Source organism: Lathyrus oleraceus, chromosome 3, assembly GCF_024323335.1.
Source record: "Lathyrus oleraceus cultivar Zhongwan6 chromosome 3, CAAS_Psat_ZW6_1.0, whole genome shotgun sequence".
NCBI lineage: Eukaryota > Viridiplantae > Streptophyta > Magnoliopsida > Fabales > Fabaceae > Lathyrus > Lathyrus oleraceus.
Window position 1 is genome coordinate 196661125 of NC_066581.1, and position 72089 is coordinate 196733213.

At 35.0% G+C, this 72089-nt stretch overlaps 4 protein-coding genes across 5 annotated transcripts; 1 reads left to right on the top strand and 3 right to left on the bottom strand.

The window, feature by feature from the left end:
* The first annotated feature begins 14337 nt into the window (after positions 1–14337).
* Positions 14338–14917, top strand: LOC127126237 (18 kDa seed maturation protein). Its single transcript, XM_051055123.1, has one exon. The coding sequence runs from the start codon at positions 14425–14427 to the stop codon at positions 14728–14730; it is 306 nt and encodes a 101-aa protein (XP_050911080.1). The 5' UTR covers positions 14338–14424; the 3' UTR covers positions 14731–14917.
* Positions 14918–21656: 6739 nt separating this feature from the next.
* Positions 21657–25081, bottom strand: LOC127126238 (zinc finger CCCH domain-containing protein 14). The gene is made up of 4 exons (XM_051055124.1): positions 24950–25081; positions 24760–24842; positions 24251–24311; positions 21657–22623 (listed from the first exon to the last, which is right to left on the bottom strand). The coding sequence occupies exons 2-4, from the start codon at positions 24830–24832 to the stop codon at positions 21858–21860; spliced, it is 900 nt and encodes a 299-aa protein (XP_050911081.1). The 5' UTR covers positions 24833–24842; positions 24950–25081; the 3' UTR covers positions 21657–21857.
* A 12227-nt stretch (positions 25082–37308) lies between these two features.
* Positions 37309–40925, bottom strand: LOC127129065 (non-structural maintenance of chromosomes element 4 homolog A). Of its 2 annotated transcripts, none has more exons than XM_051058383.1 (7): positions 40610–40925; positions 40292–40372; positions 38899–39148; positions 38706–38793; positions 38165–38381; positions 37969–38060; positions 37309–37616 (listed from the first exon to the last, which is right to left on the bottom strand). In XM_051058383.1, exons 1-7 carry the CDS (start codon positions 40788–40790, stop codon positions 37551–37553), a joined length of 975 nt encoding a protein of 324 aa, XP_050914340.1. In that variant the 5' UTR covers positions 40791–40925; the 3' UTR covers positions 37309–37550. The 2 variants fall into 2 exon arrangements, with proteins under 2 accessions (XP_050914340.1, XP_050914339.1); XM_051058382.1 differs by having other exon boundaries at positions 40607–40925.
* A 6714-nt stretch (positions 40926–47639) lies between these two features.
* On the bottom strand, positions 47640–50003 carry LOC127129066 (protein EMSY-LIKE 3). Its single transcript, XM_051058384.1, has 9 exons — positions 49841–50003; positions 49537–49670; positions 49344–49453; positions 49165–49243; positions 48675–48845; positions 48475–48543; positions 48139–48226; positions 47935–48051; positions 47640–47783 (listed from the first exon to the last, which is right to left on the bottom strand). Exons 1-9 carry the CDS (start codon positions 49890–49892, stop codon positions 47776–47778), a joined length of 828 nt encoding a protein of 275 aa, XP_050914341.1. The 5' UTR covers positions 49893–50003; the 3' UTR covers positions 47640–47775.
* Between the last annotated feature and the right edge of the window lie 22086 nt (positions 50004–72089).

Here is a 72089-nt window from a genome sequence, read left to right on the forward strand (position 1 = left end):
AACAGAATTAGAAACGCGTTTTAAAGATGCGAACGAGTTTAAGAGTTACATAAGCTAAACCATATATTGTGCAACACAATAAAACATGAGCAAGATGAAATGAAATGCAGTGAGATGTAAAGATGGTGGGTTAATTTGGATTGTTGCCACCACAGGACTCCTCATCATGTCTGTCAGGATCTCGGTAGCTTGGCGGAGGCGGAGAAGGAGGCATTGTGTCTGGATTTTGGCCCATGAAGGAGTATTGCCGAAATCGGTTCTGAACTTCAATGCTTCTAAAGATGTCCATAATCCCAGGATTTTCACGGCAGTCATCCATAAAGCCGGACATTTCGTTGTAGAAAACCTGATGCCATTTAACCAAGTCTTGGTGCCAAGCGTGTTGATTGTGATACATCCGTGTATGCTCATCATGCCAGTCCCGATGCTCGTTGTGCCATTCAGATTGTTGAACATGCCAGTATCGTGCTTCTTCATGGCGTTCTTTGTTGACAATTTCCATCTGTTGAAGCATATGAGTGATGTCCGCATTTGGTGTTGGGGCTGAAGTACCACCGGAGAATGGAGGTGCTGTAGGTTCAGGGACGTAGTTGGTAGGAGACCACCTTCGTGGCACCCACTCATCCCAACCAGCATTGGCTTCAGCTTGTGGTGCATCTGTTTCAGCCGCATCCTGCATCTCTTCATCAGGCTGATCTTCAGCAAGATGGATGCGTTCCGAAGGCACGTCAAAATTGTAAATTCTGGTTTTGGATTTTCTTTCGAAGAAATAGAAGCATTTGCGGTCCTTGTCCCACCGATATCCCATATGCGATAGAGTGGCAGAGTCAAACTCTTGAGCTGCAGATGGTGATAGGAGAGGCACAATAGGTATTGCGAGTTTCCAATACTTAAGAATTTTCATTATCTGAGAGGCATAACCTAAAGCTACATTCTTGGAGCTGTCTCGCACAAAGAATAGACGTTTTACAAAGTAGTTCGCCCAATTTAGGAGAACCTTATTTTGCAGAATGTAGAGAAGATGTATGCTAGGCCTATCCAACCGAGAGTGTCCGCTGTTTGTTGGACGCAGAATATGTGTGATAATCCAGTGAAGAATACGCGGAGTTTGCTTGATCATACCTGACGTGACGTGTTCATCCTCACTCAACGGTCTATCAATCTTTAGGATAGAGGTTATAAAGTCCTGTATGTCAAATTCAGGATCAAAATGCAGGTCATGCCAGCACTTGAAAACCATCGACGGAGACGGCATTTGAAATACCGTTTCCCAATCAGAGGCTTCAAAGGTATATGTTCTGACTCCGATAGAACACCGGAACATATAGCCTCTACCAGTTTGTAAACCAGCATAAAAGGCCCGGATGAAATCCTCATGATAGTCATCTTTTGTAGATAGAAAGGACCCAAGTCTTTGTGCATGTAAGAGTTCAACTACTTCATTTAGGTGCAGATGAACAGCATCTGTTTTATCAAAGATATGAGGTTTCATTACCAACCTGGCCTTGAAGGATTCCTCAAATTCAGCAGCAATGGCAGGATGAAGTATGTCTAAGGCATTTGAAGGAACATCTGGTGGTTGCTGAGAAGTACCGGCTGCTTCCTTTCCCTTTCCTTTTCCTTTTGCTCTGGCTGGAATAGTGCGTGGAGGCATGGTGATGTGAGATTTAGGGTTTTACCAAGTTTGTGAGAGAGAGTGAAGATGAGGAGGATTAGGGTTAGCCACTGGTTTTGGGGTTTTTGAGGGCAGATGAGATGAAGTAATGAGATAGGAAGTGATATGATTGGCTGATGTGTCGATGCATGAGAGAGAAAGAAATGCATTTAATTCAGATAGCATCAGTATGTATCGATGCAGATAGTCATGCGTCGATGCCAAGTATTCAAAATTGTCATGTGTATCGATACATGCGATGGATGCGTCGATGCCAAGTGTTTACAATTGCCCTGTGTATCGATACATGCGATGGATGCATCGATACATCCTGAAGCAGTTTTTGAAAAAATTGCATTTTAGAATATATGAATCGATGCAGGCTTCGTTTGTGTCGATGCATACTGATGCTGAACCAGTTTTTAATGAATTTTAATGCAGTATGAATATGCATTATGCACTGTCATGATGATTATGCTCAATAGAGATTCAGAAGTTAAATTGTTGGTGTGCACACAATATGGACAGGAGTATATGCAGTCAAATATTGTATCAACTAGAGTAAGAACATTTGATGTAACATACACAATCACTTAGCAATGAGAAAATTGTAGAAAGGATTGATATTACCTCTGTTGGAGAACTCGTGTGATGGATAATTGACATCTAAAACAGCTCTTATTAACCATGGTGAGGCATAATATAATTAAGAGATAACATGCTTATGACATCAATTGAGAAAGATCTAAGATTCCCAATTCGCGACGAATGTTGAAGAAAGGTTCCGTTGCCAATGGTTTAGTGAAAATATCAGCGAGCTGATTTTTGGAATCGACGTGCTCAAAGACAACGTCTTCTTTTTCAACATGGTCACGAAGGAAATGATGTCTAATCTCTATGTGTTTAGTGCGTGAGTGTAAAACAGGGTTTTTTTTGTAAGGTTTATTGCACTAGTGTTGTCACATTTGATAGGAATACGTTTGAGTTGAATGTTGAAGTCTTGTAGTTGCTGCTTCAGCCATAAGATCTGAGCGCAACAACTACCGGCTGCAACGTATTCTGCCTCTGCAGTTGACAAAGCCACAGAAACTTGCTTTTTGCTATGCCAACTGACCAAGGAGTTTGAAAACAGGTGACATGTACCACTTGTGCTCTTCCTATCTGATTTGCAGCCAGCAAAATCAGAATCGAAGTACCCTACTAAGCTACAATCACTTCCTTTGGAATACCAAAGCCCATATTTAGGTGTTCCGTGAAGGTATCTAAATATGCGCTTTACCGCTTTAAGGTGCGATTCCTTAGGATTTGATTGATAGCGTGCACACATACAAACACTAAACATGATGTCAGGTCTAGAAGCAGAAAGATACAAGAGAGATCCAATCATACCTCTGAACCTTTTGACATCTACACACTTACCATGCTCATCCTTGTCCAGATTTCCGTTGGTAGGCATTGGGGTGTCAATCGATTTTGAGTCATTCATTCCAAAGCGCTTGAGTAGTTCTCTGCAGTATTTTGTTTGACATACTGCTGTACCCTCATCAAGTTGCTTTATTTGCAGTCCTAGGAAGTAGTTCAGCTCCCCCATTAGACTCATCTCAAATTCACCCTGAATAACCTTAGAAAATTCTTCGACCAAGTGTATGTTAGTTGAACCAAATATGATATCGTCGACATAAACTTGAACTAAAAGAATGTGCTTCCCTTTGTGTTTAATAAAGAGTGTATTGTCCACTTTACCTCTTGAATATCCATGATCAATTAGGAATTTGCTAAGCCTTTCATACCAAACCCGAGGGGCTTGTTTAAGACCATACAAAGCTCGTTTTAATTTGTAAACATGATCTGGATTTTCAGCATTTTCAAAACCGGGAGGTTGTGAAACATATACTTCTTCATTTATGACACCATTAAGAAAGGCACTCTTTACGTCCATTTGGTAAAGCTTAAAATCCTTAGAACACGCATAGGCAAGCAAAAGACGTATAGCTTCAAGGCGAGCAACTGGAGCATAAGTTTCCTCATAGTCTATGCCCTCCTCTTGGTTATACCCTTGTGCTACTAAGCGTGCCTTGTTCCTAGTAATCACTCCGTTTTCATCAAGCTTGTTTCTAAAAACCCACTTAGTGCCTATGATATGATGATCTCGCGGACGAAGGACAAGTTCCCAAACGTCATTTCTTTTAAATTGATTAAGCTCTTCTTGCATGGCCATTAGCCAAAATTCATCAATCAAGGCCTCTTTGGCATTTTTAGGTTCTACTTGTGAAACAAACGCGAAGTGAGAACAAAAGTTACTTATCTTAGACCGGGTCATTACTCCCTTTGAAATGTCTCCCAAAATGTTGTCAATGGGATGGTCTTTTGAGGATCTCCAAGCTGTTGGAAGATCATTCACTTCAGCTGTCTTTTCTTCCTCAATTTCTTCATGACTAGTATCTTCCTCCTTCTCATGGGCAGCTGTTTTGGACTGATCAGTTTCCTCAACAGCTTCCTTGAGTATGTCTTCTGTAGATACACCTGCGTCATCAAAAGAAATACCTTTTCCGACATTTTTCGGATAAGACTCATCAAACGAAACATGAACAGATTCTTCAACAGTAAGTAAACGCTTATTATACACTCTATATGCCTTACTTGACAGTGAGTAACCAAGAAAAATACCTTCATCCGCTTTTGCGTCAAACTTCCCAATGTTTTCCTTACCGTTATTCAAAACAAAACATTTACAACCGAATACGTGAAGATGTGACAAGTTTGGTTTTCTTCCTTTCAAAAGTTCATAAGGAGTTTTGTTTAAAATAGGGCGAATTGAGATTCTGTTTAGAACATAACAGGTTGTGCTAACAGCATCAGCCCAAAAGTATTTTGGTAATCCACCCTCATTAAGCATTGTTCTTGCCAACTCCTCTAAAACACGATTTTTACGCTCCACAACGCCATTTTGTTGTGGAGTGCGAGGAGCTGAAAAGTTATGCTCAATACCATACTTGTCACAAAACTTCTCAAAGTGATAATTTTGAAACTCACCACCATGATCGCTACGAATTGTAACTATTTTGGAATTCATTTTGTTTTGGGACAGATTTGCAAAGTTTTTAAAAGCAGAAAAAGTTTCATCTTTGCTATGAAGGAATATAGTCCAAGTGAATCTAGAGTAGTCATCTACTATTACAAAGCCATAGTAATTTCCACCTAGGCTCTTTGTCCTAGAAGGTCCAAAGAGGTCCATATGGAGAAGCTCAAGGGGTCGTGAGGTTGAAATTACATTTTTAGATTTAAAGGACACCCTTGTTTATTTTCCCATTTGGCACGCGTCACATAGGTGGTCTTTTGAAAATTTTATTTTTGGTAGACCGACTACTAGATCCTTAGACACAACCTTATTAAGAAAATCGAAATTAACATGCGCTAAACGTCTATGCCAAAGCCAAGAATCATCATTCAAGGTGACTAGACATTTAGTACTTGTTAAAGGTACATCAAACAAGTCAAGCATATAGATATTGTTTACTCTTACACCCTTAAACACAATGTTTTGTTCAACATGTTCAATTATGCAGCAAGTTTTTGTAAACGACACTTTATAGCCCATGTCGCATAGTTGACTTATGCTTAACAAATTGTGTTTAAGTCCCTCAACTAAATGGACATTTGAAATAGTAGTGGTGGAGGGATTACCTACACTACCTTTGCCGAGTATAGCTCCTTTGTTGTTGTCTCCATAAGTGACATATCCCTTCTTCTTTGCCTTGAAGTCTATAAAGAGCGATATGTCACCGGTCATGTGCCTTGAGCAGCCGCTGTCAAGAAACCACCTTCTATCTGCGGAGGCAAGGCACTCATCCTACAACATCAAAAGAGAGAAGTTGGTCCCCAATTTTCATTGGGTCCAAGTGGGTAAGTGTTAACATGGTTGCCTTTTGGCTTCCATTGATAAATACCTTTAGGGACAAGAAATCTCCTAAACTTGCATTTCTCAATGGTATGGCCAGCATGACAACAATAATGACATGAACCATGATGATGTGTTTGTTGTTTCTTGTTCATTGAATCCTTTAGAATAAAAGAGTATTTTGCATATGGAGGATTCAATGACTTCTTAAACAACTTTGGGTCAACGGCATAAGTAACTTTAGGTTGTAGCGCTTTCTCTAATTTGACCTTAAGAGTGTTTACCTCTTTTTGCCAAATATAACAAGCATCACAATACCTAACTCTACTACATCCGTCAATATCAATAGTTTTTGAATTTTCTGCAATACTAGTTTTCAATGCTTCTAAATCAATTTCAGCTTTGTTTACTTTACCTTCCAAAAAAGAGAAGATATGTTTGTCGGAAGCTAGTCTTTTAAAAGCATCTACGGCTTCATTATGCAGTTTTTCAAAAGCTATTTTTAGTTCCGAAAAAGACATAGAGGAGAAATTATTGTAGTAGGCTTGTTTTACCTTCTTGTCATTGTTTTTCTTCTTGTGGTAGGACAGATTTTTAGTGTGAGCCATAAGGCACAGATTTGCAGCTTCATCACCGTCACTTGAGCTTTGTGTGCTTGATGAATCACTATCACTTTCCCATGCAATATACGCTCTTCTTTGTTTGCTGTACCCTTTTGGTGAATCTTTTCTTTGGTCCTTATACTTCATAGGGCAGTCTGTTTTATAGTGTCCGGATTTACCACAGTTAAAACATGATCCTCTTCCTCTACTCTTCTTGTTTTCTTCTTGTTTCGAATTTATGGATTGTCTTCGAAACTTCATGAGATTTTTGTCGGAATGCTTGACTCCATTCTTTCGAATGAATCTATTATATCTCCTTACAAACAGTCTCATTTCCTCATCATCCGAGTCTTTGTCACTACTTGAATCATTGTCGCTTTGCTCTTTTCGTGAGGACTTAGAGCTAGAAGCCACAAGAGCTATTGGCTTCTTCTCTCCCTCTTTGTCTCTTTTCTTCTCCTTTTCCTTCTTACTTTTATTCTCATATTTTTCAAGACTTTCCAAGGCTTGCTGATGTTCTTCCAGCTTTCCAAACAGAGTTGTAATCGTGAGTCTTGTAAGATCGTTGGCTTCCTTGATTGCTGTAACTTTAGGTTGCCACTCCCTGCTAAGACACCTGAGAATTTTATTAGTAGCAATTTCATTGGAAATAGGTTTTCCAAGAGCATTCAATCGGTTAGTTAGATGAGTGAATCTCTTTTGCATGTCGGAGATGGATTCTCCTTGTTTCATGTGAAAGAGCTCAAACTCTTGATTGAGTGTGTTAATGCGGGACTGTTTTACTTCAGTAGTACCCTCATGGGCAACTTCTAAAGCGTCCCACATTTCTTTAGCTGTCGTGCAATGGGATACTCGATAATACTCATCAACACCAAGTGCTGAAATTAACATGTTTCGAGCTCTCCAATCACACGACCACTTTTTCTCATCTTTCTCATTCCAATCATCTTCTGGTTTAGGTACTATGGCGCCAGCCGCATTTGTCATAGTGATTTGAAACGGACCGTTTTCAATGGCAGCCCATACCAACCTATCCACAGAATTTATATGAACTCGCATGCAGTCTTTCCAGTAGCCATAATTTTCACCGTTGAAAATAGGCGCTCTATTATACGCCCCCTTTGGTTCAGAATCCATACTGTTACAGGCAGCCACAGAGCACCAGCGAACCGGCGCTCTGATACCACTTGTTAGACGGTGTGGCTAGTGATCGAGAGGGGGGTGAATAGATCACCTCTTTAAAATTAACGGATTTAACGTTTTATCAGAGTTTTCAAAGTTGGCGGAAAAATCAGTCCCGAATCGACTTCCGTCTATTCTGAACCGCTACTAGAAAGCCGGACACACAAGTTTAATTGCTGGATTTTAATGAGAATGACAGAAACAATTCACACCAGAATTTTAACTAATTGAATGCACTTATCATTAAAGTCTATTTCCAATGAATAAAATCTAGCTAACCGTTTTATCAAACAGTTGGTGTGTATGTGATCGATGATAAACAGCAATGGAGTTTGATTTAAAGTTTTCTTGCCACTGCTGTCTTGAAAAAGAAACAATCACCACACACTAACTGAAATTACGAAAACAGTTTGAAAAACGTAAAGAGGAGTAAGGTAAGAGTACGATACGCAGAGATTTGGTAAGGAAGTTCCCCACGTCGTCCTCGCGTGTGGGTACGTCTCCCTCTCAATTTCAAATGAAATTGAGAACTTTGATTATCAATTATTGCCGAATCCGTTGATACAAGGTTTTGGTACAAAGACAGAATTCTAAACTCTAAGAACCTCTTCTTGTATAAACCTTGACTTGATCTGAGCACGATCAAGATTTTCCTGCACAAAGTTGCAAACAATTCACCGGTTCCACGACCTGCTTGCGAAATCCCCCGATCTCCAAACGCAACGCTGCGGCTGAATATGTTCTGCAAATGTGACTCCCAAACCCTCAAAAACACTCCAGTTCTTGAAGGACAAACCAATAGGTTTTTCCTAGAAACCCCCTTCAATCTTCGACTCAGCTAGATCCTCGATCGTTCCACTGCAAACCACAGCTAGATCCTTGATCGTACCACTGAACGTTATCTCGATGCTTCTTTAATCCAAAGAACAAGAATGGATATGTGTAAATGTTCTTGAAGAAAAGTGATTGAGAAGATGAAGAAGATGAAGTCTCTTTCAGGTTTCTAGTTGCTCTCAAACAATTGCTCCAACACTGCTTTTGATCTGTGTTCAATTGTTTTCCCTCAATGAATTCGTGTTTTTGCACTGCTGTCACAACCTGTGTTTTATATGCTGCAAAACTGATGCTGTTATAACATAAAACAGTTTTATGTATTGATGCATACAAATGTGTATCGATGCATACTGTAAGTAATGTAAATTTTGATGAATTTTATTATTCATGTATCGATGCAAAAGTCGTGTGTATCGATGCAAATGCTTATTACACTAGTATGTATCGATGCCTGATGCGTATGTGTTGATACACAGGCTGTTTCACTTAGTCATGTATCGATGCAGGAATCGTGTGTATCGATGCATAGAGTATTTTGTCTTCCATGTATTGATGCATGACTCGTATGCATCGATGCATACTGAACTGAAAGGGTTTGTGATTTATCACATGCTGTATGTATCGATGCAGAGGCTTTATGTATCGATGCTTACTGACATAAAATGCATTTTAATTTTTATTCAAAGGGAAGTATCAATGTATGTTTATATGTACAGTTATGTAACAATAGAGTGGGATGAGAAACATAATAAAACACACATGTATCATGTAATGCAATGCACAACCAACATTTGGATGATGATCACACAATTTGCTATCATTAAAAATTAATTCAAGATAAAGAATTTTCTCACAGTCATGTCTGAACCCGTTATTGAAATATTTTGTATGCCCCAACGATGTCAGGTCATGTATGAGCCTGTTGATGGAACTTTCTTTGTACGTTTTCCAGTATTGTCAGGTCATGTTTGAATCTGTTTATGGAACCTTTTGATATCCCCCAACATTGTCATGTCATGTTTGAACCTATTAATTGAACGCTCTTTGAATAATCAAGTGTTGTCAGGTCATGTATGAACCTGTTGTTGAAAATTCTTTGAATGTTCCAGCATTGTCAGGTCATGTATGAACTCGTTGTTGTTGAGCCTTTATTCCAGTATTACCAGGTCATGTCTGAACCTGTTTTGAATAATCTTTTTTTTGATTATTCCAGTGTTGTCAAGTCATGTATGAACCTGTTGCTGAACCTTTTGTTCCAATGTTATCAAGTCATGTATGAACTTGCTGTGGAAACTTTCTCAAAATGTTCAAGTTGGTCATCAGGTCATGTATGAACCTGTTGATGTACTCTTTCTGAATTTTTCTGAGTTTGTTAGGTCATGTCTGAACCTGTTGTCAGAACTTCTTGATATCCCCCAGCATTGTCAGGTCATGTATGAACCTGCTGTCGAGCTTTCATTCCAGTATTACCAGGTCATGTATGAACATGTTTTGAAGAATCTTTCTCTATTATTGTTTCAGTGTTATCAGGTCATGTATGAACCTGTTGTAGAAATTTTTCTTATTCGGGTTTAGTAAGTCATGTGTGAACTTACTGCCGAAATCTCTTGTATTCTAAGTGTCGTTCATCGAATTTCACTTTGCGCGCTCTCTAGTGTGTGTCTGATTCTCCAGCAGGATTGTTTTCCCCAGCGAGTTGGTTTTTACCATTTGTCTGTCTCCCTGTGGACCATCAGCATCCCCACAGATCTTTGTTTCATTTTTTATCCATCATAAAGCATCATGCTAGGGTTTATCTTATGTCTGATCATATCCCTAGCAAATCAAAAAAAAAGAGTCATTCATTCAGGCATTCATCTCATATCATATCCTAATTTTGACCCTGAATCACCGATTCAATACATTCATCATAGTTATTGCATATCTGCATAGCATACCATGCATTCCATACCGCATAATGCCTAGAATGTCAGTCGAAATGAATTTTCAGATTTACAGACAAACCGGTTAAACCAATTATCGAATGTGTGTCAAAATGGTGGGCGAAAAAGTTTCAAAATCAAGCTTGCAAACATCAGTTTTATTAATCTATGTTTCACGTAGTTTAACCTGGTATGCTCGATTTATTTTTCAGCTAATTTTTTGGTCACCTTTTCATCAGCTCGAGCCTGTTTAACCGGTAAAAAAATTTCAAAATTAAAAGAAACGTTGTATTTTTCCAATAAGTTTATTTCGCAATGATCATTTTGGTGCATTCATTTTAATTTTTCGAGCACTTTTGCGCCCGACCTTTATCCATTTTGAGACATTTTATTTTTATCTCTTTGTCAAAATGTTTGATTCAATTAATTAGAATTTTCTACGTCTTTGTTCCAGTTTAATATAGTTTTTTTGTTAGAATAATTTAATTTAATTTTAATTAGTTCTTAAAACTCATTTTGTTCTAAAACTTTGAAAATAGGGGCATTTTGGTATTTGTCTCAAATTAATAACCCTAGTTTGACACTATAAATACTAAAGATGCTGGTGAATGAGAGGGGAAGAGAACCAACAGATGCCTAGCGGTGCAGACCCAAATGCCCTCTCTCTTCACTCTCCACCTACCAACAACCGGATACCCCCACGTGTAGTCCAACATAAACATTAACAAACACACTGCTATTGGCCACGAAAATGACAAAGCATTTTCCATTTCCGTGTTTCCATCACCGTTCCAGTCCAAAACACCAACCCTCGAGCATAACACTCTTCAGATACTCTCTTCCGACTTCAACACACTCTCTCATTTTTGGCTCTCTCTCATTTCTCTAAAAAAAAATCAAAATCTCAGACAACACAACCTCTGTGTCAACCACCACCAACCACCATGAAAAACGCCTTCTCCAAACCAACAACGCCGCTAACATTCCTTCGAAAAACAATCGAAGAAATGTACCAAAAGAAAACACAACTCGAACACATTCTCCTCCGTCAGGATACCTACGCCGGTTCAATTGAAAAAACACACTCAGAATCTCTGGGTTTACGAAAACGATGAAATGGTTCACCGTGCCGTTTCGTATGTTCCTGGACTCTTCAAGATCTTCGACGAGATCCTCGTTAACGCGGTCGATAACAAACAGAGAGATCCGTCTATGGATTCGTTGAAGGTTACGATAGATCTGGAAGCGAACCGAAACCCTTCTTCAATCCACCGAACCCAACCGTACCACACTCCACTCTAATCCCCTCGCCTTCAAACAGAGGAAATGCGACATGCAGATTGAGACAAATGAAACTCACCTTCACAACATCGACTCTCTCACAGATGCCAGACAATCAACTTCCTCCAGCAAGACGGTCCCTGTAGCGATTTCTTTGTGCTTTCTTCGATTGAGTTTCTGTTAAGGTTGAAGGTAACGGCGATGGTGCTTTGGGGATTTGTGGTGGTTCAACGAAGAAGGCGGTTCTGGAAGACGAAGAAAGAGGGAATAAGAAGTTCTGGAAAAATTGGAGAAGAATTTCTGTCGAAAAGAGACGAAACGCTTCACTGCCAGTTCATGTGTTTTTCTTCACGTGAGGTAGTTGAAAGAGAAAAGTTTGGTTTTGTTTTATGTTTATCCCATGGCCACGTGTCCCTTCGTGATAGGTTGGACCTGGATTTCAAAATGAATGTTGGATATGGTGCGCCGTCCCACCCCACATATCAGATCCATTTTCTTATTTTATTTATTTTTTTCACTTATTTAATTTAGGTTATATTTGCTTCATTTTAGGATTTTTATGCGATTGGGCTTTAGGCCCATATTTTTCCATTTGACACCCCATCTCCATGAGTAAACCCTCATCATTTGATGCATTTTTAAAAAAAATATTTTTATAGTTAATTAATTAGTTAGAAGTTCACATGAAGACATTTAATTTTTATTTAATTAGTAAATTACTTGACGATTGGTTTGATCGATTTTCATGTGTTGGGTATTTTATTTAGATATTATCTATCCGCATTCACTTCATACACGTAAATATTTGCATTTTAGTTTCACTGATGTTGCATTCGGTCTTACTAACAATTTCAATTTTAAACCCTTTTTACCATATTTTCAAAAATTAATCCACATCATTTCTAAACTAGTTTCAATCATTTTCGAATAAATAGATTCCAAACTTCCGTACGTGGGTCATATCAATTTAATTTCAAACCATTTTCTTAATAAAATATGAAGAAAAAGATTATTCTGGATAGAATATCCAGTTCTAATCCCGAATATTAGGCTCAAGCTGTAAGAGCTTGCAAGTCATAAATATTCGTCTTCTCTTCCCCACACTCCATTATTCAAATCTTTTGCTTAACAAAATTTGAAGAAACAGATTATCCTGGATGGAATATCCAGTTATAATCCCGAATATGGGGCTCAAGCTGTAAGAGCTTGTAAGCCATAAATATTCGTCTTCCCTCCAAAATGCTTGTAAATACCTCAAACCATCTTCTTAATAAAGTTTGAAGAAAAAGATTATCCTGGATGGAATATTCAGTTATAATCCCGAATATTAGGCTCAAGCTGTAAGAGCTTGCAAGCCATAAATATTCGTCTTCCCTCTAAAACACTCGTAAATATTTGAACCATTTCTTAACAAATTGGAAAGAAACAGACTGCCTGGGTGAAATATCCAGACGCATGTCCCGAGTATTAGACCCAAGCTGTAAGAGCTTGCAAGTCACAAGTACTTGTCTTTCAAACTTCAAAATACTTAATTCCTATCTTAACATCTTTCAATAAAGATGGAAATGGAACATGGTGGATACCGTGCACTCCTGAGTCTAGGATTCGAGATGGATATCTCTCTCATTCAAGTTCTCGCCATTACTCAAAAATACATCCAACCAATTAAACTCTTTTATCGCCGCCGTGCGATTAATAAAAAAAACCTTTTTCATAAACGAAAGACATCTTGTCTTAAGATGATGCAAAGCAATGTTTCGGCCACGATTGTTGAGTTGAGATAAGAGACGTTTTTCCGAATGTTGATTTGTAAATCCATTCGATGTGTGGTGTACGTTCGTTCCTCATCTGTTTTGGATAAAACAATGTTTTCGTCGATTAATACAATATAGCTTTCGCTAAAATCGACCAACAAACAAACTTTTTTCTACCCAGAACTACGTAAGCCTTGATTTCTCTGTTGAGATACGTAGGAGCAGGATTTGTAAATCTTGTCAGACCCACTAATAAAAAACTTAGGTTTAGTCCTTCGTCAAAAATCCAAAAATATTCTCCTTTCTTCTATTCTTTCTTTCCCACCTAATAACTTGAAAAGCCTAACATTTCAACTAACACTAATGCACACAATTAACCTAATGGTTTCCGTTGAGTACAACGGACGTGAGGGGTGCTAATACCTTCCCCTTGCGTAATCGACTCCCGAACCCTGATTTGGTTGCGATGACCAATATCATTGTCGTTATTTCTTGGGTTTTATCGATATTTCCCCTTTCCTTTTTAGGAATAAATAAAGTTCGGTGGCGACTCTGTTCAGTCCATCATTGCGAGCGTGCGATTGCGCTTCGCTTAAGTCGTGTTCTCATTTTTCGAGGTGCGACAATATGAAATAACTTAAACATCTTATAAATTACTAGAACTTATAGAGTACAAGCTTAATCATGATCTATGAGAGTCATAATTTTGTAACAATAATGTATCTCATTATTTTTAGTCTTCAAAGTTGAATCGCTTAAATTTTTTATATGGATAAAATTGATATTCTTAGTTTCCATTTGTCTCACATGTACACTTTAGATTTGTCTAAAAACTTTAAAATATATATATATATATATATAAAAGACTGAAGTGTGTATTTTTGCATCATTAACTTAAATATAATTTTAAAAACTCATGCAGATTGTGCCATATTAGCATATTGAAAACTTAAAAACTAAATTATTGTTTAAATTGAAGTTCGTATTTTAGAAATTTATATTTCACTCACCGTTATTGAGATTTGTGGTATCATTTTCAATATAGACGTATATCTTTCGATACCACATTATTTGTTTGGTTCTACTTTGTGTTCAGACACCTTGCATACAGGTGTAAAAAGATCTTCACCAACTCACCACGTGTTCTATAATCTAACACGTGTGCACTAAACAAAGTGGTAACTAAATCTATATAATGGATAGAATGCATCATACTCTTCAACACATATCCTAATAAAAAGAAAACCAAGTTTTTATAAAAATCAGAGTTCATAGTTGAAGAAGGTGAATTCTAAAAATGGAGAAGACCAAAGAAACAGCTGCTAACGTTGGTGCTGCAGCCAAATCTGGTATGGAGAAGACCAAAGCCAACGTCCAAGAGAAGACTGAGAGGCTGACGACGCGTGATCCGTTGGAAAAGGAGTTGGCAACACAGAAGAAGGAGGAAAGGGTTGCCCAGGCTGAGCTGGATAAGCAGGCGGCGCGTAATCACAATGCTGCGGCAACGGCTGTGAACACCTTGGGGCAGGGTCAAAACCACACCACTGGAACCGGCGGAAATCCAAATGCCACCGGGTATGGAACCGGCGGTACTCACCGTTGAGTAATTATGTATCATCGTGATAAATAAAACAAGGTTGTTAAGTTGTAGTATGTTTGTTTTCTTTTTGAGTCATTGATGGCTCATTTCTTTTCTTAAATGATGTTGTGAATGTTCCTACTTGTAAGTTGAACCTTCAGTGTCATTAAGTTGTATTTCACTTTGAATAAATAAATATCCTTGGACAAAATTATTGTTTTTTTCTTCTAAAAAAAACAATTCCTATTCAATAATATTGAAATTATATAATTAAAACCCACACCATTATAGTGTGAAAGTAGAGCAGAAAGGATTTAGGTTTTCTCATTGCATTGAAATCAAACTTTTTAAACTAAAATATTATGCTATTTCAGATTATTTTGAACTTTAACAAACACTAAAATTAGTTTTAAAATTTTTTAAAAATATATTTTAAATATTTAAAGTTATCTAATACAGATAGAAATATAATATATTAATTAAATAATTAACTACTATTTCAAATATAATATATTATTTAACAGTTATCTATTATTTTTTATGATGTAACAATGCTATGATGTATTTGGATTATTAAATTTATTTTTTATGAGGTAACATTGTAATTTGTTTTCAAAAATAAAATTAAAATAACTACTATTTTAAAATATTTACTTAATATAATTATTTTTCAATTATTCATTCAAAACATGCATCAGTAAACATGTATCAATTGCCAATTATATCAATCTAATTGGTGTATGTATTGTGATATCAGTAAACATGTATCAATACAATTGGTGTATGTATTATGATATTAATTGCATACGGCGTATATTTTGATTTTTTTTTACTTTTTATACTATAATCATATAAAATTAAAATAAAAAAAATTAATAATATTAAATATAAAATTAAAATACATAGCAATTGAAAAAAAATAATGACTCGCCTGATCGAAATATACTCCTGTTCCACATTCCAGTGGGTTATCCTGTCTTCGAGATGGTTATCCTGTCTTCGAGATCTCCCATAATTTTTTTGAGGTGTTTGAAATCTTTGAGTGCTAGCATGATGCAATGGACACTGATGTAAAGGTCTGGTGGAAGGTCTAGCAGTATTTGATAAATTCGTCATCTTTCTCTCAAATAGTTAGGTGGATTGCCGCCAACGACGCTGTTGTAATTGAGTTCGGTGTCCATGTTGTCGTAGTTGGATCGTTGTAGTTGAGTTGTTTGTGGACGGTATGGTTGCCTGAATTGAGACATTTAACCATTTTGGAAACAAAGCAATGGTTCATGTGATGTAAGAAAGTCAAACAATGGTTGGGTGTCGTGGCGATGAGATATTTGAGTGTTCATTGGTGGGAGGCTATGGTGGGATGAGGTCGAATCGTATGAATCATCTAGGTTATAGACATATGTGGTGGTTGCGTATGGTTGTTGGTGATAAGGGTTTGGTTCCTGATTTTGAGTTTGGGTGTGTGACATGAATTGGTTGTGAGGTTGCGTGTTTGGTGGTTAGATGTATATGGTATGAGGATGGTGTGAGGTTAGTCGTTGGGTTTGAGTGGGTTAATATTGCTCTTGAGTTTGGTAATGGTGTGAAGTTGGTTGTTGGGAGGGAATTTGTTGTTGGACGTAGGATGACGAAACTCGTTGGCGTGGATCAATTAAATACCTTGGTTCAGACACAAACTGTGGCGTTGTAACCGACCTAAACCAAACCATATAATGTTGAGTTGATCTAACACCATGTATGATTGGTTTGTCCCATAGATAGGTTGAGTGTATGTTGCAGACAAAGTAGGTAGGTTGAGTGTGTTTCATGGAAATGCTGATAAACATCGGTATTTATAGATGGGAAAAATGTGATTTTTTTAAAAAATAATCACAATTTTAAAAAAATCCAAAATAATAATTTTTTTAATTTTTTTTCCAAAATAACCACCTTTCAAAACAGATGCGTCAGATGAACGGGCGCATCCATTTCCCCTAAAGAGGAGGCGTCAGCTTGAGTGGTGCATACATTGGATGCCTCATGAAGAGACGCCAATGCCTATGACGCATGCCTTTGGCATGTGGTGTATGCGTCAATTCATCTGGCGCATACACCATTGTAATATTTTTTTTTATTCATGATATAATAAATGTTACATAGGATTGACAAAAATTTAATGACCGGCCCGATCAGAACGTCCCCCTGTTCCACATCCAGGTGCGTTAGTTTGTCTTCGAGGTCTCCCATGATTTTCCTGAGGTGTTTGGGGTCTTTGCATTCTGACCTGATCGAATGATGGTTGGTGTGAAGGTTTGACGGAAGTTCCAGCGGTATTTGATAGATGTGTCATCATTTGTTTCCAATATCTGGGGGGCTCTGGCCAACGGCGCTTCCTTAATGGAGTTCGGTGTCCATGTCATCGTAGTTAGGTCGATGGGGTTGAGTGGATTATGGAAGGTATAGTTTCCCGAATTGGAAGATTGAATCGTTTTGGAAACGAAGCAATGGTTCTTGGGGTGTACTATAGTTAAACAATGGTTGTGTGTTTTGGTGATGGGATGTTTGAATGGTTATTAATGGGGGGCTACGATGAAGTGACCCATATGAATCATATGGGCTATAGACGGTTGTGGTTGAAGCGTATGGTTGTTGGTGGGTAGAGTTTGATTCTTGGTTTTGTGGTTGGGTGGGTGGCATGAATGGATTGCGATGTTGGGTGTTTGGTTGTTGGGTGGATGGCATGAATGGTTGCGAAGTTGAGTGTTTGGTTGTTTGATGTATGTGGTAAGTTGATGGTGTGAGGTTGGTTGTTGAGACCAGATGTTCCAAATGGAGTCCAGTGTTGCAATCTGGGCTGTTGTTTAGTGATGCTTCAATGAAATTCATTAGACATGAAGCTGCCAAAGCAAATACACATGTGGTCACGGTGTTTGACAGAACTAAAGGTTGGTATAGTGTTGCCGAGTCCATGGATCACAATGAGGGCATGCCGATGGGACAATACAAAGTCGAACTAGATAGAGGTTGGTGCGACTGTAGAAAATTCCAAGTCTTTCGTACGCCCTGCTCCCATGTTATGCGAAGGAAGAAAAAGGGTCGCCCAAACAGCACTCGCATTTGAACCAAAATGGGTACGGCGAACAAAATGGTTAGATTATGTAGTTCATGCCGTCAGTCAGGTCACAATCGTACTAATTGTCCTAGTGTTGGAATGAGCACAACCAGATAAGTTCACATGTACCTCTGTTGCAATATATGAAAAACTAAACTTATTTCATATTATAAGTTTGTGAGGAAATATCATTACATAAACAACAACGCAAACAATTAAAATAGCTACAATACAATAACTAAGCGATTACAACCATCATAACAATTTTGAACATGTAATGCATCATCCTATGAACGTCTTGGTCATTCTTAATATTCATCCATTCACGCACTTCTCCATTTTTGTTGAACGTGGACACAAGCCATTGGATTCTTCTAATCCTTTCATCATCCCCAATTTCTCCATCTAACCAACTGTTCAACGTCCGATTAAGATGTTCAAACAAATCTATATTCCAAAGTCGAATCTTTATCGGAGACGCAACGACGGAAAATATTAAATCGATATTTCGCTTGTGAATATTCAGACATGGTTAAAACTCAAAAACTTGAAGGAGAGTGAAGTTGAATGAAAGAAAATAAGGTTGTAGGGTAAGATTTGTGTGAAAAATATTGCATACATGGCGAACTAGAAAATGCATGCGTCAAAGGGCTAGGCGTCTGACATGTCAAGACATGTAGGGGCTAGAGGCATTGGCGTCTCTTCATGAGACTTCCAATGCATGCGCCAGAGGCATTGGCGCCTCTTCATGATGCAAAATGCATATGGTGCATCTGTTTTAAAAGGTGGTTATTTGGGGGGAAATTTTGAAAAAATGGTTATTTTGGAAAAAAAATTGAAAATTATGGTTATTTAAAAAAAATCGAAAAATGTTATTGAGGAGTGTAGGTTAAGTGTATGTTGCATTCACGTGATGCTTTTTTTGCATGTGATTTTTGGAGTACGCGCCATTGGGGAGGGCACATGTGTTGTCTTTTTAGGGCATGCGTCATTGGGGAGGGCACATGTGTTTTCCTTTTAGGGCATAAAAGCATGCATGGAATCCTGTAAGGAATCTTGTCAGGACGCATGTTCACATGATGATGTAATACTTCTCACAAAATTGTTTTGATGGTTGTAATCGCATAGTTATGTTGTTTATTTGTTGTATTTGTTTGTGATGTTATTTTATTGATGTAATTGTTTGTGTTGTTGTTTAATTATTGTTTAATTGTTGTTTAAACTATTGTTTAATTGTTGTTTTCAAGTTATTGTAACGGAATCTTATGATATTTATGAAATGAATGTTGTTTTAATATAAGTAAAAGGGTTACAATTAAAATTATGTTGTTGTGCTTAGTCCATCACTGAGACAATTTGTACGATTATGATCAGGCTAGCGACATGAATTACATAACTATGCATCAGGTTGGAGGTGATAAACTAAGGAAAGAGAATGCTCTTTGGAATTATCTAGGATTTCGAAACAAAGCATTATTGATGTGAGGAAGTTTCGAAGTCTGCCTTCTATAAGGGAAGATGAATGTGAAACTTAGGAATAATCCCAAGTTCCAAATATCACTTCGACGGAAGAGTTTGTTCGACGTATATTTGAATTCGAATGATAGAAGCATAACCGTATTTCATTCTTATCCACTTTTGATAGAAAGGACGCGTGGAATGTTGTCCTGAATCGCAGACATGCCGAGTGTAACGTGTCAGTGCCTAGGAGAAGATCCATTGACAATGGTTATTTTAATTTTGTATAAATAGATGTTCTGGTGTTAGGATTAGGGTGTTCAAATTGATGTACAATCAATCATATTTACTCAAAGTATCCAGCGTGTTGAGAAACGAGTACAATTGAGAATGTACGTTTGATAACACCATTATATTTATATCAATCAAAGTTTATTTACACCTTTCTATCCTTTATTACCAGTCATTTATCAAGCATTGTTTTACACTTTACTTACATTTTCGTCATTTATCTTCTTTAAAAACGCTTTAAAACAAACATTCTTTACTCAAGGATACTGTCGAAGTGTCCATCTTTTATATACAATTTTAGAATAATAGCACATGTCCTAGGATCAATCTGGTCGATCTTGTGAGTAATCAAAGTTTCTGTAATTTGGAAGACCAACGGTTGTTTACCAATTTTCACGGTAAACAGTACCGGAGATCGGTTAGGTCATCTCGGTCAACGACATTAGTCTTTTTGGTTATCGTATGTAAACGCATATTAATATTATTATCAATTAGTCCGATCTCGACTTTTATCTAAAATATACATTATTTTTCAAAAAAATTACACAACACATAAGTGTCAGAGCAACTGGCGCCTCCTTTAAAACTAAACACACAAGCATCAATTGAATTAGCAGCACTAGGTGTATAAGTCAATCCAATTTATATCATATCTTTAACTTAGAGAGCAAGCGGCAATTCTTCTTACGTCACCTCTTCAATGTGGGATAGTTTGGAAATTAATCTGAAAAATAGATTATTTTATAAAAAAATTGAAAAAGTAGATTTTTTGAATAAAAAATTCTAAATTTTGTATTGATTGATTCCTCTCTTGTATTAAGGATTGAATACCGGTGTACATTGGTTTTCTTAGTAGACTCTTGTTGTATAAAAATAGTAGGGGCAGGAGCATGAGCTTTAAGAGCATTAATGTTTTTAATTATGCAATGTTGGAGACGCAAACTTTATTGACAAATTCATGTAACGTTATCACTCAACTCCTAAAAGTCATATATTTTTCTAGAAGTGATTTTCTTTATTTCAATTAGAAATGATAATAGACCGGGTTTAAATAGAATATTATAATATTCATCCTCATATCCGCAGTTGCAAAAAACCTCATAATCAAATCCATACTCGCTTGAGTATCAACATCGACACCTATACTCTATGAGTATGAAAATGTTCACACCCATATTCATTACTCATATTTCTAATTTATTTCAAATATAAAATATCATATTATTTTAAATTTTTAAGAATATTTTAAGAGTTTTCAAAAAAAATATTATTAAATTATAAAATAAATAATCACTTATAGTAATTAAATTAGTTAAAAATTAGTATATTTTAAAATTTTAATAGACATTTATTTTTATATAATATAAATTAAAAAATATAAAATATATATTACACAGATGAGACTGCTAATTAAGGTGTTCATACTCCTACGTTAAACCCATGTTATTTTTATAAATTTGTATCCTCCTATTATAAGTATTTTGTGGGTATCCAGTAGAGACTGACCAAATTACCATCACTAGTCAACATTAGTCACAACCCGTAAATTTGGGATAGCATTTGGAGTGCAAAGTTTGTTGTTCAGAGGTGGTTATAAGTGGAGTATTTGCTCGTGATAATATTTCCGTTTGAGACAGAAAATGGCAGCATGTGTGCTCAGTGTCGGTGATTGCTAAACCAAATCTTGGTGAACGAAAAATTGTTGCAACTTGCAAGATAACTAATCAAAACACAATAGTGATTGCTAAACCAAATCAGTTGGTGAACGATAAATTGTTGCAACTTGCAAGATAACTAATCAAATAACACAATCAAACACTAATGTGAACAGTTCTCTCTGTTAGTGTAATTTAAATCTTAATTTGCCAGATTAAGAGAGACTAAACCCATGCACTTGATTGAATATTTTACTTCCACTACCGGTTTCAAACAATCTCAGACCTCATTTAGTTACAAATCCATGAATAAAGAAAAACTTAACTTCCTAAAAATCAACACTGACAGAAAGAGAACAAAATTTATGGCATGGCCAAATTGAGACAGACAGGAATTATGATCTGTGCAGGGCACGAGAAAATAAAACTCTACTAAAAAAATACAATTAACAATCTGAGGAGGGAGAGCATGGATTCATATTAAAGGGAGAACGAAACTGTAAAGCTATTGTAGCTATTTAAAGGAATCAAAAACAACAAAACTCTCAACATCAGAAGTCCTGTCAGTACCCTAAGTTGAGTAGTGCACAACAATAATAATCATAAGAATAATCCTGACTCACAAGATAATGCACTGCCTCATTAAGGTGGAATCTTTATTTTCGCATTTCAGACGCTCCATGTGCAAAATGACATCTTTCTCCAAAAGTACAAGATCCTTTTGTAAAATTCTCACACAATTTGGTCTTAAAGTTGCTTCCATGGTTTCCATGATGATGGCCAGGGGCACCAGGAGGACCTTGGGTTGTTTTAGGTGGTGCAGACATTTGCAGGGTCAACAGTAAATCCTTCACCATGTTACTTGCGTCCTTAATTTGTTCAAAAGTTCCCTCAAGTTCAATGTTCCTAAGATTTTGATCAGATTCATGGTCTCGAATCGAAAGCTTGGCTCCAGTTTGACGACAGATCTGTTTTGAGTTCACACCCCCCTTACCAATGATTGCTCCAGCCATTGAAGCTTCCACACTGATCTTGGCAGTGGCAGTGGCACCAAAGCTGGTAGTTGGACCAGGAGGAGGCTCCATCCGATGACCACCCATACGACCTACGTTGGGGGGTCCCATGTGACGGTGATCATCAAATGATAGAGCTACAGGCTTTCCAAGTTCCCATTCACCATGGGCGAAATGACATTTGTCGCCGAATTTGCAACCTTCGGCAGTGTTAAACCTGTTGCATATGCGACTTTTAACAGCAGATGGCGCAGATCCATTGGGTGCATGTGCGTGTGGTGGGGCTGCAACATTTCTGGGCGCAGGAGGTGCTGCGGGTGTTAGATTCATCATCTGGGCAACAGCATTAAAACCACCGGGAACATAGTGCAAGAAATGGCATGTCTCACCAAATGGGCAACCAGAAGTGCTGCAAAATCAAAAATAGTTCAATTAGATTATAATGAATCAATACCAAATGACGCATAAATGCCACATCTATTCTTATCTCCTTGTATAATAGTATCAAAATAAACTCGGATCCATGGATTATTCGACACAATTTATGAAATGCTAAGCTTGCAAAGTTTCAAAATATTATTGGTCCTCAAAGATTAAATAAATGAAAAAGCTTAAGATTTGACACTAAGCTCCTTAAAGGAAAACAGACCACATAAACACTTGGTCAAACAGTATAAAGAAACATGTGTAATATGAGACAAGTCTAACACTTCAAATGTTCAAACAGGAACAGCTATACTACACTTCAACAAAAAGAAACAAGTTTTAACCATACAGAGATAGATATTCAAGATTAATTCATCTTATGTTTTCAACTGAATTGCTTCGCACATGCAGTTTCCCAGTGTCCTATATTATGTTAGTGGGTGTCATGTCCAACATGTTTGTGTATGTGCTTAAGAGAGAACACCTGACCCAGTCAGTATTGACCCAATGATATTAATTTCATCGAGTCACCTTAAAACAATCTGACTTAAATAACAGTGAACATGCTGAATTCTTGAACAGATGAGTACCCTAGGATTCTCCTTAATTTCATAGAGAACAAGTTATAGAAAGCCCGTTAGAGGATAAACTGGCATTTATGGTAAACAACAGACATTTTTCCAAAAATATCCATATGAAAGTTTCCAATAATAATTATAATGCAGCAAGCTTATCCCACTTCATAATTATATGAAAAGGACAGACAACCAAAGAAAAAAATTTAAAGAAAAAAAGAATTATTTCTACAAAGGATATTGCCCAATCGCCTCATCAAAATTGAAGACCTTGTGAAAGAAACAATTATATTGAATAAGAAACATTTATCTTTCAATGTTTAGTGAGAAGCAGAAAAACAAAAAGGGATAAGATAAACAATGGCGGGCAAGTGGTGACAAATAGACCCGCTACAAAAACTTGCAACTCAATAAACAAGACAGGGTGGATTTTCGACATTTGTTTCTTGATGGATGTGTTTCAAACAATTAGAACTTGGGATTGAATAAAATTGTTTCTTGTTCAAGGTTTATGGATAACCCAAAAAATGTCTCTATTTTCTTCAACAAACATGTACAACACAAAATTAATCATTTAAATGTACCTTTTGACATCATACCTGACCCAACCAATCAAAGTTAAATTCATGTTAATTAGTTGATAGCTTACCGATCAAAAGGTTGGTTCATAAACAATAAAACCCACTATGACCTGAAAGCTTGATGTTTAAATGATTAAAGTGGTAAGCAATTACTTAGGCTGAAAGGTAAAACATGAGCGGAAAATTGTCAATTAATCACACTGATGATAGTGGTCTCTATCCCAACTATCGGCCAGTAAATTGTTGTCTTTTAAGTAGTAGTCCGTTAATAAACCACTATTTAGTTTACTTATTTAGACAACAGAGTGTACCTGTATAAGACTTTCATATACTCAGTTAATTAGCAAAACCGCATAGTTTAGTTTTAAAACAATTCAACATTTCATTCTTATAATAATTATAATATAATGCTATTAAAAGTATGTATTTTATTTAGACAGGGGTAGATTATAACCTGAAAAACTTGGTACATGGCTTCGATTTGCTTCCTACACCAGTTGATAAGGACTGCATTTCTGTTGCAAAACATTATTACTTATTCTCAGTTATCATTCCCTCCTTTATTAATCTCTTACTCTATACTCAAAAACTATTAACAGTTTTTAAAATATATATACATACATCCAAATTTTAGAGTGACACAATTTTAATATTTCGAAGAAAGGGGGGCAATCACATTAATTTATAATTTATTAGGTTTTTCATTGCCCCCAACTACTGAAAATTTTGACCAATCTGAAACAAATTAAGTTGTAGGTACACAGTATACTCCCCAATGAGCAACAACATACCATTAAAGTGTTGATAATTTGAAGTTTTAAGTGAAATTTTTTCAGGAAGAAAACATCACACAGAGAGGACGCAACAACACAATAAGCTTGAAAGTAAGTGTTTAAAACAAAGCATGCAAATTAAGAGTATAAACCATGCAAAACTACGGAGCGAGGAAGAGAAATAACAAACCTTGTCTGGATTTCTTGAATCCGCCATTGTTGTTATATCCATGCTCAGGTCTACCTCTCTTGCGGGCATCCATAGATCAAGATCTGGAATGAAGAAAGAGCTCAGACAGAAAATTCCGAAAGAGGGGAAAGAGATCTTGCGAGAAATGAAGGAACGAAGACAAGTTAAGAAGGATGGAGTAAACCCTAACCCTAACCCTAGCAGACACCGAGAGAAGAAGAGGGTTTTGGAGAAAGAATGAGCGAAAGGAAAAAAAGGTGAAGGCGGTGGCTGTAATAAAGGGAGCGAAAAAAGAACGAAAATGAATAATAATGATTTATTTTTGCAATATTCAAGCGGTGTCGTTTTTAAATGTGGAGATTTAAAATTAGGGTTCTAAATTTTTAAGTTGGATTTCCGCCTAGGTTCACGTGCTTCGACGCCTCATCCCCTCACGTGCCTCCTTTCCCTTGTCACATGTCATCTATCCGTATCTAGTATCAAATTTGATTTTTTTTCTACACGCTAGTAAAAGATACATAATCACTGAAATAAAATTATATAAAGAATACAAAAAAATTTAGGATTTAATGGTGATCTTCTGATAATATAAAAAAATTTACACTGTCATTCAATAAAAAATATATCATTTTTATATATTATATAAATATTTTAAAATTATTAATTTGATTTGGTGGGATGCATGATCGTCAGTACATTACTCATTTTCTCAAATTTTCATTAGGTTATTTTTTCTTTTGCTTTGTGTTTTATTAGAAATTTTACTTTTCTTTTCTCGACAACTATATATTATAAATAATAAATAAATAAATTTAAAATTTGTTAAGGTGATTGATATTAATTTTAATAATAAAATTTTATAAGAATGACACATTTATATTATTTTAACTAAGACAATTTGATAAATACAATAATTTGGGTCAAAATAGGATTAAAATTAGATGACAACTTTCTTCACAATTATATAACAACATACTATCTAACAAAATAAAAAGCATTTTTAAGGCGTCTTAAGACTTCTTAGTCACCATATAAAATTATTTAAATGTTTCTAGTTTTTGGAGATACATCTTTGAAAACATCAAATTCTGAATGAACGTTGTAATATTTCGAAGATATATCACCGTAACAATTTAAAACATTTAAAAAATCCTCCATAGAAGTCATTTATATTTGAATTGTATCGGAGATGCATCTCCGTGAATATTCTGGAGATACATCTTCGATACGTCTCAGAAAAGGTATTTCATGTTATGTGTTGTTTATCTATGTTCAGATGATGATCTAAAATATATTGTATAATTGAAAATATACTGTACAATCGAAAATAAACAAATAGATGTACATAATTTCAGATGGACCAAATATGTCATACAAAAATAAAATACGAATAAATGTCAAAAATGTCATACAATCGAGATCAATAAAGTAGTAAGACCGTCAAAATAAAGTACATACTGTAGTACTACAACTATATAATAAAAAACTATTGTGTGTCTGGAAACCTTTCCTCTACCTCTTCTACCAGCTCTACCTCATCGCCCATCAATCTCTCATGTCCTCTAGCGTTGTCTCCGGTACAACAATGCCCTATGTGCCTCCGTCATGATGGCATCTAGGACCTGCCTCACGTCAGACCCATCAGGGAAGATACCTTTTTCAATGCCTGCACGCGCTATCTCCATTATACAACGACACCTAGACAAGACATCTTCAGCATGATCTAGTCGTGTCTGCTCATCCTCAAGTATCTCCTTATGAGCTGGTCTCGACGGATCTCCTGAAGCAGCATGCACCATGTGGATTGTAGGATGGAACCACCTCATGCACAATCACTTCCCTTTCACATAATGCATCGAAGTTTTTCGATACATATTCTCCACTACCACCAGTCTTCAAAGTCTTGATCTTGTGGCCACTTTGTCTCTCCACCATAGCTTTGAACTTGGAAAATACCTGAATCACATCATTTTTCATATTGATTAGATATGTCCATAATTTTTTACTGAAATCATCTATGAACATAACAAAGTACTTGTTACCTCCAATCAAATCTACCTGAAGAGGACTACACACATATGAGTATATGAACTCAATGGTTGCTTTCAACTTACTTCCTGCATCTTTGTCGAAGTTGTTCTTATGTTGCTTTACCTAAACACATTCTTCACATACTTCACTTGGAATGTCGATTTCTAGTAAACCTAAAAGCATGTTTCTTCTTTTCAGATTTTTGATGTCTTTGAAGTTAAGTTGGTTAAGTCTATAGTGCCATAGTCATTCATCCTAGCTAGTTGCAGTTTCCAGACACTTGTGCTCCATCATATTGAGTTCAAGCTTGAAGGTTCTGTTTTGACACATAGGTGCCTTCAAGATTAACTTGCCACTGAGTCGAGTACTCTTATCATCTTATCTTCGATCAATATTTGTAATTTTTCTCGATCAATTGCCATATGCTGAGAAAATTGCTTTTCATGCCTAGTGTGTACAATACATTGGAAATTACATATCATTTCCATCCTTCCTCATGACTAGAACATCGCCAATACCTCCAACATCTAGGGTATTATCATTTTCAAATTTCACATTGTTTTTCATCGATGGACTGATGTTGATAAAACAATTCTTCCTTTCAGACATGTGTGATGAGCATCTTAAGTCTAAGTACCATTGATCCTTGAATCTTTCTTATTATTTTGTTGTGACCATCAACAACACTTTCTCTTCTTCATATTTTGCAAGTTTTTGCATCACCTTCTCGATTATTTCTTTTCTTTTATGGACAATCACTGGCATAGTTATCATGTTTCTAACAATTGAAACACTGAATATAAATCTTATGAGGTTTCCTTCCACCACCTCTTCCTCTACCCATAACACCGCCTTTATGATTGCTTTGGCTTGTGGATTGTCGCTGGTTCGACGAATTTCCTTCTTGTTGGTAACTGTTACCATTTAAATTATTGTAACTACTTCTACCATTGTTGCCGTTCCAACTTCCTTTGCCTTTCTTTTCTTTTGTTGATTATGTCTATAGAGTTACATCGCTTTTCATCTTGCTTGAAGATCTTTCAGCAATTCTTTGTTCATGAGATTCAAGCGTCTCTTGAAGCTCTTCTTTTATCATGCTTGACAGGTCCTTAGATTCTTCTATGGCTACTACTACATGATCAAATTTTTGAAGCAATGACCTCAAGGTATTTACAACTATCGATCTTGATGTCAACACTTTTTCAGACATCTTGATTTGATTCACCAGTCTTGTTACCCTAGTGAAGAAATCAACCACGATTTCACTTTGTTCCATCTGAAGCAACTCATACGTTCTTTTGTGAGTTTGTAACCTCTCCTTTTGATCGTCTCAATACCTCTAAAAGATTTCTCCAGGATATCTCATGCTTCCTTCGATTAGTCTACATCACCAACTTTCTCAAAATTGTATGGATCAATGCATTGATGGATTATAAGAGAGCTTTATAATATTTCTTCTTCAAATATTTACGTGCAACCTTTAGTTCATATGTGGCATTCTCACCAATTGGTGCTACTCCATTCTTCATAGGATCCCATATGGGAAGATTTGTTTGAAAATATCCATTCGGACGAGAAGTTATTGTTATATGCTTCCCAAAAATCGCATGTAGTGTTCTATATGCCAGATGTTGGAACCGATCTTAATAGAACAAGATTCAATCGCTTTCTCGATTTATTCAAATTCTCATTCCTCACTTTTCACTTGAGTGATTCAATCACACCTTGGTTGCAAGACAATTTCACCGTACAAAGATTTGAAGAGAAGAGATAATATGAGAGAGAAAAGAGGAAAGAGAGAGAGAGAGAGAGAGAGAGAGAGAGAGAGAGAGAGAGAGAGAGAGAGAGATAGATTAGGGTTTTGGAGAAGGGAAGATGAATGTATTGAATTTAATGAAAAATTGCACTACATACAAATGCAGGGTACCTCCCTATTTATAATTAGATTACTTACATATCAAGTACTCTCAAACTAACTAACTAACTTCAACAAGTTGTTATCAAACTCTATCAAATATTGGATACTCAAACTTCGACTAGCTATATTTAACTCTCTCTCTCTCTCTCTCTCTCTCGAATAAGTGCACCTCCTTCTCCTATAAGTTGTATTTAACTTTTTGTCTAATACATGCATATTCATCTACTACTATATAGAACATATTCGACTTTGAATCAGTCGAATCCTATACTTTACAAACATGCTTAAAATAAATAATTACACATTTAATAAATATTAAATATAGTTATAGTAAACAATAAGAAAAATACTATGTGTACACCTCTCTTTGTGGTGTGCAATGGTTTGTGTATTTTTGTGTAGTTTACAGATGTCGGTCAGTGTTGATGAAAAGAATGTGCAAGGTATGTTATTCTAACAAGCGTGCGCGCACACACACATACACATATAAACATTAATATACATCATTATCAATTCTCCATCATTTTGAATATTTCTAATCTTTTTAAAAGATAACTTAAATATATTATATAAATACGAAGAAAGGTAAACCAAGTAATTTTGCGAGCAATGCATAATATGTTGTGGTCTAATGAGGTTTGATACATGTTAATGCAGTCGTTGTGGTGTTATGATAAATGTTGTTCTTCCTCTTTCAGTTAAAAAGAACCGTGCCATCTTTCTGACTGACAGCCTTACAAAACTTTTGATTCAAAATGATATCGTAACCAATGTCCCTAAGCTGACTAATAAACAATAAGTTATGCATCAAACCATCAGCCAAAAGAACATTAGTAATAGAAGGGAGATTACCATTACCAATAGTTCCAGAGCCAATGATCTCCCCTTTATGGTTTCCTCCGAAACCAACGAAGTCTTCATGCTTAAGTTCCAAATCTTGGAACATATGCCTTCTTCCCGTCATGTGTCGCAAGAATCCACTGTTCATATACCAGGATTGGTGTCTCAACTAAGCTGCTAAGGATATATGCAACATAAATGATCTTATCCTTAGGTACCCACTTTCTGGGTCCTCTTTTGTTAGTTCTCCTAGAGTTTTTTACAACCTTGGATTTTTGTGCAGCAGGATACTCAAGGGGAATTTGTACATGATACTTGGATTTTAGAACTGAGTTCTTCTTCTGTGTTTGTGCCGGTTTTTGTGTCTGTGCAGAACAACCAAGCTCAGTGCCAACAGACACGAAATGCTCATATAGAGGTTTCGATTTTACCTTATGACTTTTGTCAAGTTTTCCAATTTCTATACAACTTATACATTTCTTACCATTTTTGCTAACTCCATAGATCATGGAAGCTATTTTGCTTCTATCTATGTTTTTAGCCAGAAAGTACTGGAATGATAATGTTGGTGTAAGCCCTAGAGGCCGATACTTTTGGTACTTGTATCGAATTAATTATTAATAATAAAAGGCTTTTTCTTTATTACGTTTGTTTAATAAAGTCCCTAGGATAGCTAGTCCGTTTAATGTATCAAGTGTGACTTGATCATGAGATCGCATTAAACATAAGGACACTATTCTTAAAGTATCCGTAGTCGAGCTTTATTGTGAAGTGGGATAACATTAAAGGATAAAGACTATTATGTATATAGACTGATGATCACATCTCATGGATCATGGATAAAGGAGTTATCATGTCTTAAACATAGGTATGAATATTAAGAGTAATATTTATACTGGATTGACCCGATATGAGAATACTATATAGAATGTTATGCAAAGTGTCATAAGTTATTCTCATGGTGATAATGATGTATACCACTCTTCGACCTGAAACCACTATGGACCCTAGATGTAGAGTCAAGTGCTTTATTGTTAATCCAACGTTGTCCGTAACTGGATAACCATAAAGACAGTTGATGGGTACTCCACGAAGCATGCTGAGGGACATGAGTGACCTAGATGGAATTTGCCCATCCTGCATAACAGGATAAATGTCTATGGGCCCAATATTGAACTGGACAAGGATGACACGGTCTATACCTTGTGTTCAATATAGACATAAGGGCAAAAGGGTAATTATACACATAAGTATTATCACAGAAGGATTTGTCAGATCACATGACATTTTCGTGTCTTGGGTAGTAGTGATGTGTTGCTAGATACCGCTCACTGTTTATTATGTTAAATGCGTGATTTAATATAATTGCCAACGTCGCGAAAACCTACAGGGTCACGCACAAAGGACGGATTGATGAGAGATAAAGTAACTAAGGAACACCGTAAGGTACGGTGCACTTAAGTAGAATACGAAATATGGTAAGATACCATGGGCTTAAGTGATTTTGGGCATATTATAAGATATGGGCCAAAATACACTTAAGTGGGCTTTTAGCTTAAAGCCCACACAAGTGGTTCTATAAATAGAACCCTTGTGCAGAAGCATTCATTGTGGTTGCATTATTTTCGTTTTCTCTCTCTCTCTCTCTCTCTCTCTCACTCAAAGCCTTCATTCGTACCAGCTAGCACTGAGATTGAAGGAATCCGTTCGTGTGGACTGAGTAGAGACGTTGTCATTGTTCAACGTTCGTGATCGCTCTGTGGATCTGCATCAAAGGTTTTGATCATCACAAGAGATCTGCACCAAAGGTTTCAATCGTCACAAGAGGTAAATATTCTATCACTGATCATGACCATTTGTAAGGATCTCTAAAGGAGAAAATTTTAATTTCCGTTGCATTTTGGACCGCAATTCTCCTTCAGATAAATCCTATCTGATGACGCAATCAGTACCAGAACCTTCTGAGATTATTTCTTCGTCTAATTTTGAAATTTTGTTTTTCAAAGCAGAGTTGGTACTTTCTAAAGAAAATATTTTTTCATTAGGGAAGAAGTATCCTTGCCAAGCTCACTATGAGTTTCATAAGCAACTACTTGGACTTGTTTAAGGTCATTGTAACTACTTTGAAGACTTTGGTCCTTTTCCAGCATTTCAGAAAGACGCGACTCTAAATCAGAACGAGATAGTTTAGAAAATACATCTTTAGAGTCAGAGTCTGATTCTGACTCTAACAACACTTTGTCTTCTGGTTCTTCAGAACCTCCAGGATCAACTGTAGTTGCCATCAATGCAACATTGGCCTGTTCCTCATCAGAATCTTCTTCTTCTGATTCTGAGTCGTCCGATGTAGCCATAAGCCCCTTCCTACCTTTAGAAAACTTTTTCTTAGGCCTTTTGTCCTTCTTTAGATTAGGACACTCATTATTGTAGTGGCCTGGCTTCTTGCACCCATAGCAGACAACTTCTTTACCCGAACCTTGCTTATTTGGTCCAAAAGAAGAATCAGAACGACCAACAGTCTGTCTGGCTCCTCTGAACTTTCCTTGTCTATTCTGACTGTGCCTCCAGAGTCTGTTGACCCTCTTGGAAATCAAAGATAGCTCATCATCATCTTCTGAGTCTTCATCAAAATCTATTGATTCTTCCTCAACTTGATAAGCCCTTGTCTTCTCAGGCTTAGACTTCAAGGCAATAGATTTACCTTGCTTCTAAGGTTCATCTTCCTCGAGTTCTATCTCCTGACTTCTTAAAGAACTAACAAGTTCTTCAAGACTTATATTGTTCAGGTCATTTTCCAACTTCAAGACAGTTACCATAGGTCTCCATTTTGGGGGAGACTTCTGATGATTTTCTTGACATGGTCAGTCGTAGAATACCCTTTGTCCATAACCTTGAGTCCTGCGACAAGCATCTGAAACTTTGAGAACATAGTCTCAACAGTTTCATCGTCTTCCATTCTGAATGCCTCATATTTCTGGATTAAGGCCAAAGACTTTGTCTCCTTAACTTGAGAATTCCCTTCATGAGTCATCCTCAGAGAATCAAAGATAGACTTAGCAGAATCTCTATTTGTTATCTTCTCATACTCAGTATAAGAGATAACATTAAGCAATATCATTCTAGCCATACGTTGATTCTTGAAATACTTCTTTTGTTGATATGTCATAACATTTCTTGCTATATTGTTTCCTTCAACATTTATTGGGTGAGCGTAGCCATCCACTACAAGATCCCAGAGATCAACATTATATCCCAGAAAGAAACCTTTGATTCTGTCTTTCTAGTAAACAAAATTTCCACCGTCAAAGACTGGTGGTTTAGCGCTGTAGTGATCTTTCTCGTTGTTGTTAGCAGCGACCACACAAACTGGATCGGTATTGAACATGGTGAAGTGTTGATAAAACTTTATCACAATTAGAATCGGAGCTCTGATGCCAATTAAAGGTGTGAAAAACACAAGAAATAATGGGTTTGAATTGGGTTTTAAAAACAAAAGCTTTTTACCAACTCAAAAACTCCACACAATCAAAAGAACAAAGAGAGAAAGACACAATGATTCTTATCCTGATTCGCTTGAGATCAAAGTTACTCCAACCCATCCGCCAAGGTGTATTCGCCTTATACACAAGGACTTAATCCATTATAATCAAACAAATTACATAAATCACAAAGAACAACTTTCTTTGTCTTTTCAAGGATTCGACTATAACTTAGTCTCCTTAAGGAAATCACAAAGAACAACTTTATTTGTCTTGTCAAGGATCCGATTATAACTTAGTCTCCTTAAGGAAATCAAACAAACAAGTTTGAATACAAATTTTGTGTTACAAGTTGCTTCTACACAAGCAGATTTTACACAAATGAAATACAATCACTTAAAGAAAAGTATGCACAAATTTAAGAGATTCTCACGTAGAAGTAGTCTTGTAAAATGTTGTAGCAACATTAGCTTTCTTCAAGTCTCCAAGTCCTACTTGTATAACATAAGAAAGGGACCGTTGGAGGGCAAATTCGGGATACCAAAAAGCAGTTGTCCACTAACAGATTAGTGACAGGTGTGAAGAATAGTATTGTCTTTCGCCCATGTTTTTAGGAGTGGAAGGAATATTTTTGATTTGTACTATGTACTATTTGATCATGTATCCACTTTGATCTTATCTTTAAATTCATTGGCTTCTGATGAAAAGTTGATGAAGCATGAAGAGAAGAAACACAAAGCTGAAATTAGAATTTTCAAAATCTTCAGTAAGAACCTTGACCACGTCAGTGTCTGGCCTGAGATCTTTAGAGCCTTTAGCTAATTAAACAAAACTTTAGAATCTTCAGTTAGAACCTTGACAATGGTAGAGTCTGGCTTGATATCTTCAGAGTCTTCAACTAAGTAACAAAATTTCAGAAGCTTGCCATTCTTCAGAAACTTGATAATCAGAGTCACATCCAAAAGCATAAGCAGAAAGATCATTGCAGCAACAATATAGCGTCTCTCCAGAACTTTTCAGGAGTGAATCAACGTATAAGTATAAAGAACAGTACAACAACAACGTAGCATCTTTTAAAACCTCTTAAGAGTGAATCAACACAGAAGCAGAAAGAACATTGCATCAACAACATAATGTCTTTCAAAAGTTCTTAAGAGTGATTCAACGTATAAGCAAATTTTAGAACAAATGTTATGAAACTAATGACGTTGCACGTCATAAATTTAAAATCAGAACTGGCTGTTAAAGCTACATAATAATAAATTGTTAAAGTACCAAAATTATTCTCACACAAATACTACATTGTTATCATCAAAACTCAAAGATATATATGCAAAATCAAATCTTGTTCTAACATACCTCATGTAAGTTACTATGTGCTTTCCTTTCTGCTTCTATTTGTGTTGTGATACTTCCTTCGTTTCCTCCCTATTCTTTGTGCTTTATGTCTATTCTGGTGATGTGTTGAGTGGTTTAGAGCTCAAACCTTGCTCAAGTTCAAATGTTGAACTTGAGAGGCTTTGTGTGGAATAGTTTTAGTGGGGGTGATATGCAATTTCAGCAGGGCTTTGCTAGGGTAATTACTGTGAAGACAATATTATAAAAGGCTCAAGTCTCATTATTAAAGAAGAAAGGAAAAATTGCTTATGATCATCAATCAGGGTATATGAAAATTACTATCATAGGTAATCTTAAAGTGCCCAATAAAATTGATCATGCATTTGAAAAAATTCACTCTTACTTTGCTAAAATATTTTTTAAATGTTTTACTAGCATGGGTTAAAATAAGTTATGATGCATTCATGAGGTTTGGGACTTAGAATTTTTTTCAAAAATATCAACACGCAATCGATTGTAGCATCCTTGCAATCAATTGAATGGTATTGTGAAAAACAAATTTTAAACCCTTGCAATCGATTGACAGGTCCTTGCCATCGATTGCAGCAGTGTAATTTAAAATTTTTTTTAACCTTTGCAACCGATTGACAGGCTTGCGCAATCGATTTCACTTGAACAAATTTTTGAAAAATGATGAATCACGTTCGCTACTTCACTCACTCCTTTTCATGGCATCTCCTAATTTTAAACTCATTATATTTCTGAAATATTATCCAACCACTGCCATGTTTTATCAAGAGTTGTTTTCACAATATAAATAGAATTCAAATTTCATTTTTACTATTACCTATTTCAAACATATTTTACAAAAACTCTATGCATAATTTTCAATTCACGTGTTCCAGACTTAGATGATTTTTTGAGAACTTTCATATCATTCTAAAAGCATCATTGAACACTTAGAGAGTTTATGATATTGAACTTTCATATTTGAAAGAGAAGAAGACCTACTTACAGGATTTAGTTTAGAAAACTTATTACTACTCAAATTCATTACTATATCAATATCTTATTTTTTCAGGATTATTGGATATAAGATTGTGTGATGTTTGTACTTGTTATCCAAGACTATTGGAAACAAGGGTGTAAGAAAAGGAAGGATTATTTTTTTCTTAAGTTGTAAATCACATAGGACTGCTCTCGGTGATTAGGTTAGAACCTAATGTATAGAAGTCGATATTAGACTTGTACAAAAGTTCTGACATTATTGAAATCTCTTACTGCGTAAGAAGACTGGATGTACTATCAAATTGTGAGGGGAATGGAGATAATTCTCGGTGTTCTTTATTTTCCATCTTTACTACTTTCATCACTTATTACATCAAACAAGATAAAATTTTAAATTCCTAATTCACCCCCTCTTAGACATACATATAAGTTACAATTACTTGGTATTTATGAATGCAATGAAGCTTTTTATAGATGAATTATAGTGAGTGATGAAATTTATGAGCCAATTTTAAAGGGGAAATGAAGTTTGTTAGAATGATTTAGGGGGAAAGTGAAGATTCATGTGAGGATGTGAGGAGTGTGATTTTAGTGAGGAATTTGTGTGTTTGGGTGATATGTTTGATGATGTATGGTATACTGATATAAGATAGAAGCACGTGTTTTCCACTGCCTTAAATTTATTTCTCTTTTTATTGCACTTTTCAATTTAGTCCAGATTAGTTGGTTATGTATGGATGTTGTGAATGTACATTGGGGATATTGTTGATGGTATGCTAGTAGTAACACAAAACTCTGTGTTTGCTAATTCGTTTCTTCTTCTTTTCAATTTGTTGAATTTTCATTTTAATTCAGTTGTGCCTATATATAATGTTATGGAATAATGAATTAGATGTATGGAGTTTGATTTGAATGATGATGATGTATATGGCTGCAAAACTCGTATCCCTCAATTTTAATTTCTCTTTATTTTGTTGTGTATGTTATGCAGGGTGATGTAAATGAGATGATGACATGACATGATGGTGCAAAAGAGACGAGGAACTCGTGTACCAATACACCAACCTCAATTCTTTTTCTTTTTCTTTTTTAATTCACGAATTTAATGTGATGTACTAATGAGATGCAAGACTATGTAATATTTGAAAATTACAGTAATGCAAAAATTTACTTTTTGTGAATTCTAAAAATTTGTTCAAATAATTCATTTGTGTATGGCATAATTTCATGTTTTAAAAGTAATATATATATATATATATATATATATATATATATATATATATATATATATATATATATATATATATATATATATATATATATATATATATATATATATATATATGTATGTACGGTAGAAATGCTAAATACTATAATTATAATAAAAATTATTAATTAATAATAAAATTTATAATAAAAATATAAAAAATTTCACTAACACATGAAATATATTAAAAAATTATATGATTTCTATTTTAAGGTAAATTGTGATACATCTCTTTAAATTTATTAAATTTTATAGAGCACAACAAAAACATTATTAGTATTTTTAAATATTTAACAAATTTAAAAGTTAAACCAATATAAATTCTCATACTTCTAAATAATACTCTTATTTTAAATACAATTAAAATTAAGCATATTACTCTTAAATTTTAAAACCTACTCGGTCACTAAATTTAAATATATTATATTAAAAAATAATTGGACTATATATTTTAATTTCCACGGATAGTTTAACTAGTTTCAAAATAAAACGCGATATCATGTTCCACCAAAAGAAATCATTAATCAAAATGGTATTTCATGGGAATCTAGCTTGTCCGCAAAATGAAAGACAATTGATTGCAAAGACTCCAATTGATATTTTATCACTCACACCACTAGTATTCAACTCTTAATTCCTAACATCTTATTCATATTTTAAATGTTTAAATTGAAAATCAGAACCACCCTGCTATTGATTCATGCCAAAAGCACAGACGAAATCAAAATGAAAGCACCATCATCACTGTTGAAATGAGTTTGTAATCTAGACATATGATGGACAAAGCAAAATTTGTAAACCATAAACTCGTGCAGAATGTCTATATACTCTGTACATCATAAATTTGTACATTATAATAGCACCATAAATTTCAGTCTTCAAACTAGTGCACTGCAGGTACTGATCCACTCTAAGTTTGTGGTTGAATAGTCCTATGAGGCATCAACTCCTCCCCAACAACAGAGCGAACCATCAACTGAGAATTCAAGAAAAATAGTAGAAGAATAGATGACAAAAATTTAGATTGAAGTTTCACAAGCTTGTTCAGCAAAAGTTCACCGAGTACAGAATCAAAACATAACAGAAATTAGTTGACTAAGGAGCTCCCTTTCTCTTGAATGTTTTGCTTCTAATTGAAAATCATGTAAAAGAAATTTAGAGGAAGACTCAAGTTCAATAAAATTTTAAAATACCTACTGTTTGATTGAAAAGGTGTAACAACTCCACTTTTAAGATTCAAATAGAACAGCAATGAAGTATAAAAAAGTTATAAGTTGTTATTGCACACAAAAGTTACAAGTTAATTTACATAAAATTCTATGCAATACCTTCCAATCAATATAGTCAAGTCTGAACACAAAGTGGCTCAAAGCAACATCCTTAGAAATAACTAATTTTGCGGCAGGAGCATTCCTTGGTGCTGAGAAAGTACAAGTCCTCAAAGAAAAGATCAAGTTAAAATCAAGAGTGAAGTATGATAAATTTTAAGAGAACATTAGAGTAAACATTTTCAAAGTGGCTCACAAACTAGATGACGTCCAGCCTTGTCTACTTTAATTTCAGCCCGCCCATCTTTGACTAAAAAAGATAAAGCAAATAAGTTCTCTACCGTTTGTGCAAAAGAGTTCCTATTCAAAACCAAAATTTCAAGCTTGACAGATCTATTCTTCCTTAAGATGTTAAACATAGTTAACATGGTTTTATCCGTATCATTTCTCTCTTCTCTTGAACCTTCAACAAGCTGCAAGAGGATTTAATGCAAAAATTGGAAGAAAGATTAGTATATCATAATTATAAGTTATAACAGATGCTGCATTTCCACATTCAGAACACTAGTAAAGAAAAAAAATTCTCTGTTGTATTAATTCCATTTTCGACTTAGGCACAAATCTGTGACTATCCTACAACAAATAAATGGGTGATTGAAGGACCGCTAGAGGCCAGGTGAAAATCGAAAACAATCAGGGATGCATCATTAACTACTCTCAACATCTAATGAATACCTTTTATATTTTCTGTATTGTATTTTTTCCTAGCAAAAGATGCATAATCAAAGAAGTTTTACCTGTTCCGGCCGTGCCAATTCAGTTGGCTTCAAACGCTTTTTTCTACAAACCCTCTTCTGTTTTATTTTAGTATCCATTGGGCCAATCCTGAGAAAGCAAAATTGAAAAAAAAAAAAGCAATATTCCAAGAGATATTAAGTATATTGGCAAAAACAAACTGCCAGACAAATATTCTTCATACATGGACATTACATTGTAGAACACCCATATCCCCCTCCAAAAACACTTGAAACTGCAACTCCAATCTCCTTCCAAGCTATTGAGTTGCAATCTTCTCTGCTAGTACTTGTTCCACCTCGTTTTCCAAATTTTTCAATAATGTGGGTAACAAAGGCTGAAGGAGTGAGTCCATTACTAGAATGACCTTTTGCAGACACTACCAAGGATTTGGTTATGTCCAAAAGTGCCTGTGCATCAGCTACTTGTTCTCTTGTTTTTGTGACTGAAAAAAGACAGACCAGTTAACCAATATATGTATGAAAAATAACGACACATATCTAGTTATTTAAAGAGGGGAAATTTAAAGAAGAAAAAGGCATATCCTTTCATTATACTCATACAGAATTTTGATGATGAAAAGATAACACATCACTCTTTGCCTAGACATGAATCATCTCCTTCAATATGTTACAGTTTCTAAGGATAATTTAATTTCTTATCCATTTTAGTTTCAATGACACATTATATGTTGAACATTTAAAAAATATTTCTAAATATTTCTAATGCAATGATTTAACTTATCAATATTTCTAATTGGATAAATATTCACTATTTCTATCTATGAAAGACATTCAACATGACATAATAATCGAATAAAATGATACTCCCTCTGGTCTTTATTATAAGAAAAGATCTATTTTTTAGATTCATTTAATAATTAATGTATCTGATCCATATATAGACCAAATACATCAATCATTCAATGAATTTAAAAAGTGAAATTTCTCTTATAATAAGGACTAGAAATAGTATAATTGAATCTAATTACATATGCGTCCGCGCAAACACACGCTATCAGATCTTTATTTCTATAATTCAAATACAAAACTAAATTCTCCGAACTTTTTAGTCTCATCATACATATGGCACAAGGGTATATGTTTTAAATTGTGGTTGCAGAAGAGGTTGCGGCCACTGCGGTTGCGGTTATTGTAGTTGTTATAATGCGGATTGCAATCATTGCGAAGTGAATTTATATTTTATGAAGATAAAATATTATACTTTATTATTTATTTTATGTTTCACATATTTTTCATTTCTTATTTTAAATATTTTTAATCCTTTTAAAACATATTTTAAATCTATGATATAAATAGGAAGAAAGATAGACCAAATAGTTTTTGCGAGCGTATGCGACCGTTCCAGCGTTATAATTCAACCGTTTGCGGCCTTAGCGTTGTGGCATTATGATACGGTTTTTATTGTGATTTGCAATCACACCGCAATTTCAATCTAATAGAAATAAGGATACTATTTTAGCAGCAATATTGCAGCCGCTTGATGGTCCCCAATTTAAAACCATAAAAGCCGTCAAAATAAACAATTAAACAAAACAATAATCAATTAAAATCCGAGAAATTAATACCTGATTGGTGTAAGTTCTCAATTTCATTGAAGATCGAACCAAATACTTCAGAGTCAGTCTTTGCAATATTTTCTTGTTCATCTGCGAAAAATCCATACCGTGAAAAAGCAAATAAGTTTTGAACTGTATTTCATTGTTACTCAGAAAATAGATATAAAAAATCGAAAGTACATAAACGGCAACAATAACTCAGAATATGCAGTCGTTTTCTCATTTCCGCATCAATGAGGAAGATTACAAAACACAAATAGGTCAAATATCAAACTCGTAGAACGCAATACAAAACTGAGCCACTGTAAAATAATATTGAATTACCACCGTGAATCATGTTCTTGACGGCGAGGTAGCGAGAACGGAGATCTCGACGGCCGTTAGGAGTTTGATAATCAACGTCGTCGCCGTGGCTGTTTTCATCGTCATTGTTGTTATTACCATCTCTCATACTAATATTCAATTCGCGTTTCACGCTGATGATGTGATCAATGTGTGGTTGAGACATGGAGTTTCTGAACGAGTGTGAAATCGGAAATGGAGTGCAAGGATAGTGTGAAAAAAGAAGAGAGTGCAAAACGAACTGAGAGAAGTAGAATATGTAGCGGCAAGGAGTGGAAGAGTCTTATGAGGTACGTTTGGCTTTGAGAGGGAGGCGTGCATTCCAAGTTTTAAAATAATCTATATATAGTGTGGGCTTCTTTCTTTTTTGGACACTCGTTATGGGCTTTTTGTGTGCACAATTTCCTACTCCCTCCGTCCCATCCCATTGTGAGATTTAGTTTATTATTTCATATAATATTAAAAAAATAATGAATAAACTAAAGAGAGAATAATATTTTTATTAAAGTACCATTTATCAAGAATGATGAATAGAATTGTAACAAATGCATTGAAAATTAAAATAGGTTATTCATTTTGGATTTTTTTTTTTAAATTTCAAATGAGTCACTCATTATGAGACGGAAAAAGTGTCATTCTTTCATTTCTTTTGGGGAAATTCTTAATGTGTCATATATATTATTAGTGCACCAATTAAAAATACTAAAATATCATCAGATTGAGGAGATGCATCTTAGGATGCACCATGCGTACAAAGAATGCTAAGTTAACGTTAAAAAATTCTGAAGATGCATCTTCATATATATCTCGGAGACGCATCTTCGAAAAGTATTGAAGCTTAAATCGCGTCGGAATCCTTCTCATTCCTCATTTCTAAAAAAACTTTTAAAAACTTCAAAATCTCTCAAAAAAAATCCATCAACAAATTCTAAAGTCAAGCAATCAAGTTCAAAGGTTCTTCAATCAACATCAAGTACATCAGAGGCATCATCCAACACGGAAGTAAACTCTAAATTTGTAAGTTTTCGATGTTTTGAAAGTGTTTTGAGTTTTTGTGTAAATGAGTAAAAATTGATGATTTAGGTAAGAAATGAGTAGAAATTGCATGAACGATAGTTTATACATATTGTAAAATATGTTTGTTGGTTGAAAATAACGATCAACCATTATTTTTGGAGTTTGGCGGTCTGCATTATCACCGCCATTGACGAACCTTAAAAGTTGTAGAAAATTTCAGAGATTTATCTCTGAAATTTCTCAACGTTTGGATTCCTAGAGTACCCGGAGATGCATCTCCGTAAATTATCAGTTTTTTTGTTGCTTTTCTTGATTCTATGGTTGCTTGTAGTGATTGTTTGATTTACTTACATGCATTATGGTTGATAGAGACGACAAACTAAGATATGAGAGGATTGCACAACATGCATTAGTGCAGAGGGAGAGTAGTCAGGTTTCAGAGGCTCATATTCAATCTAGCCATGCAGAGACATTTACTTCTAGGGCTCATGCTTCTCGATTTTCTTCTTTCCGTAGGAGACGAATTTCACATACCAATGCATCACTGTCTCCATCCCCCGACATGCGACATATATCACATATTTAGGCGTCAGAGGTACCCGAGTCACCGGTGGTACCTGAGGCACCAATGCCACCTCAGACTAATGATGCTTTTGAGCCAGTGCCACCTCCGGCTGATGAGTCAGTGCCACCTTCGGATGACGAGGATGATGAGCCAGAGTCACATCATGCATTTGGATCAGACCATGTAGAGTTGTAACTACTGCCTATGTACCTAGACCATACTACCAAACATATCAGGAACGGAAAGGTAACATTAGTTGAATTCATTCTTTTTAATTTATATTTATTATTATGTTATAATTTTTGACATTGATTTATTTTTCTGCAAGACTGTGATCCGCTGAACTTTATTAACCACGGGTGGAAGATTACTAGTTTTCCTCAGCCGAATGAGGAGTGGTTTCAAGCAGCTTTGTCCCTATATGGTATGAAGAACTTGTGCATGACCAATTATATCATGGTCAACCACGTGACACTTAATGCATTCGTGGAGAGATGGCACACCGAGACCTCATTATTTCATCTCCCGCTTGGTGAGATGTATATCACACTCGAGGATGTGCCGTGTTTGTTGCATGTTCCGATTCGGGGGAAACTTCTAGATCTCGGGAAGATTAACAAAGATGAGGCCATCGAGTTGATGTTAGACTATCTAAGAGTTGACCCAAAGGCTTCCATAAGGGAGATGGAAAAAACTAGAGGGGCTCATGCTAGGTTTAAATTTTTGAAAAAGGTATTTATAGATGAGCTCTTTAGAGATGAGCAGGCTAGAGGTGATGACAAACATGTGGGACTGCATAAAGTGTATGTTATGAGAGCATACATGTTATATTTGGTTGATACTACAATTTTTTAGGACAAAAGTGCCACTTATACAAATGTTATCTACCTATGGTACTTCGAGGACTTCGAGTGGATCCATGAGTACAACATGGGAAGGCTTATTTGGTCTACTCGTACTCGAAGTTATCAAATGACTGTAGGTGAAAGATGAAGCAGGTCACATGCAACATCACACTACTGAGGTCTTTTAATGTTTTAGTGTTATTTTCATTATATTTTTGCAACGCCTTTATTGATGATTAATGTGTTTCAAACTTTTCAGGCTTGGATCCTCCTACACATTTTGCGCATCTTTGGTTGGTCTTGTATGCTAACTTATACTGAGGATATGTTGTATGCGTTTGCATTTGCCCTGCTCAGAGGGAACCAGACGATAAAGTCATTCAAAGTGTATCTTGACCACTTGGTTGTCGATGGCATGCACTTTAACAACTATTTCGATCACCGTGAGACACAACCATTTGACAATATAATGATATACTTAGGATGGTTGGCTTGCAGATCATGTCTCGCTGCTCCTCTTCTTCCTGAGCGCGTGATGTGGCAATTCGACTACACTCAAACCATTCTCAAATAACATGTTGTCTCCTCTCCTCCTTCTATGACACATAGAGAGATGGATTCCATGTTTGATGATTATATTAGTCATATGGTACCAGATGAGGCACAAAGTACCATAAGAGAAAGCAACCAGAGCTACGTCGACAGGTACATCGGGTGGTTCTTCGAGGTGTCACATCAGTATATGGTTTAGACAACTCTATGAGATCCACCGAGGTCAACTCATTAAGAGATAGTAGAGGAGGAGCAGACACAGTTAGATCATTCTCATGATGTCTTGCCTAGATGCCGTCGCATGATGGATATTACGTAGGCAAACATTGACAAAGAAATCATCCCTGATGGTTATGAGGTGAGACAGACTCTAGATGGCATTATGACGAAGGCATGATAGACATTGATGTATCAAATATAGCGTCGGAGGACGGGGGTAGTGGACGCCAAGGAGCACGAGGAGGCAGATGAGTTGTAGTCTGGCATAAGCAGTAGTATATAGTAATTGCACTTTGGATACATTATTAATTGTATTTTATTTTTACTTCATTCTACTTTATAGTGTATTTTGACTTTACTTATACATGTCATTTTTGGACCATCTGAATTTATATATTTCACTTTTTGCATATTGAATGTGTTGTTTAAATTCATGCTATAACATGATACTTAACATTTATAAATCACCACTTTCATATGCGTAACCCTTAAAACAAATATAATTTGATCTGTTCTGATAGGGTACAAAGATGCATATCCGTAAATCCTAAACGAAGATGCATCTCTGGAACAATAAACGTGTAAAATGCCTTTCAGATTGGAAGATATTGTGTGTGTTTTAAAATATTTCGGAGATGCATCTCTAGAATCTGAGGAGCAATTTCAATTTTTCATAGGGTGTTTTTCCACCCCATAGGGTGCCATAAGAAATTTCCTTCTTTTGTTAGATGATTCGATATGAGGACATCTTCTCTACCCGATCACAAAAAGTTGCGTAATGTACCTTCCACCAATTAAATAATGATATTTCATTTTATTACATTTAATAATTTATTTAATAGTTTAAATTTTAAAAGTTTTCAATGCACTTTACACTATGGGTAACTCTACCAAACTTTTTAAGGTGAGTAAATAAAAATTCATTATTTAATATTTATACTATTTTTTTAGACACTTTATGTTATTTATTATGAGGGTTGATCTTTAAAGAACTGCTTCTTTACCATCTTGAAAATTCAAAAATGGCCATAGCATCTGGAGATGCATATCAGAATGCATCTTTTTTTGTGTGCATATTGTGTGCCTAAGTGCAAAAAGATAATGCAAGCTTTGTTATGCCGAAACCTAAATGTTAAGTCAACAACACTTACAAATGCCACTTCTTATCGTCACATCACTCATTTGTTTGTAATCCTTGAGCCATTTTGTATAATTAATCTAATTATGCACTATTTAGAAATACTTTTTTTAATAAATTCTACTTTCACTGAAAACTTTGAAAACTCTAATTTTTCATTTTGTTAAACTGATAGTCTACTCAAACCCCCTTCTAGACTATCCTACCACCATATCCACCAACATGTGGCATCAAGAGCCTGATCTTTTGATCAAGGTATCACGACCGTAAACGTCTGAATATAGTGAAGAAAGACCCTAAAGGTGTATATAAGAAAATTATGTGTGTTGGAAAGACTGTATGAATGTGTATCTCATGTCAATTGACATACAACTACAGATCATAGTTGAAGAAGAACCTTTTATCCCTAAAAGGACTGTCGCCTACCTCTCTACAAGGAAACCCCTCAAGGATTGGGATGATGATAAGATTAAAAAAATGTCGTACGATTTGAAGGCCAAAAATATACTTATCTCTGCTTTGTGCTTTAATGTATAATTCTCTAGATCACATTGTAAGAATGCTAAAGCAATGTGAGACGTGTTTCAAGTTCTCCATAAGGGAATTGGAGATGTTAAGCAACTTAAGGTTAATACTTTGGCAAAAGAGTATGAACTCTTTCGCATGGAGTCCAAAGAATCCCTTGCCTATATACAAATATGATCCTATCACATAGTTACCAAAATAGAAAATCTGGGTAAGCACACTTCTAATTAAGACTGTGTTAATAAAATTCTAAGATCTATGTGTAGAGAATGACAACCAAATGTTACTGTAATTAAAGAATCTCAAGACCTAAAGACTCTTAACATGTCAACTCTTTTCAGCAAGTTGAAAAAGCACAAACACGAGCAGAAGAGACTTGAAACAAGTGAAGGAACTATCAGAAGGATAGAAAAGAGTATAGATGAGAATTTTTTTATCCTTGAAAGCCTCTACTTCTAAGACCAAAAGTAAGGATGATGACAATGACACTTTTGAATACTTTTCAAAGGATGAAGAGATAAGATTGTTCATTAGACACTACAATCGATATATGAGAAAAACAGTCTTAAACATTCTGACAAGAATTTAGTAAAATTTAGAAAGTAAAATCCACCAAAAAAGTGGGATGACGAGACTCCTACACCAACTTCGATGAAGATGAAATCATTCATTTGTGTTTAATAGGACACAAAGACAAAGACATGGAAGTGAGTGACTATAATTCCTAATCTATACATTCTTACTATGAATTATCAAACATATTTCAAAAAAAATGCATGAATAGGCTTTGAATGCTTTAAAAAAAACCTCCTTCTAAAAGAATATAATTTTAAAATTAAAAGGTGAAATCTTAAAATTAAAGGTGATCAAGAATCTCTAAAAGAAAAACCATGCATATCTTGTGAACGATCATTTTAATATGAGAAAAGTTGGAACTAAATGAAAATTGAATTTAACAACTTAAAACATTAGTATATTTAGAAATTTAAATTCTTATATATCTATAGCGTAAAAGTAAAAGACGTAATATGACATCATATCACACTGTTTTAGATGTAACTCGAATCTTAAAACTATATTTATATACATTTTACAAAAATTGTGAAGTGTCCTATGAATTCTAAAATGATATGTCCAAAGTAAAGAATTTAGGCTCAAGCCCTTTTAAGGTCAACGTCGATGCTTTTCATCACAAAACTCAAATTTCATTAATAGAGGAAATTGTACTAGTGGTTTTATGCTAACATTGGTGATGATAGTAGTCTTATAGCGGAATTTTGGACTCTTAATATAATTCTCCACATCATGACGCTGGTGGTTAACATGAATAGTAAAAAAGTCATTTTTAATGTGATTTTGGAATTGCGGAAGTTGCAAGGGTAATATTTCGACATTGAAGTCAGTATATGAATGAGTAGAAAATATTCAAATTATCTTCAAAACTTGTTACATGAAAATGCGGCATTCCTTATATAGGGGAGAAAAATAAATGCGTCATTCCTTATATAGGGAAAAAAATATTTGGCTGTCATTCCTTATATAGGGAAAAAAATATTTGGCTCGTTATTTTTCAGGTGTGGAATGCAGATGACAGTAGGATGTGTTTGAGATATTAATACTTGCGACTGAGTATATGATAGTTTAGTATTCAAGAAAAAATTCTAGAAGTGCAACCGAACAACCAATTCATATATTTGACCCAGAGTATCAGATGGAGAGGGGTGTGACCGGTCCATAACATACTTCATCGTCACTATTGATCGGATCCATATCGGCAAATGAACCATCGTCCATTTTCAGACACATGATTTATTATTTAATATGATTGGTGTTTCTCATCTTATTTTATCTATTAACATTATTTTTCAATATTTTTTTTCAGAGACTACAAATTATATTAATTTTTTTTCAAGTACTAAATTAAATCTTACCCTTTTTTTAAAGATGAAAATGGTTTTCACTACTAATACTCAAAAGACAGTCAAGACACAATGGATTAAAGATGCAAGATAACATGTGACCGCTGATCCAAAAGATCACAAACGTGTATACAGAAAGCTTAAAGGAAAATCAATTAAAGTAATTGCACTTAACAGAACACTGTTCTAAAAAACTAAAGATGTGAAGGCTGATCCAAAAGATTGCAAATGTGTATGCAGAAAGCTTAAAGGAAAATCAATTAAAGTAATTGCACTTAACAGAACTGTTCTAAAAAACTAAAGATGGTTTCTTTCCCTAAATTTCTGTAGATTCATTCTTCCTCAGTTAATTTCCCATGCAAGGACACACTTCATGCACCTGTAAAATAAATAAGAGACATGCATTATTATCTGATTACAATCATACTACTACTAGAATATTTAATTTGTTTGCGATACACACAAACAATAAAATGTTAAAAACTGAAATTATCAGTCCATCCATACAACTTAGATTACAGTATACTCACTTTCTTTCGTTTTTGAAGCTTTGCTTTTACTTTTACTTTTACTTTTGGGTACTGCTGGTCTGGTAAGGGTTTGAGTACACCTTATACTCATTTTTACACCTTTCTTCACCTTTTCTTCTGCACATTGAATCAAATATATACAAGTATGAATAATATTAAGTTACTAGCAATGAAACTTAAAACATATTCTCTTGATTCCCAAACCTGCATTATCATTGTCACTGTCTTCATTTTCTTCGACAGTACTTGGTACATGATCAGCCCCTTCCCATTCTACATGCTCTGGTAAGATCTGTTGGCATTCATTTTGGAACAAATATAAAAAGGTTATTCATCATGTGTAAACAAAGGTACTACAAAATCTACTTGATCATTATTCATCACATAAACTCAGGACTAGCGCCTAACAATAGTTATTTATTATCATGAGATGCAAAGGAACTTAAAAGTTAAAACTACAATTTACTCCATGGACGGTAATGTTCACTAGTCATATTTGTTTGCTGCTGCTTCATTCAATGTAACCAAATATGTAAATACCTTTTTCAGATCAACCCAATAGTAAAACTCCTTTGGTGTATTAGCACCATAGACCACTTTATACGTGCCCTGCAAATGAATAAAATTCAGATTTTGACCAAATTTTAAAAACTTTACAAATGATTTTAATTAAGGGTATAAACATAAAAAACATAGCAATCTGATTAAGGATCTTAAGAGCTATAAACTTCTAAAATTACCTTGGCAGGGTCATACTCTGTTATGTCAGCCTCATAAAAAGGGCCGTTAGGCGATGACCATCTAGTACAAACTTTCTTCCCTATCAGTGGATCTTTAGGTGCTGCTTTTGCAGGTTCCACAGAAGGATCCTGCACAGATTCCACTGAAGATAAACTGGACAATGGTTGATCCTGTAACCAAAATTGGTAACAGCAAAAAAGAACAAAAATCAACATCAACAATAAATGTTTCTCCTTTGCATTTTCTGGAATATAAAGGATTCAATTGTAGTCGTGCCACTATAGGCTTTTAGCTTAAGGAATCTATTCATCTGTTTTAATAAACAAAGGTCAGCAACTACATGCAATGGACGCCACATTGAATCGCGAAACATTGCAACCGTGACTGCAACACTATTTACAATTGCCGACATTCCGAGTTATCGAAGCATTAATGCATGAATACTAGATTGTATGTACATGATCACATTCACAAGACAATGTTGATTACCTGTTGGGAAGCTGAATCTGTTGGAAAGGGTGATTTGATGCCCTTTTCAGGTGAAAAAGTGTCAAAAGATTTCCACTCCCTGATTGCATTTTTCATATCAAGTTAACATTGTAACACAAATACTATAAGAAGCAAATTAGACCTTTTTCTATTACAATATTTACAAAGTATAACAATACCTAACGAGATGGATCATTTCATCATTTTTAATCTCAGCAAGAACCTCCTTGTGTTCATCGTTTGAAATCTTGAGTTCTTTTAGAAGACTAATTATCAAATTTTGCTTTTCCTGATAAATTACGTAAAAACAAAAGTTATTATATCATATATCATATATCATATATATATATATATATATATATATACATATACCTGATTGAGATCGTTGGTTTTGTATATGAAAGTACGCAACACAGAAGCGTATGCCTGCATCTCAGCTCGATGAATGAAATTATCAATCTCATGTAGAACATCCGAGTCTGTGATGTTTTCGTCGAATTTAGAATCTGAAATTGATTTAGATAAAGATAAAGAACGTAAATAAGGAAAGAAAAGATTGAAAGAAAGAAAGGAAAATGTAGTTTCATTGTTGTTTGAAATCAAGAAAGAATGATCGGAAACACACGCGCAGCCATGCATGAATGATCGGAAGCAGTAAAAGAAATGATGAAATTACCAGAGTGAAGAGGAAATTGTTGATCCATGAGTTGAAATACACGCGCCGCCATGCAGGAATGATAGGGTCTGAAGTGGCGATTGAGTAGTGCAAAAGAAGAATGAGGAGTGAAGAGTTTTAAGAGAATGGGTTTTAGGAAGAGGCTCGTAACGCTTAAATAGTAGTTGTATAATGAACCAACTGTATGCCATAACTATTTTTTCGCGGTCAAACACACTTGTTCTTCTATTGAGATAAAAAATGAAGCAAAAATCAATAGAAAAATAACCACATACTCCATGTGGCATTCTGACCCATAGTAATCGTAACACTTAAGATAATTTAAATAAATTCAAATATTTTTAATAATCTAATAATTATAATTGATTTACCATATACATAATATAATATATAGATTTTGAGTGCATAAATTAAATTCTATTTTTGTTACAAACTTAATTTAGTAAAGGAGATAGTGAACTTGATTGAAAGGAGATTTATGAAAGTCTTTCTTGAAGTAGGAAACTGATTGCTATCAAAGGTCACAATGATGAAAAGTTTTTTCAGGAACGGTTCAATCCTTGAAAGGAGGTGTTAATCACTAAACTTCTTGGGAAGACCGTGGGTTATCATTTGATGAAGAGTAGGTTGAAGAAGATGTGGAAACTAGCTAAAGATTTTGAGATGGACGTTGATAATTGTTTCTATATGGTCAAGTGCGAATTGCTCGTAGATAGGGAGAAAATTGTGTTAGAAGGCTTGTGGGTGTTGTTTGACCATTACTTGACAGTGGCTCGATGGACTCCAAACTTTGCACCCCATCTCACAAAAGTGGAGAAAACTCTACTTTAAATTTGATTTTCAGGACTTAACTTATTGTATTATGATGAAAGTGTTCTTCTTGGTTTGACATATGTTGTGGATACTCATATTAAGGTAGATACTAACACTGTGAATGAAGGGAGGAAAAGGTTTGCGAGAATTTGTGTGGAGATTGATCTGATCTTGTTGATTGTCAAAAAGGTCAATGTTCATGGCCAATGGTATAACGTGCAGTATGAAAGTCTTCACATTATTTTCTCTGGTTATGAATGTTATGGACATCACACCCGTGATTGCAAGAAAACACCAGATAATCTGACATAGGCGGTTGTTCTTATGGTAGCACAATTAATAATGTGCCTAGAGATTTGGGGATTTCTAAAATCAAGGAGATTGACGTTTCTTTAAAAGGAAGAAGAGATGCCAAGAAACGAAAATTTGATAAGAGTTGACCCATCCCAAATGTGCATCAGCTAACACACAGAGAGGACCCGCGTGCCAAGGCTAAATTTACCATTTTGGAACCACATCTTGCTCTTAGTGGGGCTTCACACTAAACTGGGCCAACCTTTAATTCACCCTCATCACAAAAGGGTGTGCCTAGTACTGCTAAATACACCTCTATTGTTCCAATAGTAAATTTGAGTTTTAAGGCTATCACACAATACGACATTATGCATTTTGAACCGACGTCAAGTCAGACAGATGGAAATAACTAATGCACTATGGATGAGGGTGCTAGTCAGAAAAGGAATTTGTTCGCGAAAATCCCATTGAATGAGAGTCGTCTACATAAGTTATATCGTGTCCGAGACTTTCTTTGTCACCTCCATCAATTTGACTAGTTGTGTTAGATTTCAGAGAAGTCATCATGCTCTCCCTAAATATCTATAGAGCCTCTAATAATAAGGTTAAAAGACACATGATGAAATTGATTAGAAAACACTCTCCAAGATTTCTAATCGTTATGGAAACACACATTAGTTTTAATAAGACCAAATCTTTATGGGATAAAGTTGAATATGTGAATGTTCACTACATGGATTCACATACTCAATCTGGGGGCATTTGGGTGTTAAAGTCTAATGGTAGTAACATTGTACTTATTGTGTATGATGTCTTTATGGATACAATTACTATCAAGTTATCACTAGGAACTTCCTCTTGGTATGTAACTGGAATTTATACTAGTCTCATGTGAATTTCTCGTCTTGACCTATGGCGCCATCTCATTGGGCAAATGAACACTAATGATGGTCCTTGGACGGTGATTGGAGACTTTAACAACATCATTCATCCAAGTGAACAAAAGGAGGTAGTTTTAATCAATCTAGGGTAACTGCTTTTTTGAATGTTATTGATAAATGTAATTTAGCTGAAGTAGATATGACTAGTGGGAAATTAACTTGGAATATGCCTTGTGTTGATAATCGAATGGTCTATCGCAAGATGGATAGGTCCCTAGTTAATGTTGCTTGGCACGTGGATTTTCCTGATGCATATGTTGAGGTGTTGTGTAAATTTCGTCCTGATCACAACCCCATTCTCCTTATGTGTGACCTTCCCCTCCAAAACTACGGGCTGCGTCCTTTTAGGTTTGAGGTAGCTTGGATAACTAATCCTGAATACTCTAATATAATCCAGCCTACATGGGGGAAATCCACATATGATATTGTAACTTGTCTCCATAATGTGCAACACCATTATATCATTTCTAATAAGTGTAAGACCCCAATTTTGACCCTAAGATCCCTCATGCAATTTCATCATTTGCATTAGCATTGGGATCATACCTTGGCATCCTCCTTACCCCTCTTTCATTGGGTTTGTTTTGGGAGAGATCACCAAGCACTATGTGATTGTATCATACTTGTATATTATCATTTTTTTGCATTTGCCTAACTCTTTTGTAGGTAAGGCATGATCACCATTGATTTATCAAGTCCACATCTAGGGTTTAAGACCCCCATTGCTAAGATCACAACCAAGGAATGATCCACAATGGTTCTAGGCATCATATATGAGTCCCCATGATCTTTACATGTTATTTTGATCAAGCATTCTTCAAGAGTTTGGAGTTGGTTTGCCTTGGAAACCCTAGTTCATCTGGGTATCTTGAGTAACTTCTTCAACAAGCTTCTTAACAAATTGATCAAATTTCTCAAGGGAAACTTAAAAATTAATCATCTTATGCATATATGATCTACCATGAGCCTAAAAAGTCAAGATAATTGCAAGTTAGCAAGATGGTTGATGATGGTTGGCCAGATGAGTTCATCTAATCAAAACTGGGTCTCCCTAGATCCTATCTCCTACAATTTCCATCATATGAAAATGATTCCAAGAGAAAAGATACTCTAAATGACATTCCAAACAACTTTCATGTTGAGTTCTAGAGCTAATTTTTCTTGGAAAATCATTTTCTATGTTAAAACATTATAGGTCATTTTGTCTAAATCCTAATTTGAAAGTCAACTTCCCAAGGCCATAACTTGCTCAATTTTTATAAGATGAAAGATTTCCAAGTTTCACAATAAACTTCAAAATGTCTACTTCAATTTTGATATTTGGAGTGAGAGCTAAATCAAATTTTATGAGCATGTGATATGAGGATACATTATAAGTCATTTTGGACCAATTCCATTGAACAAGTGATTTTCCTCAACTTCAAAAATGCATAACTTACTCATCCTAAATCCAAACGATGTCAAATTTGTGACTATTTTTATGGTTTTTGAAATAGATACAACTTTGATGAAGACACTTTTCTTATTTGGAGCTCACATAAGAAGTTAAGCAAGGTGGAATAATTGAATATGTGGCTTGACACTTAGAAAATATTTTAACATGTTAAAATTTCCAAACTTCCACCTAAAAATTCACCATGATACAAGTTCCAAATGTAAAAGTGTTCAACATAAGAGTTGTTCCTCTTGGTCTAATATTTCCAAAGAGTCCTAATTTATTCATTTTGGACAAAGTTTGATAGGTCTGCGCATGGCTTAAACAAGCCTGTATCAGTTGGCAAGATCAATGCTTTCAATGTTCAAACAACTTTGCCTTGCCATCCAAGCTTTATGTAGACCTCATTTCAGTTGATTGTGGACCTAAAGGAACTGCTTCATGGGCCGGCACACGCCCATGCAAGCATGTGCATTGCGTTACCAAATTTGGAGAATTTTTCAAGTGTCCAAATAACACTTTTCATTGCTATAAATAGAGGTGCAATGCCTTAATTCAAAGGACCTTGCGCGCCAGCTTTGCCCCCAATCTTCCAAACCCTCTCAATTTAAAGGAAAACCTGAGAAATTTCAACTGAAATTTGAGTTTGAATCTCACTGTTTGGAGATTCAAAAACTCCAGGATCCAAAGCTTTTTATTACTCTTAAGCCACTTCCACAAGCTCCATAAGCAAGATCAAGCACGAATTGAAGCAAGAGAGATCCAGTTCTGCACAACATTGAAGGTATTTTTTTAGATTTTTCTTCTCTTCGATTCTCTCTCAATTCTCATCAATTCTCTTGGATCTTTGGTTGTCTGAAGTCCTACCAATGTAGGCAAGAAGATTGAGTTGTTTTGAGGTTAAATCGAAGCAACTCGGTTGACACACCTCAAAATTCAACTCCACATATCTCTTTATATATTTGGAGTTAGTTAAAATTAAGGTGAATTTCGTAATCTACGTCGTTTTATCTTTAAGATCATGCCCTCTTTTTTCATTTATGATGTGGTGATGATTGAACCAGTCTGGCCAGGGTCATCGGAGAAGATGACCGACCTTTGGCTCCGGTAATGCGCTGGAAGTGTTCAGAACCATTAGATGAGTTTGAAATGTTTTAATCAGGAGCGTACATTATGATTACCAGACATGTGGACATTTGACTGCGCACCATGGAACGCGCGCTCTCCACCACTTGATCTGCCACCTCAGTTAATGAGGCAGATCAAGTGGTCCACGTTTTTTTGATTATCTAATTTTATTTTTTATTCCTTTGATTTTCATTAATTCATATTAATTTTAATATTGATCCAAAAAATATGAGAGTTTCACCAATTTTTTTAAAATAAAATCCTCTTTCACTTTCTGAATTAAAATTATTTTCTGGATCATTATTAATATTTTTTATGATTTAATTGATTTTGTGAATATTTTTAATTATTTAAAAATACTTTTAAGTTTCCAAAAATTCTGAAATTTTTTCTCCAAGGTCCTTTGACCTTGTTTGACCTATGATAAATCTCATGGCCATTTCTTTGGTGTTTTGATGAGGTTTTAAGAAATTGACCAACCATATTTAATTTAATGCATTACTTTTAATAGTTTTAATTGTTTAAATGTCAAATTAATTGTGTAGAGCCATTTTAATTGACTTTGTAAGTTTGACTTGTGTTGTTCGGCCTTGGTCAAGGTTGATTTGACTTTGTTAGGTTAAGATCATTGGATTTAGGGGATTGATGGAATGTACATTCCATCTCCCAAAATGAATGAATGATCTTAACTTGGTAAAAGTCCTCTCTTGTCCAATTTGAGTTTGATCCATTTCCCCTCCCTCTTCATCTCATTCCCATTCTTTATGCATTCATGTCATAGACCTATGATATCTCAATATCCTAAGGCTAGTGACTTTTACATAAGTCTAATTACGATTGCTTAACATAGCGCTAAATTTTGACACAAAGGCATAACATTCTAGTTAGTGAGATTGTAAGTCTCCCCTCTTTCATGGTATTGTGTGGAAACTTGACCTTTTTTCCTTCCTTTGGAAGATGTCTTGGTTCAAGGATCCATGCTTGTGATAAGTGGGTTGAGTGTTCTCCAAAGAATGACTTAAACAAAAAAGCAAAGCAAAAGCAATACTAACTTCTAACTTATTAACACTTAACATTTAATTTCAAGTCCTTTATTTTAATGCACTTTATTTTTGAGCTTTATTCATTTTTAATTATTCATACCATTCTAATTGTTTATGTTAATGTCATTCTCACTTTGTCTACTTGGACCATATTGTGTGATATATTTTGTTTGTGTATATTGTATTTATTTGTGTGGTCTTTGACCATTAATGTACATAATAAGAACAAAACCCTAAAAAATATCTTGTGTGGACTGTTGGTTTGATATGAGACAATTAGACTTAGAATTTATGCAACATTCCCTATGCAAAGGACTTGGCCAATCCCAACTTTCATGTAACCAAATGCTTATGATTTGAAACTTCATCTGATACATCATTGAAGATCCATTTGAGTTCATGATCCGCTGTCGCACACGGGCCAAAAACGAGTTTAAAAGTGTAGTAAAACAAAAGCGACACTCGAATATCGTATCACAAGGAATCTTGAATGTTATAACCAAACGAATAAAAAGAAGGGGTTTTTTAAGGTTCAAGACTTAAATCGAATATGATTAAAGGTAAAATCAAAATTGATAAATAAGCCAATCGATTATATTGATTTTCGACTTATCATCGATTCTTATAATTTCAATTCCCTAGCCGATTCAATCCCATTCGATTATAATATCCACTGACAAGCGCAAATTGGTATTATATGATGTATGTTCCTAATTTACGAATTAAGCAAACGGATTTAAGCAGACGCAAATTAAGCAAACACGACTTAATCAAACACGATAACGAAAAAGCTACGCTAACGTGATTATAGTTAAAAATCATACAAACAATCAAATTTAATCAACTCTTTCCTATAAGAAACAATCAAATTAAGTAAATGAAATTAATCGAATTAAGCAAATGAGTTTATAGGAAGAATTGAAAAGAAATTGCAATTAAACTGAAATTAATAAAAACCTCAAAGTGGAATTCAAATACAATAGATCAGCTCTTTGGGAATTAGCTCTCCATGAAATTTTCTAAGCAATATTATATCATCAAAATTCAAAAATAGGATTACTATAGTAGTGAAAGACCTAATATAATAAAAGGAAAATTTGGGCCCTTATAGGATTCGGCTCGAAAATTACAAAAACTGGTCAAAACTAACTATTTTAATTAAGTTTGAAACTTCAGTGAATTATTCGACCATTCTTCATTCTGAATTTGCTTTTGACTTCAACATAAAACTTGTAGTTCTTTCTCTTAGCTTTCCAACTCATATTAGAACACGTCAATCCGATTCCTATAGCCCAAATTACGATCTACATAATAACAAGGTATCAAATAATTGTTTATACTGGAAATAAAGTACAAAAATAAAATAAAACAAAAAATAAACTTAAATCTAACATAATAAAATAGTAAAATAAGTAAAATAAACTAAGGAAATGCCTAAGTATAATAGTAGAAGAAAGTGCATCAAAATGCACTGATCAAATTCCCCCTCACTTGAGCTTTTGCACTCCGAGCAAAATTGTAAATTCAAAACTCAAAACAGAAAAATAAGAACAAACAAAACATGCAATTCCAAAGGTTATCAAGATACAAGGTGCAAGCAAAGTTCTAAGTCTGAGCTTTAAGAATATGGTGTTAGTAAGCAACTTTTTATGACATTCAAAGCAGATAGGAAAACAGGTTACCAAAGAGTACATCAACAATAGTAAGATCCTCACAGGATATTATTCACTCAACTCTCAAGTGTTTAGATTAACTGTTTACACTCAAAGCATAACATGAAAGTTAGTACTACCATAAGCTTGAAAAGACTCTAACATCCACAATTGAAATATATGCACACAAAGATCAAAAGGACTTTTATTTGGTTGTAATGTGGCCAAAGTAAGGGTGAGATAAATCCTAAGGGGGTACTAGGCTAAAATTCAAAGAGACAAAAGAGACTTGAAAGAAACTGCGGGAGTTGAATTTATAAAATATTTCATTTACTTCAACAACTCTATAGTAATTGTTTTCATTCATATTTTTTTTTCTCATTTCTCTTTTTTCCCCCTTTTTTTTTCTTTTCTTTTTCATAAGGAGTATGTATTGACATGTATACATCCTTCTATTTTTTTTCTTCTCTATTTTCCTTTTTCATTTTTCTTTTCTTTTTCTATCAGTTTCTGAAATATTGCAAACATAATTATTCAACCCCACACAAATCCAAACAAGACTTTTTCAACCCTTTGAATAGGGTGATAACATTGTTTTTCACTTCTCGGCTTGTAATGAGTTTTAAACAAAAAAGGATAATAGGTTCAAGGGGGTTTCAAACAAGGGATGCAATCATTTTAGGGTTGACTTTTTGGCTAACTGGCTAAAAAAACAAAAAACAAAACTACCTTTATCATATCAATGTGCACAAGTAAACAACAGCATCAGCAAGAGTCAATTCAAGTTCTAGAGACTAACAGACATGAGTGAACCACACAAGAAAGAAAGAGATGGATTTTTGTATGTTATCCATATAAGGCTCAAAATCTCACAAGGTTAATTGATCTACCACAAATGATGTACAATTTAGAGTTTAGTCCTGCCTATCATACTAAAAATGCACAACAAATATTTCACATCACACCACAAGACTTTAGTCAAGAGAACTAAGCAAACTACTCATAATTGTAACTCAAAAACCAAACAAAAAAGCATACAATTTTTTTTAAGAAAGCAAACAAAAACCAAAATAGAGAAAAACTGAAAACAAAATAAAGAAAACAAAACAAATAAATGATTCCCCCCCACACTTAAAACATGCATTTTCCTCAATGAAAGAGCATAAATATAAAATAAGAGTGAGAGAAAGGAAAAAACACACCCGAGGAGTCAAGGCGGATAAGTGATTGCATAAGAAGCCTTTCCCAAAGAGAGTTCTTCTACAGTCTCTTCTTCGAAAGCCGGGTTCTCATGTAGTAGCTTTGGGTAGTGTCTATTGACCTTGAAATTTTGATTAGTGCATTCGTCTTGTATTCCAGGATCAAAGAAGAATCTTTGATAAGTAAAAGTGTTGAATGGGCGTGTGAAAATGATCTCCTTTTTTACAATATCAAGAATCAAAGGATTACGAGGCTGCCTCACTACTTTTATTTCATCTTTAAGTAAGATCCTATGCATACATATGGGATGACTAATATCACGAGTGTCAGCCAATGTCCATCAAATTCCCTTCTTATGTTTCTGCTTAAGTTGAAGCTTTGATGAATAATATGAATCCTCGGGAAGTGGTTTAGGCTCTATAGAATGTGGTTGTTCAATGGATGGTATGTTTGGGGAAGCCGGAATGTCAAGAGCTTCAGCTACATAAACAACTCCATTTACACTATCACCCTGCAAGGCAGCATCAATCTCAACACAAATAGTACAAATGTTAGTGTTAGTACAATCATCACATGAGTAAATATCATCAAAACCAGATAAAGTTGGAAAATCAGCTGAAAACAAATCAAAATAAGTTTCATCAACAACTTTAAAAAGCAACTCTATCTGAAAAAAAGAATGCTCTTCTTCGTCAATCTTCTTATTTTTCAGTACTTCTTGTGGGAAAGGGATTGGTGATACATACTTTTTTTCAACCTCAACAACAATAGAAGGTTCAGGTTTATTTTCAGGTGTTACACTAACAATTTTTTTATTTTTTTCCGGGGTTGGTTCTGCAAATTTTTCGGATCTCAAGGAAATTGCACTCACATTGAGGCATTTTGGACTCACTACTGTTTGGGCAGGTAGTTGGTTCGATCCCCGAGCTTGTTGCATAGTATTCATTGAAGTGACAAGTTGTCCAATTTGTGTTTGCAAAGTCTGAATACTATAATTTATTCGCTGCTGAAATTGGAGAGTGTTTACAACCATTTGCTTGACAAGTTTCTCTAGTGAAGGTTCAGAAGGTGAAGAGGTGGTTACATATGGAGGGTTATATGGTGGTGGTGGTGGTGGAATGGGTAGCATCAATTTTTCACTAAAGAGGTCAGTTCATCAATTCTGGTTTCTAGAGCTTTGTTGGAAGAAGAAACCTGAATCTCATTCACACCTTTTGCTTGGACCATAAAATTATCCCTTGTTGTGAACTATTGGGAGTTAAGTGACATGTTCTCAATCAAGGATTTGGCAGCAACAGAATATTCAATACACAAAGCATTATAATCAACATCAGGGGAAACAAGTTCTCTCAGAGTTCTTTGGTCAGCCATGTTAAACTCAATAGAAAAGAAAAAAAAATTAACAAACAATGAGAAAACACAACTAATTCAGCAATGCAACAACAAATAGGAAAATACCGACAATGTCCCTATTAAGTAAAAACAATTGAAATACGAAAAAATGATTAAAATAAATACAAAAGCACGAAAATTAATCTAATAACGTCAATTAAGAATTTTGAGAATTTTTGCGGAATTTTCTGAAACTCTCAAAACAGAAAATAAATCATAAAAAATAGAAAAATAAGGAATTTCAGATTTTTAGGGAGGCTTCCACTATTTATTTTATAAATAGACGCTTTTTATTCTTGATTTTTTCTTAGTTGATTCGGTAAAGAATCAGAATAATCTGAGATGATTTTCTTAAAAAACAGATTTTTTTATCCTAAAACGCCTAAAGACCAAAACGCAAGAAAGTTATGGCAAAAAAAAAATGTTAAAACAGAACACCTATGACTATGATAATGGTTAGACTATAATAATGGTTAAAATCTACAAGAGTCCCCGACAACGACGCCAATTTGATCCGCTGTTGCACACGGGTAAAAAAACGAGTTTAAAAGTGTAGTAAAACGAAAGCGACACTCGAATATCGTATCACAAGGACTCTTGAATGTTATAACCAAACGAATAAAAAGAATGGGGCTTTTAAGGTTCAAGACTTAAATCGAATATGATTAAAGGTAAAATCAAAATTGATAAATAAGCTAATCTATTGTATTGATTTCCGACTTATCATCGATTCTTATAATTTCAATTCCCTAGCGGATTCAATCCCATTCGATTATAATATCCACTGACAACCACAAATTGGTATTATATGATGTATGTTCCTAATTTCCTAATTAAGCAAACGAATTTAAGCAGACACGAATTAAGCAAACGCGACTTAATCAAACACGATAACGAAAAAGATACGCTAACGTGATTATAATTAAGGATCATACAAACAATCAAATTTAATCAACTCTTTCCTATAAGAAACAATCGAATTAAGCAAACGAAAGTAATCGAATTAATAAAACGGGTTTATAGGAAGAATTGAAAAGAAATTGCAATTAAACTGAAATTAATAAAAACCTCAAAATGGAATTCGAATATAATAGATCAACTCTTTTGGAATTAGCTCTCCATGAAATTTTTAAGCAATATTGTATCATCAAAACTCAGAAATAGGATTACTATAGTAGTGAAAGACCAAATATAATAAAAGGCAAATTCGGGCCCTTATAGGATTCGGCCCGAAAATTACAAAAACTGGCCCAAACTAACTATTTTAATTAAATCTGAAACTTCAACGAATTATTCGACCATTCTTCATTCCGAATTTGCTTTTGACTTCAACACAAAACTTGTAGTTTTTTATCTTATCTTTCCAACACATATTAGAACACGTCAATCCAATTCCTATAGCCCAAGTTATGATCTACATAGTAACAAGGTATCAAATAATTATTTATGCTGAAAATAAAGTACGAAAATAAAATAAAGCAAAAAATAAACTTAAATCTAAAAACATAATAAAATAGTAAAATAAGTAAAATAAACTAAGGAAATGCCTAAGTATAATAGTAGAAGAAAGTGCATCAAAATGCACTGATCAGTTCATCTGCAACATGATCATTATGAAGTTGTTATTTTGAACTTGTGATTTGTGCCATCTTGGAATTCATTTGTTACATGGGCAAAACTTGAATAAGATCATGGAGTTGCTAAGCTTGGATGTGACTATCTTTATTTGATACCTTGTTCTTCAACTTGCTATTTGTGCATTATTTATTTCTTGATTCTAAAGTCCAAGGGAATTTGGGTTTCTATATGACATTCTTGTCTATTGGATTGCAGCCCACTGGTCAGATCTTTTCAACTCTTAACTTTTAATTTTGTGCTTAGGAGTAGTCTCTTCATCTCTTCCCCACTTCTTTAATTTCAAAATATATCCCTCCTTTAAAAAAACTTATTTGTTTGTGCTTGTTTTCCAAATTTTGAGCATTTTACAAACTAGAAACTTTGGCCTTAAGCCATTGCATTTTCAAACTTCTTTTCTTAATCAAACTTGTAAATAGACTTAACTATACTTGACTTCAAATTTTCAAAATCCAAAAAGAATTAACTCATTCAAACCATTTTAGGCCTTTGTGCCTTTCAAGCTTAAATTTTTGTTAAAAGTAATGCATCCACTTTAAAATTGATACCACGAACTATGAGGTTTTGATCCCTCATTTTTATGTTGGTATGTAGGCACAAGTCCGAAGTTCTTGTCAAACACAAAAATATAATTAATGAATTCTTTTCTCATCCCCCATTCTATTTGTTTGCAAACATCATTTGTATAAAAACACATATGCACACAAAAAGGGCTCCCTAGGAATACCTAGGACACTTTGGGTGCTAACATCCTTCCTTTGTTTAACCAACCCCTTACCTGTAATCTCTAGCATTTTATTAGTTTTTATTTGAAAACTTCTTATTTTTGGGTTTTGTTCGTACTTTTCCCTTTTCCCTTGAAAATAATAAAAGCGCGGTGGCGACTCTTGTTATTTGATGTCTAGCTTATCCATAACTTGATGATCATGAATTTACCGCTACAATAAGGAAACTTTTAGCAATATTAGCAAATGAAGGCACAACATTGAGAAAAGACTCATGGGTATCCAACGCTCTTTGGAGGGAATAAATTCGACAATAACAGTTTATCTCCAACAAGAGCTTCAACGGGAGTATGATTAGATCCTGGCACAAGAGGAGATTTATTGGTATTAAAAGGCTAGAGATGATTGGAATAAATCAGAAGATCCTAACACCAAATTTTTGCATACTAAGACGGTAATAAGGCGGAAGAGAAATAAAGTCCAAGGCCTTCATCTTTCTAATGTTGTTTGGTGTAATGATGATACTATTCTTAGGGAAGAAGTGTTGCGGCATGAAAAAAAACCTGGAATCCTCACACGCTCGAGATGATAACAAAGTCACCACCGAACTTTATTTATTCCAAAAGGAAAGAGAAAATATCGATAAAACCCTTAAAAGAAAAAGAAAATGACCGTCGCTACCAAATTCAGGTTCGAGAGTCGATTATGCAAGGGGAAAGTATTATAACCCCTCACATATTTTGTACTCAACGGGAACCATTTAGTTAGATTTAAGAATAGAACGTTGGCTTATGTTATTTGTTTTATTCTAGTTACCTAAATGATTAAAAAAGAAAAAGAAAGGGTCGCAAAAAGCTTTTTATTAGGATGTTTGACAAGTTCGTGACTCTTGCTCATATGTAGGTGCAATGAGAAAATCAAAGCTACACTGTTCTGGCAAGACAAAAGATATTTTTGGGCTTTTTGTTACAGTGCTTAACAAGACGTTGAATTTTGCTCATACGTATCCCCAGGTGTGACGGGGAACTCAAATCTATGTAGTTCTTGGTAGCAAATGAGTGTTGGTTGGTTGATTTTAGTGAACAAATGTTTAGATCGCATTCTAGCGGTTAAACGTGGCTTGTATACTAGCAATTAGAGTCTTAAGCATTTGATTGTATCACGGTAGAATGGGTTAAACAATGCTCGTTTGTGAAAAGGTTTCGATTTCTCAGGGGAGAGAAAAAGATAGTTTGATTGATTGAAGTTTGTCTCTGAATGGATGGCGAATGCTCGGATGGTCGAGCTATATGATTAATATCCAAACAAGTGGGGAAAAGAGTGGTAAACACCAAACTATTCCTTTTTCACCCAATTAATTTTGAAAAGGGTTAGATATGATTAAGGTGTTTTGAATTGAATACGAATACTCGAATGGTTAAGCTATACGACTCATATCCAAGTATTCATGGAAAAAAGAGGTATACACCCAATTATTCCTTTTTGTCCGATTTATTATGAAAAGATTTTGACGCAAAATGGATTTTGATTGTGAAAGATGTTTGGTACGAATAGAGTTAAGAGTTTTAAACGGATGACGAATGCTCGAAAGGTTGAGCTATACGACTCATATCCAAACAATCAGGGAAAATAGTGGTATACATCAAACCATTCCTTTTTCATCTGATTTGTTATGAAAATAATATCTCCAAGATTTGGTTATGAAAGAGGTTTAATATGAATCATATTAGATGATTTTAAGTGGATAAGGAATGCTCGAATGGTCCAGCTATACGACTCATATCCAAGCAATCAACGAAAATAATGGTAGACACCAAACCGTTCCTTTTTCATCTTATTTGTGAAAATATGCTTGAAAATGATTATGCATTTTATTTTGATTTAGAAAACGCACTTGATATGGATCAAGGTTTCGTTTGCGTTCATTTGGAAATGACCGGAAGATGGTGAATTTGATTTTTGAAAGCTCTTGATGTTGATTAAGATTTTATTATGCCATTTGAAAATAATTGATTTTACTTTACAAAAGTGAATTTTATCATTAAAAAAAACAAATGGCAATGGGGGTGCATGAGAAAGTAATGGAGAGACGATTCAAGTAAAAAAAAAGTAGTATGGGCCCAAAGGTCCAACACAAAATAAGAAATAAAAAATGCATGACAAAAGAAAATAGGGAACACATTGACTAAACCTCCAACCATTAGATGAGATCAAGAGTTGATCTTATGGCTAAGATTAAGGACGTGTGGGAACTATGGTGGGGGTCCCCTCATGAGACCCCAAGTCAACTTAGGAAGTAAACAAATCTAATGGCCAAGAAATGGGCCATATATGGCCAAAGGGATATGGTGAAAGAGAGGTAAAAACAAGGGCCAATTCATGTGGGGATCACTTATCCCAATCCTCTCTCTCTCTCTCTCTCTCTCTCTCTCTCTCCCTCTCTCTCTCTCTCTCTCTCTCTCTCTCTCTCTCTCTCTCTCTCTCTCTCTCTCTCTCTCTCTCTCTCTCTCTCTCTCTCTCTCTCTCTCTCTCTCTCTCTCTCTCCTTATCATAATTCTCTCTCTTCTCTATCCCCAATCATCACCGTGAAAATACTCCGAAACATGTCTCTCACCTTAAGAATAGATCTACCACGACGGTCCTCCAAGAAATTTCCATGAATATCATGAAGGTGTTCATAACCATAACCCATTTTTTCTCAATTTACCTCAAATCAAAAAATGACCAACACTGACCCTACCTAATTCCCACCCACCATCCTGAATATAACACTAAAACACTAAAATAATCAACCATGAGACCGAATCGGGCTCATCCCCAAATTAACCTTAAACCCCCTAATTTAACATGAAATATGCAGTCATGTATAAATATCCTGCACAGAAACCCAAGTTTGTTAAAATTTTTGGGAAGACTAACCCAAAAGGAACCATAAAATTGTGGGTACCTAAGGATAAACTAATTTATATGGCAGATATCCTTAGGAGCAGAGTTGAGACACCGGTCATGATATCTGAGCTCTGGATGCTCGCGGAACATGACATGAAGAAGACATGTATTCTAAAGCTTATAACTTAAGCCTGAAGGCATCGTCGGTTTTAGAGGTGATTAGAAAGGGAAATTATTGGCTCTGGAACAGTAGGTAAAAATACTCTCCCTTCCATTACTATTTTCCTTTTAGCGGAAGGATTAATGCATAAACTTCTGGCCATAAGCTAATTAAGTGACAATGATTATGACATTATTTTTAATCAAAAGTCCTGTATAGTTGTCAGCAAAAGGATGGTTCATTTCTTTTCACTGGAAAGAGGAAGAATAACATTTATAAGATAAGACTTTCTGGTTTTAAAAGTTAAAATGTAAAATGTCTCATGTCTGTAAATGAAGAGCAATGGACGTGGCATAAACGATTGGGCCATGTTAGCATGATGAGTATTTCTCAACTAAAAAAGCTTAATTTAGTCAGAGGCCTGCCAAATTTGAAGTTTACTTCAGATGCTATTTGTGAAACATGTCAAAAAGGAAAGTTTTCTAAAACTTCTTTCAAATCTAAAAATGCTGTTTCAACCTCCAGACTATTGGAACTTCTGCATATTTATTTGTTTGGACCAATGAAAACTGCTTCTATCAATGGTAAGAAGTATGGACTAGTCATTGTTGATGACTACAACAGATGGACATGGGTGAAATTCATTAGACACAAGGATGAGTCACATTTTCTGTTTTCTATCTTCTGCTCCCAAGGGCAAAATGAGAAGGATCTCCGAATTGTAAAAGTCATAAGTGGTCATGCTGGAGAATTTGAAAACAAAGATTTTGAATTTTTTTTGATACAAATAGCATTTCCCATGATTTATCTTACCCTAGAACTCCATAATAAAATGGAGTTGTAGAGATGAAGAATAGGACTCTACAAGAGATGGCGATAACCATGATCAACGAGACTAATGTGGCTAAGCAATTTTGGGCAGATTCAGTCAACACATTATGTTACATTCAGAATAGGATCTCTATAAGACCTATTTTGGGTAAGACTCCTTATGAATTATGGAAGAATATGAAGGTCAACATTTAATATTTTCATCCTTTTGGATGTTCTTGTTTTATGTTAAACACTAAGGACAATCTGAGCAAGTTTGATTCTAAGGCACAAAAGTGCATCATATTAGGATATTCTAAATGCTCAAAAGGCTATAAAGTATATAACATCGAGATATAAATTGTTGAAGAATCAATCCATGTCAGATTTGATGATAAGTTTGACTATGAAAAATCAAAGCTAGTTGAGAAATTTGCAGATCTGAAGATCACTTATAAGTTTTTGAAGGAAAGACTTCAGAAGCCAAAGATGCTGAGGAAAAAGACTCTGAAGCTACTCAACCAGAAGCTGCTGAAGCCCATACGCCTCTAAGGAGGCACAAACAGAGATCTTCACATTTTGAAGAATTGATTCTGGGAGACAAATCTGAACCTGTTAAAACAAGATCCTCTTTCAAACCTTCTAAAGAGATTTTTCTAGGTTCGGTGTCCCTGATAGAGCCTACATCAATTGATAAAGTGCTTCTGGACACAAAATGGATTCTGGATATGCAAGAGGAGCTCAATAAATTCTCCATAAATAACGTGTGGGATCTTGTGCCAAGACCTAAAGGAACTCAATGTCGCATCTCGAAAAATACGATTCCTCGCGATGGTCGCGGAAAAATTTATGTTCGAATAGAGTCACCACCGAACTTTATTCATCCCAATGAAGGGATAGGAAAATATCGATAAAACCTTTAGGAAATGGAATAATGGTCGTCGCAACCATATTCGGGTTCGGGAGTGGATTACGTAAAGGGAAGGTATTAGCACCCATTACGTCCGTTGTACTCAACGGGAACCTTTTAGTTCTAATTTACGTTTCGAGTGTTAATTTATGTTTGTTTGTTATCTTCGGGTTATAAATATATTGAAAATAGAAATGGATGAGAACCTCATAAAGGGGAAGGGGAGGTTTTTTATTAGTGTGCTCGCGAAGATACAACAATCTCCTGCCTAAGTATCCTTATGGTATAATAAGGAAATCAGAGCATTCGTAGTTCGGGAAACTACGGTTGGTTGGTGTTTTTTAGTGAACAATTGTTTAGATCGCATCCTAAAGGCTAAACGTTGGCTTGTCTACTCTCGGCGAAGGCTTAAGCACTAGTTTGTTATGCGCATTAGAAAGGATTAAATAGTGTTCTTTCTGAAAAGAGTTTTGGTCACACGGGGGTGACGAGTTAAGTTATTGTGTGAATATTTTGTTTGGTTTCGATTGCATGAGGGCGAGAAAAGATAGATTGGTTGTGTTGAGATTTTTTGGTTGGATGACGATTACTCGGATGGTCGAGTAAGACAACTCGTATCCTAACAGTCGGGAAAGGGAATAGAAGACTCTACACCGCTTTCTTTTTCATCCTTAATTATGAAAGGATCTTAATGATGATTAAGGTATTTTAAATGGATAACGAATACTCGGATAATCGAGTAAGACAACTCGTATCCTAATAATCGGGAAAGGGAATAGAAGATTCTAGACCGCTTTCTTTTTCATCTGAGTGATTATGAAAATAGGTTTGTGTATGGTTGATGTATTTTAGAATGAACGACAAATACTTGAATGACTGAGTAAAATAACTCATATCCAAGCATTTGAGGAGAGGAATCGAAGACTCAAGACCATCTCCCTTTTCGCATAATTTGTTAAGAAAATGATTTGATTAAGTTGTATGTTTGGCGGAAAATGACAATTGTTCGACTGACCGAGTAAGAAAACTCGTATTCGTCCAATTGAGGAGTGAAGTTGAAAACTCAAAGTCAACTCCTTTTTAATTCAACTAATTGTAAAAAAATGTTTTGATTTAATCGGGGTATTTCAATTGAGTTTGAGAGAAAATACTCGACGTTGGATCAAGGTTTTAGATTTGTGTTTTGGATGAAGTGAATTTATTTAGTGTATTGCTCTTCTACTTGATAAAAATCGAATAGGTCTCATTGTAAGAAAGCCCAAGAGTAAGCTATGTGAGGTTGATGGTGATGCTTTAAAAGCGATCGAATTACAAGGGTGTTTTGAATTGATTTGGAAAAGGCGCACTCGATATTGACCGAGGTTTGTATTTACATGTGCATATGAATTGAATTATGAAAATGATCTCAAAATGAGATTGCTTATGAATTTTAGCTTATGCGACGTGAATGCAAAATAACCAACAAGAAAATAAAGAGTCTCATTGTAAGGTAGCCCAAGAGAAAGTCTTTTGTGTGCTAAAGTGACCTATGCTAAACAAAGGATAATGGTCTTACAAACATGTTCCCCTAAGGTGGTGCCATGATGCCATTCTTACAATATGCATGTAAGTTACGGATGAAAATCCAAGTGTTTACAAAATATCACAAAGAGTAAAGGAAGACTTCCAAGAAAAGGTCCTAAGATGAAATCCTCTAAGTCCAAGTTGATTAAGAGTGGAGTGAATATTTTTGGTCTTTATCATTTTATCATGTTTTTGTTATTTTTAATGTATGATGACAATAAAATAAATAACAAGTAAATAAACATATATGATGAGTTTGTACAATGATGATGATAATGAGTACTTGAATATAAATTACAAGGTAATGACATAAAAGTAAGTCACAAGATAAAGAATGACAATATCACAATAATAATGGTTAGTGAATGTAAATGACACAAAATAAACCACAAGTTAATGGAGTAAAGTGAAATAATGTAATGTTAGGAGTTAGTAGTTAGTGGTTAGTGGTTAGTGACAATAAAATAAATTGCAAGGAAGTAAAGTGCAATAATGTAAATGTTAGAAGTTAGTAGTTAATGGTTAGTAATAATAAAATAAATTGCAAGGAATTAAGGTGCAATAATATAAATGCTAGTAGTTAGTAGTTAGTAGAATAACAATAAGCAAATGGATTAGCAAGTTAATATAGAGAATATGGTTTCATCTATGCATCAAATGACTCAAATAAGAAGGAAGGTGTATGTTTATATGGTGATGGTGAATGATTATGTAAGTGAAGGTTAGAAGTTTTCTACTGTTGTTGTTGTTGTTGTGTGGAAATGGTGGATTTTTACATGGTGGTTGGATGGTTCAAAGAAGAAAAGAGGGTTTGGGTGAGTTAGGGTTTAAGTTGAAAAGAGGGAGCTTTGAAGGTGATTTGGGCAGAGGTTTTGTGGCTTTCAAGCTTGAAAAATGAGTGAGGATAGTGCTCTATTTATAGGGGAAGCAAAGGGGTTGAAGTGGGTGAACCAAAAGGTCCTTTGGGTAAAAAACAGAGCTATTTTTGCTGTCTGCGCATGTCTAATCGATTACCCTGATTAGGGTAACCGGTTACACAGTCCCAAAATGGCCAAAAAATCAGTTTTTGGTCTGGGTAATCGGTTACCCTGATTAGAGTAATCGGTTACCCAATTTTTTTTTCAATTTTTTTTTTTGAAATAATAAATGTATGCATGTGCAGTAGGGTCATGAATCAGATGAAAATTGTATCGGGGTAGGGACAAAATTGGGGTATGACAGCTGCCCCTATTTAATTACCTTGAACCAGAAAGTACGAATGACATCAGTCTTCGTACATTCGCGGTGAAAGATAATTAAATACTTGAAAGACCCGAATTTTTTCCTTTGAAATGTAAGGAAGAAATGCGGAAACAAAATGCAGTGAGAAATATAGTAAGAAAGGTTATCGAAAGGTAAAATAAAACAATCAAGACTCTCTAGGAATTATCGGAACAACATCTTGGATGCCATGATCGAGATATTCCAACAATAGAACGATACCTTAATGGTATCTAAGACTTTTGAAAATTAGCAGAACATTGTCTTGAACAGAAAACATGATATTCTCTAGGGATCAAACGGAGCAGTTTCTTACATGATATCATCAAGATATTCCAACAAGGGAATGATACCTCAATCGTATCTAAGATTCTCCGAGGATACTGGAGCAGTATCTTGAAAACAAATGAGATTCTTCAAATGAATGAAGCAGTATCTCAAATAGACAAATGAGATTCTTTGAATAAATGAAGCAGTATCTCAAACAGATAAATGAGATTCTTCAGATAAATGAAGCAATATCTCAGATAGTAAAAATGAGATTCTCTGTATCGAGTCGAAATAGTATCTTAGGTGATAGAATTAAGATATTCCAGACAAAAGGGATGATATCTTAATTAAATCTAAGACTCTTCGAGGATACTAGAGGAATATCTCTAAAAAATCTGGAATGAGACTCTTCATATTGATGAAGCAGTATCTCAAACAGTAAAAATGAGATTCTCTGTATCGAGTCGAAGCAGCATCTTATATGATAGAATTAAGATATTCCAACAAGGGAAAGATACCTTAATTGAATCTAAGACTCTCCGAGGATATTAGAGCAGTATCTCTAAAAGAATATGAAATGAGACTCTTCATATTGATGAAGCAGCATCTCAAACAGTAAAAATGAGATTCTCTGTATCGAGTCGAAGCAGCATCTTATATGATAGAATTAAGATATTCCGAACAAGGGAATGATACCTTAATTGAATCTAAGACTCTCCGAGGATACTTAGAGCAGTATCTCTAAAAAATAAAATGAGATTCTTCAAATTGATGAAGCAGTATCTCAAACAGAGAAATGAGATTCTTCAGATAAATGAAGCAGTATCTCGAATATTCGTCTGTTGGGGGAATTTTTTGAAAAGACTCCCTTTGGAGGAAATATATTGGCAAAGCTCTGTAGGGGGAAAAGCTCATAAGAGAATTTTTATGGTAACCTCTGCTTGGGGAGCAATGCTAGCAAAGAAAATGTTGGGAACATCATTATTAATCATGAAGTTGAAAAAAAGGCTTACTGGAAAATGATTCCACAAGCACATGCAGGGTAATAACTTTATTTGGAAATGAGAAATGTCCAAGATATACATGAATGACCTTGGATCCTGATATTTTGGTGTGATTTTTGTATGATGTTCTACTTTGGGTGGAAATACTATGCATGGGAGGATGCATGAAATGTATGCAGTATGCAATTGCTGAGGGTATTTGGCTGTGCATGTAGGTATGCGAATGATTTTTATTTTGTCTTGTATAAGGTTATGCATAAGTATGCTGATGATTGATATGACTGTGTTTTTTTGAATTTTCTATTTGGTAGGAAAACCATGTATGGATGATTCGTGTGATGCATGTGGGAATGCAACCGGGTAATTTGATGTTTTTGTAGGGTTTAATTCTTGATTGACAACGAGGTTGGACTTTAAATGGGAACTGCCAGATGAGAACTGGTGAAGGAGATTGAACTGCCAGATGAGGCCAGCACTTGAAGGATATGTTACCAGACGCGAACTGGTGAAAATAATTGAAATGTCAGACGGGACTGAATTTGTTTTTGTTTGTCCGACAGGAACTGATTTTTAAAGTAGGCTACCAGACGGGAACTGGTGAAAATAATTGACTACCATACGAGAACTGGTATCGAAATAGGTGACCTACCAGACGAGAACTGGTATTAAGAGATAATTTACCAGACGAGAACTGGTATTAAGAGATAATTTACTAGACGAGAACTGGTATTAAGAGATAATTTACCAGACGAGAACTGGTATTTGGCAAATGATTTGTCGTACAAGAACTGATTTTTGATATAGTTTGCCAGACGGGAATTGGACTTTGGAATAAGTCGCCAGACGAGAACTGGACTTTGAAATAAATTGCCAGACGGGAACTGGGCTTTGAAATAAATTGACAGACGAGAACTGGGCTTTGAAATAAATTGCCAAACGGGAACTGGTTTTCTTGAAAAAGGTTTGCCAGACGGGAACTGAGCTTTTGAAATAAGTTGCCAGACGGGAATTGGATTTTGAAATAAATTGCCAGACGAGAACTGGACTTTGAAATGGCCAAGCGATGTTGGGCTTTGGTGTCAGATTTTGTGTTTCAAGGCTTTTTGATGCCAGGTTCATGTTATG

Excerpts from the sequence above, each read along its gene's own strand:
- LOC127126237 (XM_051055123.1), top strand. The coding sequence starts at position 14,425 with ATGGAGAAGACCAAAGAAACAGCTGCTAACGTTGGTGCTGCAGCCAAA.
- LOC127126238 (XM_051055124.1), bottom strand. The coding sequence starts at position 24,832 with ATGGATGCCCGCAAGAGAGGTAGACCTGAGCATGGATATAACAACAAT. Across the intron at positions 24,312-24,759 it reads ATTCAAGAAATCCAGACAAG|AAATGCAGTCCTTATCAACT; the intron begins GTTTGTTATTTC and ends GTTTTGCAACAG. Across the intron at positions 22,624-24,250 it reads CCATGTACCAAGTTTTTCAG|CACTTCTGGTTGCCCATTTG; the intron begins GTTATAATCTAC and ends TTGATTTTGCAG.
- LOC127129065 (XM_051058382.1), bottom strand. The coding sequence starts at position 40,790 with ATGTCTCAACCACACATTGATCACATCATCAGCGTGAAACGCGAATTG. Across the intron at positions 40,373-40,606 it reads CAAGAACATGATTCACGGTG|ATGAACAAGAAAATATTGCA; the intron begins GTAATTCAATAT and ends GATTTTTCGCAG. Across the intron at positions 38,382-38,705 it reads AATTGGCACGGCCGGAACAG|CTTGTTGAAGGTTCAAGAGA; the intron begins GTAAAACTTCTT and ends ATCCTCTTGCAG.
- LOC127129066 (XM_051058384.1), bottom strand. The coding sequence starts at position 49,892 with ATGGCGGCGCGTGTATTTCAACTCATGGATCAACAATTTCCTCTTCAC. Across the intron at positions 48,544-48,674 it reads CAGAGTATGACCCTGCCAAG|GGCACGTATAAAGTGGTCTA; the intron begins GTAATTTTAGAA and ends ATTCATTTGCAG. Across the intron at positions 48,052-48,138 it reads CAGTGACAATGATAATGCAG|AAGAAAAGGTGAAGAAAGGT; the intron begins GTTTGGGAATCA and ends TTCAATGTGCAG.